General features: G+C 44.5%; 4 protein-coding genes and 1 pseudogene across 6 annotated transcripts; 2 read left to right on the top strand and 3 right to left on the bottom strand.

Moving 5' to 3' along the window:
• Positions 1 to 2,922: 2,922 nt before the first annotated feature.
• On the bottom strand, positions 2,923 to 22,918 carry eogt (EGF domain-specific O-linked N-acetylglucosamine (GlcNAc) transferase). The gene is made up of 16 exons (XM_063214950.1): positions 22,853 to 22,918; positions 21,288 to 21,546; positions 20,984 to 21,084; positions 19,818 to 19,926; positions 19,126 to 19,220; positions 18,661 to 18,765; positions 17,365 to 17,471; positions 16,494 to 16,597; positions 13,188 to 13,280; positions 12,835 to 12,906; positions 10,754 to 10,843; positions 8,062 to 8,130; positions 7,633 to 7,694; positions 7,172 to 7,291; positions 5,319 to 5,421; positions 2,923 to 3,170 (listed from the first exon to the last, which is right to left on the bottom strand). Exons 2-16 carry the CDS (start codon positions 21,480 to 21,482, stop codon positions 3,021 to 3,023), a joined length of 1,575 nt encoding a protein of 524 aa, XP_063071020.1. The 5' UTR covers positions 21,483 to 21,546; positions 22,853 to 22,918; the 3' UTR covers positions 2,923 to 3,020.
• A 155-nt stretch (positions 22,919 to 23,073) lies between these two features.
• tmf1 (TATA element modulatory factor 1) lies at positions 23,074 to 41,481 on the bottom strand. Its single transcript, XM_063214949.1, has 17 exons — positions 40,917 to 41,481; positions 39,048 to 40,558; positions 38,511 to 38,614; positions 38,210 to 38,336; positions 37,994 to 38,099; positions 36,343 to 36,485; positions 35,481 to 35,647; positions 33,843 to 33,999; positions 32,554 to 32,646; positions 31,624 to 31,780; positions 30,995 to 31,187; positions 29,595 to 29,664; positions 29,017 to 29,109; positions 27,104 to 27,226; positions 25,686 to 25,832; positions 25,317 to 25,442; positions 23,074 to 24,100 (listed from the first exon to the last, which is right to left on the bottom strand). Exons 1-17 carry the CDS (start codon positions 41,050 to 41,052, stop codon positions 23,960 to 23,962), a joined length of 3,594 nt encoding a protein of 1,197 aa, XP_063071019.1. The 5' UTR covers positions 41,053 to 41,481; the 3' UTR covers positions 23,074 to 23,959.
• A 1,247-nt stretch (positions 41,482 to 42,728) lies between these two features.
• On the top strand, positions 42,729 to 44,531 carry LOC134462085 (protein wntless homolog; annotated as a pseudogene).
• A 103-nt stretch (positions 44,532 to 44,634) lies between these two features.
• uba3 (ubiquitin-like modifier activating enzyme 3) lies at positions 44,635 to 55,378 on the bottom strand. Of its 3 annotated transcripts, XM_063214953.1 has the most exons (18): positions 55,327 to 55,378; positions 55,149 to 55,187; positions 54,475 to 54,595; positions 54,168 to 54,248; positions 53,975 to 54,057; positions 53,729 to 53,809; positions 53,308 to 53,351; positions 53,141 to 53,205; positions 52,852 to 53,007; positions 52,393 to 52,495; positions 50,581 to 50,694; positions 50,242 to 50,295; positions 49,737 to 49,773; positions 49,300 to 49,381; positions 48,988 to 49,088; positions 48,162 to 48,225; positions 46,722 to 46,776; positions 44,635 to 45,380 (listed from the first exon to the last, which is right to left on the bottom strand). In XM_063214953.1, the coding sequence occupies exons 1-18, from the start codon at positions 55,344 to 55,346 to the stop codon at positions 45,292 to 45,294; spliced, it is 1,389 nt and encodes a 462-aa protein (XP_063071023.1). In that variant the 5' UTR covers positions 55,347 to 55,378; the 3' UTR covers positions 44,635 to 45,291. The 3 variants fall into 3 exon arrangements, with proteins under 3 accessions (XP_063071023.1, XP_063071024.1, XP_063071021.1); XM_063214954.1 differs by lacking the exon at positions 55,149 to 55,187 and having other exon boundaries at positions 55,327 to 55,368; XM_063214951.1 differs by lacking the exon at positions 55,327 to 55,378 and having other exon boundaries at positions 55,149 to 55,231.
• A 7,974-nt stretch (positions 55,379 to 63,352) lies between these two features.
• On the top strand, positions 63,353 to 67,806 carry LOC134462087 (piggyBac transposable element-derived protein 4-like). The gene is made up of 2 exons (XM_063214955.1): positions 63,353 to 64,418; positions 65,189 to 67,806. Exons 1-2 carry the CDS (start codon positions 64,258 to 64,260, stop codon positions 67,179 to 67,181), a joined length of 2,154 nt encoding a protein of 717 aa, XP_063071025.1. The 5' UTR covers positions 63,353 to 64,257; the 3' UTR covers positions 67,182 to 67,806.
• The last annotated feature ends 1,842 nt before the right edge of the window (positions 67,807 to 69,648 follow it).

A 69,648-nucleotide genomic window follows, 5' to 3' on the forward strand; every position in this document is an offset into this window, starting at 1 on the left:
GTTACAAACATTTGTGGTCTCTACTTCTAGTGGGAATGGAGGAGCAATAGAGGTTTTGTTTAAGACCCAACGCCACAGTGTGAAATAGTCGAGAGTAGAGGCCCCATATATGACACAACACAGGGTTTTTTTTTTTTTTTTTTTCTTAAACACATTCATTTTGAAGATAAAACAAGTATTGAAAAATACTTTTTTTTTTTTTGTCCCCCAAAATTTCAAGTATGAAAAAAATGCATTACAAACTGGGTCACAAAACGGTGCATTTGAGATTGCCAGTACAATTTCATTACAAAAAAAAATGTTTGTATGGAGTGATCTATTACACATCTGTAGTACACATACCAGCACAGCATATCTTGACCAAACATTTGCACGTTAAATGTAGACTATGACTTTACACTTTCAGCTTTTCTTGTTTGACCAAACAGAAATAAAATTGGCAAAAATGGAAACATTCAGCATTAAAACAAATAATAAATACAACATGACCAAACAGTGCTGTGTACGGTAAAACACAAATCCATAGCAAAACCAATACATTCAGCATTGAGGTCCACGCCACTGCAACCCGTGCTAACGCCAGGGGCATGCTGCTCTTTCACTAACTGTCTGTCATGTCGCGTTGTCATGACAGGGTTGCTTTGTGAACATAAATAAACTGGCTGGTCTCGTCGGGCTTGTGTGACTGACATGCTGGTGTGAGAGTAAGCGAGCGCGGCGCGGCCTACCTCCTGCCAGGACAGGTGCTAACACGCGTGTCGGGAGCTGCCCCGCTAGTCAGTTGTTGACAGTCTCTCTCTTTTTCTTCTCTCTCTCTCTCTCTCTCCCTCTCTCTCTCTCTCTCTTTCTTCTCTCTCTCTCTCTCTCTTTCTCTCCCCCGGGTGGTCTCTGACACTTGTCCCCGGTGTTAATGAAGGCTCTAATTAGGCCAGGGGTCCCAGGGCAGAGGACTCACACATACACTGGGCACCGCTGATGAGAGCACACAAACACACACACGCACGTGCACACACACGCACACACAACTGATGCGGCCACAGACAGTCTACAGCAACACACGCATGCACACACGTACACGCACACACACAGGACCACTGATGAGCACACAGGCAGACTGGAGCAACACACAACCACACACACACTTCCTAAATCACGTACACTGATGCAAATAATACACATAACAATATGCACACAAAAATCATATATACCAATGCAAACTAACACACACACACACACACACACACACACCAAAATACCAACCACTCTCACCTCCACCTTTCCCTATGACAAAGCTGCCGCTGCTGCTACTGTTGCTATTAGCTGCTGTGGTGGCATGCCCAGTGTGTGTGTGTGTGTGTGTGTGTGTGTGTGTGTGTGTGTGTGTGTGTGTGTGTGTGCGTGTGTGTGCCCAGTGTGTGTGTGTGTGTGTGTGTGTGTGTGTGTGTGTGTGCACGTACAGACCTAGCCGTAGATGTCAGAAGGGCACAGGTCTTGGTTCTGCACAGCCTACTAATGAGAGGAGAGCAGCAAACAAGCTCCAGCTCCCCTCATGAGGCGCCAGTCACTCAGAGCCCCAGACAGTGTCATCTGAAAGCACCCCCCACCCCCAACCCAACCCAAATATATACAATGCAATGAGGATCCGAATCTGGGCTCCCTCTCTTCTTGGGCCTGGGACAACTGACCCCTGTTGGCTTCTCTCGTGCCATTCACTCAGAGCCCCAGACCCATTTCAGCCAACCAACACGGCCATGGGGAGAAGTGCAACCAGCCACTGAAGAGATATCAGGACAGGGAGACATGAGGAGGAGGAGGAAGATGGCTGGCTTAGACTTAAGTTGTGTGTGTGTATGCGCACACATGTGTGTGTTCAGGAAAGAGATGATGTGCCATCTATGTATATGTGTATGTGCACATCACATGAGTGTGTACAGTATGTTTGTAGGAGATTGTGCAAGTTAAGGCGGCCGTCGTTAAGTTTTCCTGTTGATAAACCTTAAGTTGGGATTTTTGGAAGTTGTGCATGAGTTATCAGAACACCCAAAGTTGAAAATGCATGTACATAACTCCCAATTTCAGCCAAAAATAAAGTAGTAATCAGAATCCTTTCCCTCCCTCAACGTCCTCCAAAATGCCAGCGAAGTCATACACGTATACAGTAATTGGGCAGCCATCCACACCCCAGAACTTTAAAGTGGAAGTCAGCAACTTGTGTTTAGCCATACTACCTTGAACTGTCATGGGATTCTGAAAGGAGAACATGATAGCCCGTTACGGAACAAAAACACGAGTTCTCCAGCTCCCGCCAAAGCCTGTAGTCTTGTTTAGAAAATGTCAGCACTTCCTTGGTTAGCTTAACCAAACAGGTTTGTGGTCGTGGGTAGGTGCCCAATCGCAGTATATGTGTACAACTTTGCTGGCACTTTGGTGGACAATGGGGGAGGGACAGGAAGTTGAATACTTCTTAATTTTTCAGCTAAAATTGGGAATTACGTCCCTGCCGTGGCCAACCGGTAGGGCACTCGCCTGCCATGCGGCTGACCCAAGTTCGATTCCCGGCCTGGGTCCTTTGCCGACCCCTCCCCGTCTCTCTACCAATTCACTTCCCGTCCACCTCTCACACTGTCCTATCAAAAAAAAGTCGAAAAAGACAAAAAAAAATGGGAATCACGTAATCATGTATTTTGCAAGTTTTCCACTTGCGGTGTTCTGATAATTCATGAACATCTTCCAAACCCCCAGAATTAGGGCTTTACACATGTCAACAAGAAATCTTTCCAATGGTCGCTTTTTAAGTATACGTATATAGAAATTGTGCATGTGTGTGTGCCTCTGTGTGGTTATGAACATGTGTGTACCCCTCTGCACACTACGTATATGCGTGTGTGTGTGTGTGTGTGTGTGTGTGTGTGTGTGTGTGTGTGTGTGTGTGTGTGTGTGTGTGTGTGCGTGTGCGTGTGTGTATACAGCATGTGTGTGTGCGTAGGGGATTTCTGTCCCCTGGTCGCTGCCTGCACGTCTCAGAGTTCGTCTCTCTGCTTCCTCCCTCCAGGCCACTTCCTGTGCGAGCGCACGTGATCCGCTGCTAGACCAACCAGGCGCATGAACTCCTCCACGTCAAACGAGTAATTGGTAAACTTGGGGTGCTCCCCTAGCGTGGGGTGATGACCCTGAGAGAGAGAGAGAGAATGAGAGAGAGAGAGAGAGAGAGAGAGAGAGAGAGAGAGAGAGAGAGAGAGAGAGAGAGAGAGAGAGAGAGAGAGACAGAGAGAGAGAGATTCCTTTACTCTCAGGTGGTAGATTAGATATATTTTCTCTACCATCACATACACTGCCTGAAGCAGTCTGCTTAGGGTGTCTAAAGCCTCTCTTTTCATGTGAGCTAATGATGCAATGTGAATGGCGTCAGATTCCACCACTTTAAGTCGTTCACCTTTTGATGGAAGGGCAGACTTTGCAACAAAAAAATATTGTGTGAGAAAGTGTGTGTGTGTGAGTACGTGTGTGAGTGCGTTACAATATGCGACATTGCCTCCTCCACTTGTGTTTGTGGCCTCGCCCCGCCTCCTGGGCACCTCCTCCGTGGAGAAAACGATAAAGTTTCCCAGCTGTCAGCCTAGCCACAACAACTTTTAAGGGACTGTTTTTCATTCACCATCCCAATTGCAAATGAGAAAAAGACTTTACAATTGAGCTTTTGCAAGATATTGAAATATAATGCTGTTGTCAGTGATGTCATCATGACTTCCTGGTACGAGGAAACAAGCACAAGTGGAAGAGGAAAGGTTGCATATTGAAACGCAGTCTGTGTGTGTTTGTGTGTGTGTGTGTGTGTGTGTGTGTGTGTGTGTGTGTGTGTGTGTGTGTGTGTGTGTGTGTGTGTGTGTGTGTGTGTGTGTGTGTGTGTGTGTGTGTGTGCCTGTGTGTCCATGAAGAGGGCAGACACAAGGTGCTCTTTACCCCGGCTTTAGTCTTCCTATATTTTACGCACAATTATGAGTTCCCTACCCACTATGTCTGGGCCTGATCTCGATAGACTCTTCCCAGTTACTTCACAGTAGAGCGCGGTTGTTTTTCCTCACCAAGTAGAATTTTGTATTAAAAATCGATTCTTGATTTCAGCTTGACTCAAGCCCCCACCCATCCATTTAAATCAAAATAACTGCTCCCTGTAAATAGACTATCTTGATATAAAGTACCTTAAATGATAGCAAAGTCTGCGGTCTTCGTAAACAACTGAACAATTTAAGAGTGAGAACTGTGTAATTTTCATCCAAGCCGTATAGGATAAGGGACTAAATACACTTAAGACTCAATTTTCTGAGGAAAAAAAACCTGAATCAATTTCACTTGCCAACTTGGTTCGCAATTAGAAATCAAGTTTTTGAGTAACTGACAGGATGCATTCCACTGGCCAATCAATGAACAGGGCAGTGGCATGTACATAAGTCAAAAACATCAGTGATTGGTTCAAATCACATACAATCATTTCAAACCTGAAATTGGTGCCTAATTATGCAGGTCCAGCCCTTCTGTATGCTCTAACTACAAGGGAACACCAGGTAAGGCCAGGCTGTTTGCTGTTTGTTTGTGCTGAGGTTAAATATTAGCCACTGACAATCTGTTGACATTTAACAGGCCTCTCAACAGCAAACTATTTGGCATCCAAAATATCTCACTTCCACAATTTTCATCCCTGGTGTGTGTGTGTGTGTGTGTGTGTGTGTGTGTGTGTGTGTGTGTGTGTGTGTGTGTGTGTGTGTGTGTGTGTGTGTGTGTGTGTGTGTGTGTGTGTGTGTGTGTGCACGCGCGTTTGCACATGTGAGTGTGTGTGTGTGCGCGTTTGCACATGCATGTGCATATTTGTGTGCATGCATGTGTGTGTGTGTCTATTAGTGCACCTGTGTGTGTGTCTGTGTGTGTGCCTCTGTATGCGTGTGTGTTTGTGTGTGTGCACATGCCTGTGTGTTCTGCCATAAATGGGGTGTGAGACAGGAGAGCTGACAGTGTTCCTCATTGTGTGATGTGTGTGAACGGTCCTGTCAGGGCAGTGGGCAGTGAGCTGGTGCTCAGAGAGGGAAACTCAGAGACCAGAGCAGAGCTGTTATCACCAAGTGGGGAGGTGTGACAGTGGCACAGCCCCCCCCAACTGATCCCGACACACACACACACATACACACACACAAACCCTACCCAAAACACCCCCCCCCCCACACACACACACACACACACACCCTTTACCCACCTCACACCTCACACACACACACCATTTACCATCACACCACACCACCTCCTTTTTAGATGTTTTATTTTGTTACCTTATCCTGCGGGACCACTTTGTCCCTTTTCTGCCAAGTCACGTAGCGAACCCCCCGCAGCCGCGCCAGATCTCGATAGCAGCTCTCGTCCTGACAGTTGTATCTGTTGGAAAACAGGGACGGACACTTAATCTCCCCACCCGCCCGGACCCTGTTCAGACGGCCCTCGACTGGGCCACTGCTAAAGGTCCGCAAGCAGGCAGGCAGGCAGGCAGGCAGGTAGGCAGGCAGACAGGCAGGCAGGGAGGCAGACATGCAGGCAAGCAGGCAAGCAGGGAGGCATGCAGGCAGGCAGGCAGTCAGACATGCAGGTAAGCAGGCAGACATGCAGGTAAGCAGGCAGGCAGGCAGGCAGACAGGCAGGCAGGCAGGCAGGCAGGCAGGCAGACAGACAGACAGACAGGGAGACAGGCAGGCAGGCAGGCAGGCTCGTAGGCCTGAGAGGAGCCAAACAGGGCAAGGCCTGATGAATGCCTTCTTAATTACGCACTACTTCACTGTCACGGTGCACACACACACACAACACACACACACACACACACACACACACACACACACAACACACACACACACAACACACACACACAAGGCACAGAGCCAGACAGCGGCTCAGCAGCACAGAGAAGCTCTCACTGAAACACGCACACGCGCACATACACACACACAAGTTGTGGCACAAGTCCAAAATATATCACATACACCCACCCACACACAGTCACACACACACACTCACACCAAGCACAGATAGCGATCGTTACATTGAGAAAGGCAGGCGAGACAGGGACGTCACGTCAATGGCTCGTAAAAAAGAAAAGACAGCTGTCTTGCACGCCCCCACACACCTCCGAGCCCCAGACAAAACACTGCCAGCCAGCCTCATAAATAGTACAGCAGGATGAAGACATGGCCAGACAGACAGACAGACAGACAGACCGACAGACTGGCAGCAGAGATATAAATGGGGTCAGTTGGCAAAAAAAACACTAATGTCTAACGTAGACAGATGGGAGCAGGTCCAAAACCAGATGCACATTAGTGTGAGGTTGGATAGGATGGGTAGATAGGAAGGCAGGTAGACAGGTAGACAGGCAGGCAGGCAGACAAGCAGACAGACAGAAAGACAAGCAGACAGACAGAAAGACAAGCAGACAGACAGACAGGTAGGCAGACAGAAAGGCAAGCAGACAGACAGACAGAAAGACAGATTGGCAGACAGACAGACAGACAGACAGACAGACAGACAGACAGACAGACAGACAGACGGACAGACAGGTAGGCAGACAGAAAGACAAGCAGACAGACAGACAGGTAGACAGAGAGGCAGAGATTGAAAGCAGGAGAGAGAATGGCGCTGTTCGCTTGTGGATCACGAGGACACCTGACAAAAAAAACTAGCAAATTTTAAGTCAGACAGACAAGCAGACAGCCAGGAGCTCAAACAGGTGAATGAGAGACACTGAGTGACGTATAAAAATGGAGAGAGAGACTAATAGAGAGAGATATTACGAGAGAGGGAGGGAGGGGCAGAAAGAGAGCGTGAGAGTGAGAGAGAGAGAGAGAGAGAGACAGAGAGAGAGAGAGAGAGACAGAGAGAGAGAGAGAGACAGAGAGAGAGAGAGAGAGACAGAGAGAGAGAGCAATGAGATAAACAAAGTATGAGAGAGAGAGTTTGTATGTATATTTGTGTGTGAGAGAGGGGGGGGGGGGTTAAAAACTCCATTATGGACCAATTTCAAAGAGAGAGAGGGAGGGAGGGGCAGAAAGAGAGCGTGAGAGAGAGAGAGAGAGACAGAAAGAGAGAGAGAGAGAGAGAGAGAGAGAGAGAGAGGCTTCTCCTAAGTCAGCGTACGCACAGCTCAAAGATGACGGCCCAGTCGGGGAGGAAGAGGAGGTGGGTGAGTCCCGCGCCATGCATCCCGATGAAGATGTCCGAGTTGTGCGTTATCCTCACCTGGTCCAGGAAAGCCATGTCCCTACGAGTGATCACACACACACACGGGCAAGTTGGCACACACAGGTTGATATATACACACAAATACACAAACCGAATAAACATCAGTAACATCCCGCCCACAGTGCACTAATCCTCTGGACAAACATTATACTTAATCAAACGGTTAGCCCCCCGCCTCTCTCTCTCACACACACACACACACACACACACACACACACACACACACACACACACACACACACACACACACACACACACACACACACACACACACACACACACACACACACACACACACACACACACACACACACACACACAACAGGCCTAAAAGAGAGAGAGGGGGGCTAATTGACTTACTTGTATTTGTAATCCACAATCCTGACCTCAAACCAAGGCACGGTCTTCAGGGCGTTTATAAGCTGTGTGAACAGTAGGGGTGCATGGGGGTGATTAATGAGAGAGCACGAGCGTGTGTGTGTGTGTGTGTGTGTGTGTGTGTGTGTGTGTGTGTGTGTGTGTGTGTGTGTATGTGTGTGTGCGTGCGCGCCTGTGTGTGTGTGCGTGCGTGCGTGTGTGTTCATGCGGGTGTATAAATCACAGCCTTTTTTACCTCAGAGGAGTTCGGAGTCGCGAGTAAGATTTAAACGGCCAGTTAAGAGGGCTAGGTGATAAATCAATGAGGTGGGGGGAGAAAAGAGAAAGGGATGGAGGAAAAAGGAGAGAGGGAAGGAGGGTGGAAGAGAGGAGTTTGGGGCGGAGAGATGGAAAGTTCTGTTCTGCACCCACCTCCTGCTGGTTTAATATCCTCCGGTACTCAGTGCTACGGGCCAGCAGTGTGACACGAACCCGTCCATCCTGGAAGCAGAGAACACACACACACACACACACACACACACACACACACACACACACACACACACACACACACACACACACACACACACACACACACACACACACACACACACACACACACACAGGCTAAAGGAACTGGGCCAAGAAAGATTTTGCAAGGCTTAAGAGAGTCACATAGGTACGGGGCTTTGCCAAACTCATAACTTACAGAGCCTATTTCAGGAACACACTGACGGGACGTAATACGCTTAAAATTACCCAATTCTGTGCTGGCTGGCTGCGTGGGTTATGTAAAATGCAACTGAGACTGCCTTTAAAAAGAGCGAACATTTAGATCACGAGGTCACATTGGGGAAAATAGCATCAGAGTCGGGACAATGGCGCCAGTGGACCGATGCCTTATACAACATCGCCCTCTAGTGGATTTCTTCTTTCATCGCCAACAATAAGACCACTGTTTCAAAGGAAAGGCTGACCACAAGAGTGTCTTTGTGAGAGCGTGGCAATGTTGGAATTTGTGCCAGAACCAACAAACGCACGCTCACGCACGCACACGCACGCACGCACGCACACGCACACGCACTCTCTCTCTCTCTCACTGAACTAAGGCTAAGGGAGTGCCAAGTGTGTTTGGGCCAAGACAAATCCACCCATTATGTTACAGTGCATTTCATTACACTTGACAGAAAGCCACTTACAGTCTTTTATATTGGGACAAGGTATTGGATGCAATCTTTAGAGCAACGTGGAGTGAAAGTAGGTGCCATGCTCACCTCACGGGCACTTAAGCCATGGCTTGAGGTGTACCCATCCCCTCGGATATGCATGTACATGCATATGTATCTCCTCTGATCCAAAGATCAAGTTCCTAATCCTCATCACCATAACGGCCCAAACATACAGACACATTTTGTATTTTCAAGAGGTGCAATAAAGTAGAAGTAACAGTAAATTCATGATGCAAGTACAACACTAAAACATGACATTAAAATAGCGCAGTTTCACAAGAGTTATTCCTCAGTACCTAATGAGCACCTATTGGGGGATCTTTCCTCTTTTTTACCTTTTCCTCCATTTTATACACCTCTGATGTCTTCCACTATCACACCTACTATGACACAATAAGAGGGCTGAAAATCTTGGCACTCTTGGCATGTGTGCCAAGACATACTGACCCGCCACATGCTGCACACACAAACACAATACACTTGATGTTCCCCCTGCACCCACAATGCTGGTGTTGGCGAGAGAGAGAGAGACAGAGAGAGAGAGAGAGAGAGAGAGAGAGAGAGAGAGAGAGAGAGAGAGAGAGAGAGAGAGAGAGAGAGAGAGAGAGCATAAATCTGCTCCGTCACAGGAAGCAGAAGGAAGAAGCGACCAGGGCCAGGCAGGCAGTTTATTCCCCCGCTGTGCAGCTAGCCATCAGTAGAACCCTTTAGCCTCAGCCACAGATGCAATCAGTCTAGAACTCAAGTTCAGAGGAGTAGATGTGTGCACATCCCACCCGATGGGCCAGGTGCAGGACAATCCGAGTAAATCCAAGTGAAAAAGAATGGCCCACTCAATGCCATGTTCACACTTTGCCTGATGAAGACCTGAAGGTCGAAACGTTGCGCTCCATTAAATAATTCACAGTAGACAAGCAGTGTTGCGGACTTTATTTCTTTTTCACTTGGATCAGTCTAGAACTCACCATACATTCCTCCTCGCCTCTCTTTTAACAGACGATGAGGTTCTGTTGAATTCTAAATCTGATATGAACACTGCAAAAAATGAAATCGTAGCAAGCTTATTTTTCTAGATTCAAGTAAAAACATCTAGTCAAGCTTATTTTAAGTAAAAATCACTTAAGATTAGATTAGATTAGATTACTTTACGCATTTCCAGCAAGTATTGCTTACAACAAGTATACAAATATCACCAAGTGAAAATATCTTACCCCATGGACAAACGTTCAAAAACCAGTATAGTCAGTCTCATTTCTAGTTTTAAATTCGAGTTAAAAAGACAAGTTATTGGGTGATTTGCACTTAAAATAAGATTGATAAGATATTTTTACTTGAAACTAGAAAAATAAGCTTGCTAGGATTTTTTTTTTTGCAGTGAAATGGGGGGCGGGGGGGATTTAGCATGCGCATGCACATACATATATGGCTGTATGTTCTTGTGTATGTGTGTGCACAAGTGTGTATTAAAAGTGTGGTGAGGTATTGCAGTGGCCTCACTTTGATTGTGTGTGTGTGTGTGTGTGTGTGTGTGTGTGTGTGTGTGTGTGTGTGTGTGTGTGTGTGTGTGTGTGTGTGTGTGTGTGTGTGTGTGTGTGTGTGTGTGTGTGTGTCTGAGGTATTGCTATACCTTGGTTGCCTCCTGAGGGATGTTGAGTGTGTGTGTGTGTGTGTGTGTGTGTGTGTGTGTGTGTGTGTGTGTGTGTGTGTGTGTGTGTGTGTGTGTGTGTGTGTGTGTGTGTGTGTGTGTGTGTGTGTGAAGGTATCACTCTACCTTGTGGCGTCCTGAGGGATGTTGAGTGTGTGTGTGTGTGTGTGTGTGTGTGTGTGTGTGTGTGTGTGTGTGTGTGTGTGTGTGTGTGTGTGTGTGTGTGTGTGTGTGTAAGGTATCACTGTACCGTTGTGGCGTCCTGAGGGATGTTGAGTCGATGAAGGACGTGCTGTGAGAAGGCCCGAAACATGCCCTCCTCGCTCTGGCAATCAGAGATCTGTCATCCACACACACACACACACACACACACACACACACACACACACACACACACACACACACACACACACACACACACACACACACACACACACACACACACACGTCAGTGTCACCAACACAAACAAATGGATGTACACAAATCACACACACACCTATCACTATCCATCTCCGATACACACACACACACACACACACACACACACACACACACACACACACACACACACACACACACACACACACACACACAGATGCACACAATCAACAAATGCATACGGGGCACAGGAAAACAGACATATGAATATACACACACCTACAAACACACACACACGGCAGCGGAAGCAATTCACACTTTCAGATTACTGCGCGCACACACGAAAGTGTATACACACAGTTGCATGGAAATACGCTTCTATACGCAAGCGCGCACACACACACACACGCACACGCACAAGCACGCACGCCCCATGTTCAGGAAGTAATTTACACCTGCAGGTTAGCGCGGCGTAATCATGAATATAAATATGATATGGCCAAATAGCGGAGCGGCACATTACACGGCCTGATATACTCCCATCAAGGTCGCATCTATATTTCATCCGTTCAGGAGGGGGGGGGGGGGTTGGCTAAGGGCTGCCTGGCCGGCCTCATCTGCTCCTCAAGACATCTCATCAAAACGCAGGCCGATATTTTGATACGTCGTGTGGGCGCAGATGAATAAAACATGGCCGAATGACCAGAGAAGGGAAAGGGAAGGGGAAGGGAAAGGCGAAGGTAAAGACAGCAATCGAGTGAGTGAGCGAGTGAGCGAGTGAGCGAGCAAGGGGCTGCAAATATGGGGCAGCATCAATTTCAAATAACCAAGCGCTTTTGCTTTGCTTTACTTTGCTTGCCTTGGCATTGCTTGGCTTCGAGGACGTTTTGGAGTTCAAAGTGCTGACAGAGCCTTCTTCTGACCAGAAAAAGGTGGAAAAGAAAAAGAGAGGGAGAGAGAGAGAGGGTGGGGGGGGGATAAAAAGGCAGGCCAGGTTTCTTCTGCTGTTGGCTGGAGTTCAAGGTAACAATTTTCCACTCAATTTCACCGGGTATTTAAGACCCTTTGAGTGAGCGAATGAGCTCCTTGCCTCGTCTCTGCCACTTGCCTCTCACTCCCCAGACTGGCATCATGCAAAGGCGTATTTATTTCATGCCAGTGAATTCCACGTTGAAGTGTGACGCCTTTGCAAGTAAAGTAACGCTGCAGGAAAAAACTTTTCCATGTGAGCAGGTTTAAGCAATTTCCCCGCTGTGTCTGCGAATTTCTGTTAACACAGCGAATTTCTGTTGCTTAATGTGACAATGCTCTGCTGTGCCCTGACCAAAACCATGCCGAACTCTGACCGGCCAGTAAACGAATGTTTCTTCCACTTTACGTTTGCCAAGAACACCTAAACAAACAAAGGAAATGGCGAAATTGTGACGAAAATGTGCCCAGACTGAAATCAAGCGTTGTGGAGCACGACTTAATAGGACACTGTGTGAGATTTTTAGTTGTTTATTTCCAGAATTCATGATACCCATTCACTAATGTTACCTTTTTCATGAATATTTACCACCACCATGAAATTCTAAGTATTCATTATGACTGGAAAAATTGCACTTTTCATACATGAAAAGGGGGAAAATCTTCTCCATGGTCCGCCATTTTGAATTTCCAGAAATAGCCATTTTTAGCTGCAAAAATGAATGTACTTGGGACATCCTAGAATATTAGTTATTATTAGTTATTAGATAGTATTACTTAGTAAACTATCATGAAAAGGTCAAATTTGGCAATAGGCAACACATTTTCAATGAGCAGCATAGTTGCAGTACCTTTTTTGACCATTTCCTGCACAGTGTCCCTTTAACATGAAAAGTTGTGATGCGCAAACGCAATAGACGGTTGAAGTCGGCGTGTTATGTTAACTCTTTGGTGTGATACCATATTGCACTCCCCAAACTCACCAGCGGGGTGTTGTAGAACAGACCGTATCTCATTCTCGGGAGCAGTGAGAAAACAGCCTCTCGGAAACACACCTGTTGAAGTGGAGAGCAAGAACAACCATTGGAGCAGCAGTCCATTATGACTATTGGAGTTGAAGCCTTTCATGCAGAGCCTCCATTTTAATGTGATTGTTACCAAAGCTAGAATCTGTGTAAAGTCATATCAGTGCTGCTATGGTGTACTTGGGTTTCTTTCCAACAGTAATTCAGATCTCTGGCGATCTCATCTACTTCAAAACTAGACTATTTTTGCACAATGTGAGAGACAGTGAGAGTCCACTAATGGCAGACAACAATAAACAGCCATCCCTCACCCTTTTCGAATCATAGCTTTTCAGATGAATGACTTCATAGTCTGAGAAGGCCCTCCAGGTTTGCTCAAAGAGATCCCCATAGCCGTACACGCTCTGCCAGAGAAAACAGATGGATGAAAGACGGTTACAGAGATAACGCTGTCTCTAGCTTTGAAATGAACATGTTTACGGGTTGAAAACGAGGTCATTATTTGATGTAAAGCGTTCTTGTGAAAATGTAAAAATCAGAAGCACTTCAAATATAAAAAAACAGTGTAATGTGTCATGTCCCTCATTCTGTCATTTATACAAATGTATCTTCATTACATCATCTTTATTCCATTGCATCATCTTTGTACACTTCAGAACACAGTTTTTCACATTACTGTCTAGCATAGAATTTTAAGGGTAACCAAGATATATGTTATACACAGCCAAGACACACTTTTTAGTCTAATGATTGCTAAATAATAAATAATAATTGCTAGCTCAGGTAGTGGTGACAGCTGGCATCGTTATTGTTTCCTCAGTCCCCTCAGCTGTTAACAGAAACTCTTAGAAGTTGTAGAAAACGCCACCTCCTCCCTCTAGCATTCCTTCCTGTTTTTATCTTCTCCACCTCTTTTCCTTCCCGCCTCTGCCCCGATTTCGCTCTCTCCCTCACCCTTTCTTATTTCAGACAGAACTGAGACCGAACAATGACTGGGACCGGATGCGGTTGGTTTCCCATAAATCATCAGTGTTTTTGCCCACTGCTTCCTCCTGATGTCCTCAGCAGCTGTGGAGAGAGCTCTGTGACCACCTTGAGGAAGGGAATGCTCTGGGCTCCTCTAAAGGCCTTTTTCCACATACAACCCGGCTGTGCCATGTCGTGTCATGCACACTGTGTCGAGCTGAGTGGTGCTGTTAAACCAGCCCGGTTTGTGTCGCCATTACAAACCGTGTTACCTTGGAAATTGCAGGGTACGAGCGGGTTCCTTACAACACTGGAGGGGAAGGAGGAGATATTTAATTGGGTTTGGGGACCATTTTTGAACTATTTTGAGGGAGTGGAGGTCGGTGTGGGGTGTTGTTGATGTTTGTGGGCACTTTGTCTTTTATTTGTTTTTTTTTCTTATTTTTTGTGTGTGTTTTTGTTCCTCGTTTGCTGTCTTTGTTTTTGTGTGTTTGTCGTTTAAAAATGTTTTAAAAAATCAATTGAAAAAAAAAAAAAGTGTTACCTAGAGTGTGGTTGGAGTTGTGTTTTTGGTGTCGTCATGCATGAAGGCTAGTTGACTTCAAGTAGGGCCGACAGATATCTCACCTATCGAAGTAGGCTATAAATAGGGTCAGCGACATCATATTTGTATACTACAATTTTGATTTCTGCCTTCGATTTTCATATCAAAGTAATACAGTGTCAAACTACAGGTATAGAGCATTCCAAGAGAGTTGATCTGGTGGCCGCCATGATTATTTTTTGATTCACTGGTGAGGACGAGCTGATGCATATTCTGGGTAGGCAGCGAAAGACCCGCTCAGCTCGCTTCAGCCGGCCGGCTGGTTTTTGAGCTGAGTCGAGCTGTCTCGTGCCCAATCGAGAAGCAACAAGTGGCGGCCGAGTCGTGCTGTGTCGAACTGTACCGGGTAGGAAACGGACAGTGGAAAAGAGCCTTAAGAAGCCAGTGACAGGTGAATGTGGCCTACCATCAAGCTGAACTACAAAGCCAGTCCAGAACGCTACAGCAGAATTCCGCAAGGCTAGTAAAGGCAGTGGTTCTCAACCTTATTCGAACAAACGTCCCCTTGAGCTCATCATAAGCCTCCCAACGCCCCCCTTGACCTCATCATAAGCCTGCTAACAGCCCCCTCAGTATTGAAAAATAAAATAGACAAATGCCCCTGAATGACAACTAAGCCCCACCCCACTCAGCTGTATCCTTCTCAACACCCCCCTAGGGCTCCAAAACGCCCCCTGGGAGGCTGTAGCGCCCCCGTTGAGAAACACTAGTATAGGGGTTGGAGTAGGGCTATTTCAACAGGCTAGCGGCAGCTCATTTCAACAAAACAGCCCATGTTGACAGAACGCCTTCTCAACAACTGTTTACTTCCTTGCTGCACTGCTGCGGATCGGTGGTTGCCTGTTGCACAGAGGTCCAATATGAGCCAAACTCTTCCACAAGCTGGGCTGGCTTGAGCTGAACTAGTAGACCAGTGTTTCTCAACCTTTTTTTAGGCGAGGCACCCTTTCAATTCATAAAAAATTTCAAGGCACCCCAAACCAACAAGCCGTAACATGGCATCGCATCCGATACCACACAAGCTTAGAAAAGTAACACCTTTGGAGACGTCACACGACCTATGTTCGAAGTTGCAGCTGACTGGGGCGACCTATATTTACTTTATTGTGTGTAAATGGCAGATGAAAGATTCCACTGACTATAATGTATTATATTACATAATGTATTTATACAAAAATGTATTATATTACATAATGTATTTATCAGCCACGTTTCCCCGGCACCCCTGTTGAGAAACACTGTAGTAGACAACAATGAGCTTCAACTGGGCACAAACTTCACAATCAATTAGAAGCATTCTTTCCCTGTGGCGTCACTCAGGGGCATTAGCTGAGTAATCCAGAGTATTTCAAGGCCACCGCCACCAATTTGACCGTAATTTCTCCTGGCACTCATCAGTAGACTTGGAATCAGAGTAAGTTTTATTGTTCAAGTGCAGTTACAGTACTTATATTGTGTGAGGAACTTAGTAACGCTGTACACATAAAATAGAAAGAAACGTGCTGAACAGCTCCGCCACTGTGCTTCATTTGATTACACTTACACAACGTTTTCACACAAAGCTCTTCAGAATTTAATATTTATAAAACACAGCACACTTACTGTTTAACTTTTAGTTCCAGGAGAGAACAGCCCACTTCACTTAGTGCTGCTAGCCACGCACGCATGCACACACATGCGCGCACACACACATTAACACACACACACACACGCTTTGCTGTGCACAGGGACATTCGTGGATTTTGAGACAAAGGTTTTCGTCCAGGAAGACCTTTGTTTTATGGAAACATTGTGCAAGCTTAATCAACTGAATCACAGTGGGGGAGCTATTGGGTTTGCGGATATTTCTTTTTCCTTTTTCAGACGTTTTACTTGTATCCAGCACCTGGGACAATTCCTGGGACGTACATGCAATTCACACTTTTTTGTGAGCTCTATACACATATACAGTACCCAACATATAACATTTAGCCGTATACTGTACATGATATAATACAATATACAATATGGCATGCAATAAATACAAACAGACAATTGATTTACTCACTGTGTCCCACATGACGATGTTGATGTCTCGGCTGAAGGAGTTGTTGAGGTGTTGGGTGATGTACAGGTTGACAAAGTCGCAGAAGTGATGATACATGTTCACACCTGAAGGAGACCATGGGAGAGGGGGTTAGATGATTTACTGAATGCCTCTTTTCCACTGCCGGTTTTCTGATAGGCCTACAGCTCGACACAGCGCGACTCACCTGTCACTTTTTTCTTTACGATTAAGCAGTGTCATGCCTATTCGAAAAGCAAAAAGTAGCAGCCAAGCCATGCTGTGTGGAGCTGTAGGCCTACCAGAAAACCAGCAGTGGAAAAGAGGCATTAGTGCCATGTGACATGAGTTGTCAGTCCTGAACTCACAAGGTACAAGACCTTCAATATTGTCTGTATAAAATACATATGCCTTAATTCACAACACATCTCTGTTGAAATTACTCCTTCTAAATCTGGTTGGATATAAAAAACTGAAGGAAATCCAAAGCACTCTCTTTTAGAAAAAGTTAAAAGCCTTTATTGTGATGGCTTTGCCAGTTTGACTCCCTGAAAAAGGCATGACTGCCGAAACGCAATGTCTTTTAAGTGTCTAGTATGACCAAGCCATCACAATAAAGGCTTTTAAACTTTCTTTTTCCAAAGGAGATTGCCTTGGATTTCCTTCAGGTTTTGCATCTTTAGTTTTTCCCTATCCAAAGAGCACCTCAACCAAACTTTTTCTGACTCCAGGAAGCTCTCCTAAACAAAGTTTTTTTTTTCAGGTTGTATATAGTTTAGGTTTGTCTGAAGCTGATCTTGACACCTCTGTTTATAAGCCAGGAGCAACTCCGCCAGTGCAGATGAAGGCAATACGCAACAGCAATCATCCTCACCTGCATCCAGTTTCATGAAGACGGTGGGCCTCTCCACTATCAGGTCACAGTGGCCATCGTTCTCTGGGTGGAAGCCCAACCCTGTGTATGATTCTAATTCGGCAAACCTATTGGTAGGACAAAGAAGGAGAACATTTCATGGAACACTGGGCAGCTGGTAGCAGTGAATGGTGCCGACAGGAAAGTGAAAATGAAAGCATGGTTACAGCATTGGTTCTTAATCCCTGGGGGTGCGCTAGAGATTTCAGGGGGTGCGCAGAATTTTTTTTTGTGTTGAGGTTGTGACCAAAATTCTGCTAGCAAACATTATAATTAGGCCAAATTAAAACCGGTTTTGGTCTCCATTGCCTCTTTTCCACTGCTATTTTTCTTATAGGCCTACAGATCGACACAGCGGGGCTCGGCCACCGCTTTTTGCTTGACGATTGAGCTGTGTCGTGCCTATTCTAACAGCAAAAAGTGGCAGCAGAGTCATGCTGTGTCGAGCGGTAGGCCTACCAGAAAACCGGCAGTGGAAAAGAGCCACATGTCAAGTCATTAAGGTATTGATTAATGTATCAAGCAAGAATCATTGTAATTAAATTGTACTTAAATCAGTTTTAGCGAGTATACATGTGTAGAAGTTTGGGTTGGGGGTGCGCAGCTTGTCTTGGGTACAGGGCTTTAAGAAAAAAAGTTAAGAATCACTGGGTTACAGTATATGCTCAAATCTCTTACCTTTGGCAACCCATTCATTTTTTTGGTCTACAAACTATCAAATTTCATTCCCACATACTTTTTCCTCATTATTTTCCCTACCGTTGAGCTCTGTGTAATATAGGCAGCTGTTAAGCAACTATGAAATCTCAATTACACTGTAATAAAAGAATCCTACAAAACTTGAATAAGCTACAATAAGCTACAACTATACTTAAAACGCCCACTCAAATTCATTTTGAGCAGAATTTGGGATACTGGATAATGGTGGCAGGGCAGAGTAGAGATATTAAGTTGATCATTTTGAATCAATTAAGAATCTGTAGTCCATAATCACCATCCATGACGCATGATCTAATTCCCAGACATGACCGACCCAAAACCTGGAAGCAAAAATGATCATACCCACAGTGGCCCTATTTTGTAGGATCAACTCCATTGCCTATAAAGGCACTGAATGCAAATCTGGCCTCTTAATATCATATCATGCAAGCAAAATTCGGAGTAAACCCAAACTTACTGCAAACCCATGACACTGAAAATACTACGTGTACGTCTGCAAAAGTGTAATATGTGAAGAGCAAAGTGGGAGCTGCTCACCAAGACTGCAGAGGGCTTTTGTGCTGCCCCTCAGCTGCCAGGGCCTTGGCCTTGAGCTGACAGTGCCCCCCAATCTCCCCTCGCTGCAAGAAGTCCTCTTTGTACCTGCAGAAAAGAAAAGAAAAGAAAAGAAAAGAAAAGAAAAGGAAAGAAAGAAAGAAAGAAAGAAAGAAAGAAAGAAAGAAAGAAAGAAAGAAAGAAAAGAAAGAAAAGAAACAGTGCTGAGTTGAGGTCTCAGGCAGGAAGCAGGACATCGAAGCAGCACAGCTGTGCCACAGGAACCGCACCCGCCACTTCCTCTGACACCCCCACCCCCCCCCACACACACACACACACACACACACACACACACACACACCATGCATACTTACACACTCACACGCAAACACACACACACACACTCTCTCTCTCTCTCTCTCTCTCTCACACACACACACACGCACACACACACCATCAGACACTGACCTCTCGTGACCTCTGCGGGGTTCCCTCAGGTCCAGGAACAGGTTGGTGGCACGGCAGAACCGCATGTGGCTACTGCATTTCAGGCTGGAGTGCCCCTAGTGTGTGAGTGTGTGTGTGAGTGTGTGTGTGTGTGTGTGTGTGTGTGTGTGTGTAGGGGGGGGGGATGAAACAAATCAAAAAGCATTCCAGATGTTATAATACATTTATATAGTATACACTACATAATACATGTATGTACATGACTATAACACCACTATAATTCTTGTTTGGTGTTGTGGAGTTCAAAAATAGCTTTATATTGTAGTTGAGGAAGAGGGGTATAAATGCACTTCATATTGTGGTTCACGCAAGCGTGGACTATTCACATTATATAGGCATGTATTGTCTTAAGATGTGTCTGTGATTGAAGAAAGCAAGCAAAAAGGTATTGCGGGCAGAACAGTATAGATTACCACCAAGGAATCCATACCACAGCTCCGGGAAACCAGGCTTGAGTCCAACCCCAGATTATCATTTCTGCTAACCCGTTTCACCTCTCTCGATATCCTACTAACTTCCTGTCCCTCTCTCTACTGTCCCATCCACTCGAAACCAAATATACTGTATCCGCCTTCCCTCCCCCCAAAAAGCAAATTCCTGAAAAATATATGAGCAAGAACAAGCCCAGGACAGGCACTGAGTAAGAAGCGTACCGGATTTAAGGGCTTGCAGAGAGTCTTGAGCTCGTTGCGCCGCTCCCTCACGTAGCCAAAGTCAGCCTGCTTCCAGAACAGCTCCTGACCTGCAGTCAACGACCTGGCCCTGTAGATGATGAGGAAGAGGAGGAAGAGGAGGAGAATGGGAGGATGGAGATGGAGATGATGAGGAGGAGGAGGAGGAGAATGGGAGGATGGAGATGGAGATGATGATGATGAGGAGGAGGAGGAGATGGGGAAATAGGAGTGGGAGGAGGAAGAGAAGAGGAGGGGAAAAGGCAAATTAGGGAAAAGGTGGAAGAGGGGAATGCGGAAGAGGAGAAGAGCAGGAAGGGCAGGATGAAAATGAGGAGAAAGAGGCGAAAGATAATGGAGAAGATACAGGAGACCAGGGTGAGGAGAAAGCGAGCACAAGGAAGAGGGAGATGAGGAGAAAGGGAGGAGGAGGAGGAATTGGAGGAAGAAGAAGAGGATGAAGTGAGGTGGGGAGGAAGTATGGGTGAGAGAGGTCTTTCATTAGGATATTGTATTACTTCCAGGTCGTCACATCTCTCCTTGGTTGACCCGAACTACCAGTAACCTCCATGTTACTGAGTGAGCTGGCTGGCAGTCTGCCTGGCCAGCAAGGTGAGACGGTGGCAGGGAGGATGAGGACAGTGTCAAGGGAGCTCTGCTACTTAATGCTCCCAAAGTGCATTGGTGGCATTAGTTTTAAAGTTAAACACTCACTTCAGGCAAAGAACATTTCCACACACCAAAATGTTTTCAAATATTTTACACTACTTATTGAGCACCTTGTTAGCACCATGTTACAAATGATCACCATGATTTTCATAGTTGTACTGTTGATATTGATATAAGATTGAAATAAGGTCATGTCACTGTGTTGTGTTGATTTGACAGTGACCTCATGAGACATGTCTATTCTAGTCTTCTCACTGACATTAAAACTCAACAATCTGACAGAATGAGGTCTTATCTGAAGTTGAATCTAATTGGTGTCGAGCTATTTTAGATGCAATGATCCACATTTTCCAATGGGATTCAAAACTCAAAGGAAAAAACAATTACTGTCATCCAACTTGATGAGATGCCCCCTCACCCCCACTTTCTCACAGACTTTAGACGTTCCAGAATGATGGACTGAGACAACGCCACCTTACCATCCAGAGTCTACGGAGGAGCAGACGGGGTATCCCATTCTGTTCTCGGGGGAGCAGTTCTTCTCATAGCCCCAGCAGGCATTCTTAACCAGCAGAGCATCCTAACATGGCACACACAGACAGACAGAGAATCTGGGTTAACACTCACTGAGCCACTGTTGGCACTGGACCAAGAGCACGAGGAGTTCATCCAGTTAATGTGTGGACGTGTTTAACAGCATGCCAATATCAATGCGTGTCTCGTGCAGATACAGACAAGTAAATAGAAGAAGAGAAGTAACAGTTTTGATTGAATAATTCTTACTTTGAATGGGCACTCCGGATCCCGCCGACAAAGTTCGGCGACCTTCCTGTTGTTGCGCAAGAAGTATGGGATGTGTTCCTCTGGGAGCGAGAAGCTGCTGTAGTTGAGAAGCGGTTTGTGGCTTCTGTCCCCGGCCACCTCTGCTCTGACCACAGCGCAAGTCAAGACCGTGCCCAGCGCCAGCAGTGGTAGCATAGTCTCCCACACGCACACGACTCCGGGAATGACCGCCCGGCTGGCTCAGAGCACAACCCAGTCTCTGTGGTGGACGACCCAGACACACGCACACACACAGAGACACACCACACACACGTGTGAACATACAGGCCGAGACTTGGATAAAACTATGGCTTCAGGGCTTCTTCTAGTTGGCACGCCAGACTTGTGAGAATCTGCCTCGGCAGAGAGAGGGGAGGAACTGCACTCTATAGAGCTCCCGCTGCAGGAAATATCGTGACCTTTTTCCTACCATTGTTTAAGAAATAGGCTACAAAACAGGGGGACGCTGACATCAAAACAAGATTGCGTTTGGGCTGACACAAAATGTTGAGGCGTGAGAATATTACTGCGCCCACCGCTTACGAAGCAAGGCAGCGCATACCATACATTGCATTCCCATCCACAGCACAGCTGGTAGGAAATACCACATCATGGACTCAAGGTTACAGGCTATAATTATTGGGACTAGTCAACTTGCATGACAACACTTCCAAGTATGCCCTCGCCTCGTCTATATTCGTCGTGAATGTGTGTCCATGAGCCAATCCAAATGAAACATGCATCTCGGTGAGGTGGTTCTAATTTGGCGGGGATTCACCAGACTGCCCGTGACACTTTGGAATGCCTGCAACATTGTAAACACCACAACTTCCTTAGAACACTCATGTTTGTCCATCCACTCAGCCATGCCTGTGTGCCAGCCGTTGTATACCTAGATCTAAAAAGTATCCGAGTTGATTGATAGGCATTTCATTCTGCTCTGATTTTACTTGCGGGTCCAAAACTTTATTATTCGACAGGCTAACTAGAAATTCCGAAGAGGGTAGCCTGAAACACTACGTCTGTCATTCAAAGGCAATAGGCCTACAGAACGACACACAGACTGGACAATATGCAATCATTCCCAAAATAGAAAAGACGCGAGATTAAATAGTTATTGCCTTATTTGTCCACAGCCAGACTTTCTCCGGCCATAATAGTTCTACCCCGCGAACGAATTGGCAACACACCCCAATTAAATATTATGTAGCCTAAGGCAGAATTTTAAGGCATCAAATAGTGCTTGCACACAATTACCGGTAATCCCATATTCAAGGAAACACGCGTAATAATTTCAACAGAGACAAAGAAAAACATTGTGCCAAACTGGCATTTTGGCCAACACGCGTATGTGCCCTCCATCCCTGCCCAGTGGTCTACTAACATAGACGCCACATTCTGGTCGTTCTGTTTAATTAGGACTTTCTGGTGATCAAACCGATCAGAGACTGCAACGCACCTTTACTGTTGTACGCTTAGTAATTCCCATTTGCACGGCTTTTGCGATGGGGGAAAAATGTCCTTACCTTCTTGCACAAACTAAAAAGAAGTAGGGTATCCACGTAGTCGCCATACTACCGGAAACCACCGACAGGCATGCAATATATTAATAGTCAGCAGGTGGGGTCGTAGTACTACTGTTCAAATATCTTACTCTGATGACCACAGTTTTAGATGGAGGCATGATATTTGAAAGAAAAGTCAGAAAAGATGCATATCAGGAAAAAGACGACAACAAAACATCAGCTCAACAATAAATGGATTATTTATTTACACATTTACATCAGGAGACAACTACAGAATCTGAAAATTTACCATTCCCAAATACGCATCTCTGTGAATTATTTTAGTTAATATAAAACAAGCCGGGATAAGGGTCTAAAGGTTATGTGCAACACCCCCCTGACAGGCAAACTAGCACATTAGACCACTGTTGGTAGAGCCCCATCTCTGACAAACTACTACCAATAGATAACTTCATTTGAAAATAAAAGTAAAAAAAGAAAACAGACATTTTAGTGCAAGTCCAACTTCACCCTTTTCATCCCCATTCGTCCTATAATATTTGAGTTCTTTCCCCCAAAATAAATCAAAACGTAGTATAAGAAAACAGGATGTCATACCAGGCAGGGAATGAGCTGCAGCAACTGTCTTAGCTTAGGCGAGAGAAACTGCAGTACAATTCCACATCAATAAATACCATCTTTACATATTCCATAAACTCACAGTTGCCAATTCAGCCAGTGGCAGCCATGTACTTACATAGTACTGACAGTAAATTAACAGAGGAGAGACAGTGACACCCTTTACACATGTTTAGAGGATCGTTTTACTCTACGGTTGTGAATAAAGCTATGATTGGTGTTTTAAAATGTGTAGAATCACATCGCTTATTTCGTCTATTTCAACTGTAATCCATTGATCTATAAATACATGACTAAACATTTGTGTTTGTCACAGGAAGTGACAAAAAAATGGATGTTACAATGAGTCTGCAGAGCGAAGAAATTCAGCGCCTCATCCAGCACCCAATTCAGTTTCAACATTTCTTCTTCTTTTTTTTCTTTTAAACAGTGAATGCACTTAAAGCCTGTAATGATTGAATATCAATGTCTCTTTCTTTTGTTTCCAGTCTATTTTTGATTTTTGAGCAGTTCGTCGATCTGGGTTTTGTACATGTTCTTGACGTCCTCCAGGTCCAGCCGCAGCTCCTCTGCCTCCTCAGCTTTCTCCCCGTACATCTGGAGGATAGTGTTGTGCCTCTGCTCCAAGTCCTACACACACACACAGTTCCAATTCAACTTCAAGTTTATTATGGCTTCTTTACATGAGACATTTAATTCAGAATGAACTCAATTTAATTCCAAATAAAGCTTAATTCCACTTTGAATTCCACATCATGTAAACACTTCTCAATTCGGAATTAATTGAAAAGTGCAATGTAAAATCAACAGAACAATTAATTTGGTTTTGGAATTAAAAACATAATGTAAATGAGCCTGGTTTGGTGCACGAGACAAAGAAGGAAGATTGAACTGTTTCCAGTTTGAAGTGACTGGTCTTCACAACTGTGAAAAGATATATGATTTAATTAGAAGCCCTTAAGAAGACAGGGTTTAGGGCAGGGGTCCCCAAACTAAGGCCCGGGGGCCGGATGCGGCCCGCCATGCCCCCTTGACCAGCCCTCCACCTCTCTGCACCTCACCATTTGAACTGGCCCAAAGAAGCAATCCTCACAGAGAAAAAAAAGATAAAATATTATATCTTTTAAATATTTTATTTTGTTTATCGACAGGCCTTCCTACAGTTTAATTTTACTAGAAGTTTCTTTTCTTGATAGTTTGTCATCTCACTGTAAACAGGCCTACCATTACTATTGTATCACTCATAAACTGTCAATCACCATATTTTTCTGTCCTTTCCTTGCTATTTTTACATGGTTATTAGAAATTAAAAGCAATACCAAAAACCTGTGGTATTTCAAATTGAACAACATGTGAAGTACTCACTTCTTTTGCAAATCACTTGTAATGATGTACTATTTTGTGCTAGAAATTATGGCTATATTAGGCAGTGGCCTAGTATACAGGCCACATGATTGATACCGGCCCCTGATCACAGTCAGGAACAATAATGTGGCCCCCAGAGAAAAAAGTTTGGGGACTCCTGGTTTAGGGTCTCCTCTAATGCCATGATGCAATATCGTACAAAAACTGTGATGGAAAAGCAACAAAATCAAACCACTGGAGCTGATCAGGACGCCGTTTCTCAAAAGCATCGTTGCTAACCAGCTAGGAACTTAGTAGGTTGCCAATAGGAAATAGCATTCCAACCAAATAAGTTGCTGACTACAATGATGACTTAGCAATGTTGCTGTCGAGAAACGCAATCCAGGTTATTGTTGTCTGGCTTCCCTATGTCATTGTTAACGCCTGCGGCACTTCTCTGTCTTTACACTCTCATCCATGACTTCCAGCGTGCCATCCTCACCTTGAGCTGAACGCGCAGCTTAGGGATCTCCTTGACCTTGTCCTCCATCTCATCGTTCTGATTGGTCAGCCGCACCAGCTCCTCTGCCATGACCGCACGGCTCCTCTCCAGACTTGCGATCTCCAGCTGAACGCACCAATCAGAAAGGGGGGGTGGAGACACACAAAAAGGAAAGATAATTAGATATACACTGTAGGTAACAGATATAGGAAGGGAAGTGTGTGTGTGTGTGTGTGTGTGTGTGTGTGTGTGTGTGTGTGTGTGTGTGTGTGTGTGTTTCTTATTTAACATGGTTTGGGGCGCCGTATTGTTTTCTCAATAATTATTGGTCCTCCCAAATAAACTAATCATGTGTGTGTGATACTTTACCTGAAGCTGTGCGATCTCGCCCTCTCTGAGTTTGAGCTGTGACTGCAGGTTCTCCATGATGCTGGAGCCTCCCCCTAGACGGGCCACCTCATACAGGTTACTGCCACTGAGGGACATGGGCCCAAACGAGTGGTCCAGGGAGTCCTCCTGCCGGACACATCATATACACAAAGATATTATTCAAACTTGTAGAGATGGGATTCATGTCTGTTTGACAGGATCCAGCTCATAGGGGCTTGTTCCTTTCAAGGAGTTGCTAAAAAAACTGGTTCTATTTAACATTTTTAATTAATGTATTCAGTGTTATGAAAATAGTATTTTGATCTGTAGGTAATTTTGTCTACAGAACAACTGATTGTCCTTCTTTTTTTAAAGACCACTTCTGCCCGTCTCTGTGGCAGACAATTATGCGTTTTTCAACAAATTAAAGTGGTCAGGCGTCAGTGACACGTTCAAAACAAATGAAAAACAAACGAAAAAATGCAAAAGAGTGGCTTCCAACTGGCATTCGGTTCCCATTGTCCACATCTAGGAGCAGTTCAAAAGAATGGATTCGTTCACAAACGTCACAACACTACAATATGGTAGACAAAGATGTAGCATAGCACGCATCACCAACGCAAAGGAGTGGGATCAAGTCTGGTCTCCTTAAGGGGTGTGTGATCCTCTGCTCCTGCGTTTTCTGTGGTGTCAAGTGACAGCTTGCATATGACTTGCTCTACCGCAGTTACAGCACTAACAGAACTCCATTAATTATCAATATCTACTGGTCTCCTAAAGGGCGTACACCTTACCACCATTGCATATTATGCAGAGAAGTTATGCCAGCCACTAAATAAAAAAAGAACACACCATCACACTGATGTTCAAACAGATTGTAGACTTACACCAGACAAAGACAAAGGGGGCATATACCTGTGGCGAATAGGCTCATGTATGCAGGTCACGTAGAAGTAATGCTGCACTGTGGTAGGTATTGCATATTGTGCTATGAAGCTACACCACTACATAAAAAAAGAAGGACGTGCTCTGACGCACCTGAACACAACTAAAATTGTAGACTTAAGACTAGTCAAATTCATTACCAGGATAAGCACACAGCACACACAGCTCTGTCTGGATACAATTGTTGACAAAGGTTCCTGCTTGAAGTTGAAGTTGTGCCCTCTGGCCTATTTCACAGACTGTTCCCTCCTTGTGCTCGAATCTCATGCACGTTCACGTATCACATGCATGTCTGCACTTCAACAACTTAACAGCGGTCTATGATCGTCAACACTATTCTTAACTTCAAAACACGCACCGCTGTAGGAACAATACAGAACTAAAAAGGTGCTGAAGGATCACCAGCTAAACCAGCCAAACAACTTTTATTCCCGTAGGTCGGATGGGAATGACGGGCAGGCGGCACTGCATACCTGGGCCAATAGGGAGGAGTGTAGGCCGGCATGCTCCGTCCCACTGATGGAGCTGGAGCGAGACAGGGAGGGGGTGGAGGAGGTCGGGGGCTCGCTCACAGACAGCACCATGGCCTTCCTCTCCTGGAGACAGACAGACAGACAGACAGACAGACAGACAGACAGACAGACAGACAGACAGACAGACAGACAGACAGACAGACAGAAGGAGATATAAACACACAGACTCACATTATTTACCATCATAATAACTCAACAGACAAGCTCGAGTAAGGGATGTAGTACAGACGTATAGTGTACAGCTTTGGATGAAAGGTGAGCCCTCCAAAACAGAGGTCCAGTTGCTTTTAGGGATGGGATATCGGTGTATAAGTATTGGGTTCACATATCAATGTAATTCAGAGATCGGAACAGAATTTTCCCAAGTTTCCGATACCAGGTGTAATGTTAATTTGAAAACGTAACACTTGCATTTTAGGTTTCAGGATGGGACTGTTACTTTTTATCTTGTTACTTTTTTACTTATTAATTGTTTTCCTGTTCCTCTGACTTGCTTTTCTGACCAAATAGTCTACTTTGGCCAACCTCAAGTTGAAACCCATGCATATAGTATGTGGTTTTGGTATTGGATCGGAGTAGTATCAGTATCGCCAAAAATCCAAATTTAGATATCAGGATCGGAAGTGAAAAATGTGTATCGGTGCATCCCTAGTTGCTTTCAGCTGCTATCACCAAGAGGGCTACGAGGGCTACACAGTTATGAGGGCTACACACACACACAATACTCCTACACAATACAAATGTTTATACATTTAATGAATAGACTCACTGTAATGCTCGGCCTGTTCTTTGTGCTTATAAGGATGTGCACACGGACTTAAATCCGAGCCCTCCTCGCACCCATAATATTTGCCAAGGGTTCAGCAGAAAAGGCCTTTCATAAGGCAGACAGGTAAACAGTGTTCAAAGGCCCCCTGGCCCGGAGCCCAAGTGGAAAAACACCAAGGAGACGTAGCAATAAACACAGCAACAGGGTCACTGACATATTTTTATTAGCAGACGTCAGGTTGGTGCAACCAACAGCAAATGCCACTATTTCACAAATTAATTTTTTTGTTTTCTAATGGATTATCGAAAATGCAGATTCATTGTTTGTACAGTGATTACCAATTATTAATTAATTCATTTAATTAACCCATTAAGACCAGCTGCAACCTGTGCCACACAACCTTTAAAAGGATACGCTAGCCCCCAGGGTCAAAAATTCAGGGTTTTCCCACAGTTCTGAGACTAACATAAGTGGGTGAAAGTGTTTTTCTGACATTATTTCAGCACCGGAATTTGACCAGGGGATGCCGTTTCCCTTTAAGACCAGCTGCAGCATCTGCATATTTACCTGTAACAGTCATTTTTATACCCATTGGGTGTTAGTAGGTTAATAAAATAGTGGCATTAGCACCAGCCCAGACGTCTGCTACTAGAAATGTCAGCGTCCCAATAGCAAGTGGCGCCCATGGCTGAGATACACTACAGTGAGAATTTGGTGTAGAGTGAGAAACGTGCAAATCCCAGGAAACTTGCAGGACAAAGGTTGGCGGGAAGTTTGGAGTGAGGAGTCGGCACACTTAAAGTCCATAAAACGTTAAAATTGTTTTTTTTTATTTCATGTCAGGATTACATTTAGACCATTGTCTCTATGAAGATTTTAAGCATGCAAACTCCTCCTACAGGGCATGAGCAAGTGGCGTTGATGGCAGAGTAACACTAACTTCTCCTTAAGGGCAGGTAGCACTTCTTCATCTGTGTGTGTGTGTGTGTGTGTGTGTGTGTGTGTGTGTGTGTGTGTGTGTGTGTGTGTGTGTGTGTGTGTGTGTGTGTGTGTGTGTGTGTGTGTGTTGGCGGAGCCACTCTACCTTCTCCTTGAGGGCCTCCTGAGCCAGGTAGCACTTCTTCTTCTCCTGCTCCACCTTCATCTTCTCCATCTCCAGCTGATTGGTCAGCAGCAGCTGGGGGAGACAGGAAGGCAAGAGAGGGGGGTGGAGTGAGGAGGCTGACTTGTGAGGAGAAGTGTGTGTGTTGTTGTTGCATGTTTGTATGACATGAATTAAAATGAGGAATAAATATCTAAAAAATTGATGGACATACACAAAATCATAGTAGAGAGGATACACAGACAGACCAGAGACAGATATTTTTGTAATTTGGATTGGCTTGCAGTGTGTGTAACAGTGAGAAAAAGATAACAGATGAAAAGAAGACGGAAAAGAAGGCGGGAAAACCTGAAAAATGGAGGTAGTGAACATTAACGAAGTACAGAGAGAATGAGTGAGACTATTGAGCACACATGACAACATTGTGTGTAAACAGGGAATTAGTTGAAGGGGGAGTGGACTAATGAGGAGGTGTGTGTGTGTGTGTGTGTGTGTGTGTGTGTGTGTGTGTGTGTGTGTGTGTGTGTGTGGTGACCGGTGTGTAACAGGCGCTGCAGTACCTTCTCTTTCCTAGAGTCCTCCAGGGACCGCGTGTGCTCCCCCCTCAGATTCTCCAGCTCCACGTGCTCCCTGCACACAAGACAACCCCTCCATCAGTGCACAAACATCAATACACACGCGTGCACACACACACACACACACGCACACACGCACGCACGCACGCACGCACGCACGCACGCACGCACGCGGGTGGACAAATGGACAGGCCAACTGGGCTCAGGTCCAGGGGGCCAGAACAAACTGGACGCTTAACGCTAACAGTGCAGTGAATGGATGGACTGGATTTATATTTAGTGAAGTCCTGAAGTTGGCAAAGCACCAGAAGCGCTTTAAGCTAGTTTAATGCCACACATTCACCCATAAATTCCCACAGCAGTTGCGAAGGCTGCCACGCATGGAGACAATCTACACTACAGGAGCAGTAACTGATGGGGTTCGGTATATTACAAGAGTGCACTTACTAGAGGACTGCGTCTTAATAGTGTCTATGGGTAGAAAATGCTTAATTTAACTTAACGTCATCAAACAAACAACAACAAACTTACTGTGGTAAATCAATACTCGTGCTCTCTTTATTTTCCTCCAGGTCAATGGTACGGTACCGCTGCCCATTAGATGGATATCTGACACATAGATGTCCAACTTCAAGAATGCCTCACCTGCTCAGCCTCATTTCATCCTTCAACCTCTCGCGGCTCTCCTCATATTATTATTAGGGTTATTGTGACCATGTCAAGGGGCCCACTGTTGAGCCAAAAGCCTCTTTATAATGTACGTATACCTTACCTGCTGATATCATGCTCCAGTCAGGTGGTTCTTGATCTTTTTTTGAATCGACGCCTCCAGACCTCATCATGAGCTTCCCAATGCCCTCTAGACCTCATCATAAGCTTCCCAATGCCCTCTAGACCTCATCATAAGCCTGCCAACGCCCCCCACCCTTAGTATTAAAACATAAAATGGACTAATGTCCCCAAATGGTGAAGAACCGCTCCCTCTCAGCTGTATCCTTCTCAACACCAACTTAGGGCTCCCCAACACGCCCTGCATGTTGGCCCAAAGTCCTCTGTACACCATCCCTGAGCAGGCTGACCGACTGATGTCGTCCACCAGCTTCTCTCAGCGGCTATATAATACTACTACTACTACTACTACTACTACTAATAATAATAATAATAATAATAATAATAATAATAATAATAATAATAATAATAGCCTGCTTATGTCGTCCTCCAGCCTCTCTCGGAAGCTATATAATAATAATAATAATGACCTGCTGATGTCGTCCTCCAGTGTCTCTCTGCGGCTATATAATAATAACAATAATAATAATAGTAATAATAATAATAATAATAATAATAATAATAATAATAATAATAATAATAATAATAATAATGACCTGCTGATGTCGTCCTCCAGCGTCTCTCTGCGGCTCTTCTCAGCCTCCAGGAGGCCCTGCAGCCGGCCCTTCTCCTGCCGCAACAGGGAGCTCTGGGACTCCAGGGAGGCCACCTGGGCCTTTAGGCCGTGCAGCTCGTCCGTCGCCGCCCGCTCCTTCTCCACGGCGACGGCCAGCTGAGCCTGGGCGTCCACTACAGAAAACAGGGACAGGAAACAGACTCAGCTCAGTCGAAGTCGTAGAGAGTTGTACTAACATGATCTCACAGCATTCAGTGGAATGGAATATAGGAAGCACTTCCGTGAGTCCATCATGGACAAACACTTCCGTGACAATGGCAAAAATCTGTGAAACTGACACAGATTTCGGGTCCCAAAGGTCTGTGTCCATTCCACTGAATTCTGTGAGAGCAGGCTGACTGAAAGCAGTAGCAGCCACACAAGATGTTTTTGCACGAAGGAGGTCGATTATCTTGCCATGGTAGAACATGCATAAACCCAAGCACACAAATAAAAATGTAAATAAAAAAGGCAAAAGCCTGAAATGTCACGGTCTGTAAAATACAGTACATGGACTGTGTGGCACATTTCTTTGTTTCTGTATTTGGTTATTTGTTTGTTGGTCTTTACCCAGCCTGTCAGAGATGCTCTTCTCCAGCTTCTCCCATGATGCCGTCTGTCCTCCGAGCGAGGCCTGCAGGTTCTCGATCTGCCGCAGGAGGGGCCGTGTTGCCGAGGTGACGCTCTGGCTCAGCTCCTGGTTCCTGCTCTCTGCCGCCTGCAGCCTCTGTCATGGGTCACCACCACCACAACAACAAATCAGTCACCACCACCACCACAACAACAATGAGTCACCACCACCACCACACCAGCACTAATTAAATCAAGCACTGGCATTTCACAGCTCAGGATGAAATCAAGAACATTTAACTTAGGGGTGGGGAACCTTTTTCATTCGAGGGGCCACTTCAAATTCATCCGAGGGCTGTAAAACTCCTCCGAGGGCCGTACTATGAACACAAACCAGGATTTCCCCCTGCACTTAAGGCCTATATTGAAGGCAGCCACCTTTAAAACAGACCCCAACTTCTCTGAATATAACTTAGTTGTATTGCAAATGTAATAGCTAAGATTCCTTTACAAAATATGTCATATTTCATATGAAGCTGCATAACTTTAAAATTACATCGGGGGCCAGATAAAACGGCCTCAAGGGTCGCAAACGGCCCTCGAGACATCGGTTCCCCACCCCTGCTTTAACTCTCGTCGTCACGTTCACATGCTCCGTGGTTCCCCATGCTAGTGGAGATGAAAGTGGGCTTTGGACGCAGCCATAGCCATCTTGAAAGTTTTGGCTTCCAGAAGTTGGAATTCACACAATGGACGTTCGAACACCCCTGAGGGGATATTACTGAGTTACCGAGTGCGTGTAACTGTGTGTGTGTGTGTGTGTGTGTGTGTGTGTGTGTGTGTGTGTGTGTGTGTGTGTGTGTGTGTGTGTTACTGTGTCTGTGTCTGTGTCTGTGTCTGTGTCTGTGTGTGTGTGTGTGTGTGTGTTACCTGCTGCAGCTCGCTGATCTCCTCCCGGAGGTAGTCCTCCTTCCTGGCCTGCTGCTGTTCAGCCCTCTGCAGGGCCACCCTCAGATCAGCCACCTGAAAGAAACAGCACCCATGTCAACAGGGACCAGGGTCCAATTCCAACCCCAGGTGTTTTCCCAATTCCACCCCATTCTCTCACCCAACCATTTCCTGTCCACCTCTTAACCCATTGTGTCCTGGAGCGACATATACGCTGCATTCAGGTTCTTGAGATTTGAGCTGTTTCATTCAAAATGTTGGTATGTTGGAGCTGAATGTACACATTCCAGTGAAAAGGTTCCAGCTTTTAAATGCAACTCATTTCATGTTTTTATGTGCTTCAGAGGCTGAGATATTTAGGTTTTAATAGGGAGAGGGCACCTTTTCCCAAAAAGGGCTTAGGCTAAAATGGGTTAAAGGCGCACAAGGTAGGATGACGTAATTTGCGCGGTGCCCATGGCATGCCTGTCTCAAAATCTACACAGTAATGAAAAAATGTTCAAATAAACTCGCTGTGAGACTGTTTTTCATCACGGAATGCCAGCAGTTGATACAAATCTGAATACGGTATGCAAAGCGATGTATTCAAATAAAAAGTGTTTCCCACAACACTCCTTTGGACCGCGGTGTCAAAAGTTGCATGTGGGGTTTTCTGACAGCGGACCGTGAAAGTGGTCGCGAGAGCCATCGTTCACTTACTAATGTCTCGCATAAGCATCGGCTGACTTGGGACCGTGTTTAATTAAACTTTTAATCCTACCTGGAGCCCCTTTAAGCCGTCATGTCAGAATAAAAGTAGAAGTGCACCGAAAATTCGCCCGCAGAAAATATTTGGCCGAAAACACAAAAAAAGACACTTTCGGTTTTCGGCCTAAAGCCAATTGAGTGGCCGAATCGGAGGCCGAATAGAAAATGAATTGAAAATGAGCATTAATTAAACTAATTTCAGTTCTACGCTAACATTTTAAGACTTGAAATACACATTTATTGTCTTTCAAAAACATGTCAAACATTTATTGTAAACTGTAGATTTAAGCGATATCTAAAAATAGTGAGAAACCTAACTTTTGATAACTTTCAACTGAATTGAAATATTCGGTTTCGGTATTCGGCCCAGTGATTAATTATTATTCGGTTTTGGTTTCGGCCACAAATTTTCATTTCGGTGCACCTCTAAATAAAAGAAAAAAGAAAATGGAGGGGAAAATAAATAAGTGGCTCCTTATGTACAAGTGGCACCCTGCTGCTGCTGCAAGTTCCAGCTAAGCTACCTGGTTGGCCAGGGCCTCCTGCTGCATGCGTGCCTCCTCTGTGGCCCTCTCCAGGGCCTGCTCCAGCTCCTCCTTGGCCTGCACCTGGTGGCTCAGGGCCAGCTCCTGGGCCACACTGTCCTTGGTGGCGTTGGCCTTGTGCAGCTCCGCCAGCTCTCTGTGTGTGGAGAAGAGCACAATCAATCAATCGATCGAAAATCATGGAGAATTGGAGAATGAGGAGTGAGACACACCACATTTTAAACACAACAGCAAATTTTAAGAGCCAATGTCATGTTTCACTGCCGTCACAAGGTTAATTACAAATGGTGATCGGGGTGAGATGCACCACATTTCAAATGCACAGGTTTAATCAAAAACAGCTTGTACAACTTGTATTGCTATTTTATTTACTATTAATGAACAGTAAGTGCTACCCAGTGAAGTGCAAAAATGCTCTTCGTCAACCAGACCATCAAATGGCATTCAATTCAAATGTAAATGAGCTTATTTCCAGAAATGATACAGTATCGGTTAAAGAAAAATCTTGAGCAAACATTGTGTTTCATTGGCATAATAAGGATAATGATAATGTTGTTTTGAAAGTCTACAGGAGAAGATGTACTAATACACACACACTCTGATCTTATAAGCGTATCTCTTCAGGTAAAGGAGTTAACGAGGGAAGGAACAAAGAAAAATGTATTTCTGGCTATTATTTCTCAAACCGGTTTGTCTACCTCGGTGCAGTTCTTATTTTAAAACAACTGCATGCAGCTCCTCAGCTACCTTTCAGCCCACTAATAGCCACTGCAGTGAATAGTTTCACAATGGCCTCGTCTACATGAGACATATAATTCAGAATTAACTCAACTAAATTCTGAAGAAAAAAAAAACAATTCTGTTTTGAAAACTTCATGTAAACACTTCACAATTCGGAATGAAAAGACAGTGCAATGTAAACTCGATGGAACTATTTAGCTCTGAATTATTAATCACCATGTAAACGTGGCCAGTAAACGGAGATTCTTTAAGTATAGAGATATGCCAATGTAATAGGTTGCTATGGGCACCTAACATGACCAGGTTCCGGTCTGCCTAAAGGGGCGTGTCATAATGCTCCTAGCATTGAATAGAACAGTCCTTAGGTCTGCCTAGGTCTGCCTAAAGGGGGATTTCCCCCCCAATAATAGAACCCGGAAACAATGGGCCAATGGAACCTCTCTCTCTCTACTCTCTCGCAGTAAATGTGGGGTTGCAGGTATGACATCACGTTGGGGGAACTCCCCCAGGATTCTAAGGTTCTACATAGACTCCTATGAGCCTGCTGAACCCCCCACGTGATGTCATAATAGTACATTTTCTTAAAATGGTTAAACTGCAACCCCACCTTTTTAAGCTTATGTCTACAAGCTCAGTGGTGCACTGCGCTACTACACAGTAACATACCTGGCCACATTACCCATGGGGATCCAAGTTCAAATCTAGTCCTGTCATCCTGTCATTTCCCAAGCCTCCCCAGTCTCTCTCCCAACCATGCCCTGTCTATTCTACACTGCACTATCTAATGTAGGCACAAAATGCCCAAAAAATATTGGGGAAAAAAAACAAAAACAATATGTCTTCACTTCCCAGTATGACTCCATTGGGGCAGCTTACTTGTAAGAGCTGTCGAGCGCTGCCTGGACGCTGCGGCTCTTCTCCTGGAGTTCCTCGTGGTCGCTCTGGAGTTTGGTCACCTCCCGCTCCTGCCGCTCCACCACTGCGTTCAGCTTCTTGATGTTCTCCCTGTGCTGCTTCTCCACCTCTTCTTTAGCGTCCAGAACCTGCCAAAACACAAAGCAGTTTTAAAACCTCAGCAGATAGGCTTTTAATACACATGCATATATGGGATTCAGACAGTCACTTACACAACCGCACTGTACTTACTGTAAATATGTAAGTACATATTTTAGACTTGTGGTCATGACTTGTTTTAGACTTGTGGTCATGAAGGCACCAGGTCATTATGTGTTGTTGTTCTGGGATTGTTGTTTTTTTCCTTTTAAGGACAGGTTGGGAAGGTGTGAGTGTTCACACAGACAAAAAAAAGGCTGACCCTACCGGGGTCTAACGGTAGGGCACTGGGCCACCATGCTGGCAACCTGGGTTCGATTCCTGCCCGGTTCATTCACTAATCCTTCCCCCACTCTCTCCCCACTCATTTCCTGTCCCTCTCTCACTGTCCCATCACTAATAAAGGTACTAACAAAAGCCCTCAAAAATATATTTTTAAAAAGAATAAATAAAAATAGGCCAATTCATGTGTGGGTAGTGCAAGACTAAGATAGTCCTTTTTCCATCAGATTCTGTAGCGAATTAAAAGTTATATCGCATTACTTTGTAGCGATACAAGCTGAGTTTGGTTGGTTTTCCATCACACATGACGATTCTAGCGAAATTAAATGACACAATAAACAAATTATTTCGTCGATGGAAAAAGGACTTAAGACGCCATCATGTCATCACCACCACCACCAACCTGCTGCAGGTGTTTGAGTTCCTCCTCGTGCTCCTTCAGCTGCTTGGTCTGCTTGAGGATTTTGGCATCGCTGTCCTTCTCCTTCACCCGCAGCTTCTTGATGATGGTGGAGTGCTGCAGCTGCTGCTTAGACAACTTCTCACCTGGGGGGAACAAAAAACATAAACACTTAGGGGTTTCTTTTGCCTTAAGACATGTAAAAGTTTTTATCTTTTACCTAACATGTTTCGACGGTGTTACTTCCGTCTTCATCAGAGGGTCACTGTGATGTTGATGAGTGACGTGCTTTAAAAACAGCTGATGTTGTTGTGGAGGTGTGACCTCCCTGCCAATAATGACAGGTTGGTCACACCTCCTGCTGCTAGAGTTGTCCTCTTAGGATGGTGGTCCAGGTGTGAGAGCATGTATGCCCCCTCATCCCTGTTCATGGTACTTGGGCTACGCTTTCTGATCTCCACAAAAACAGTTCCAGACATCTCGTCATATGCTACTTTTTCCACTACAACAGTTTACAGTTTGAAATGTTTTAGTCATCTGTTTTTATTAATGTGATGTAATTTTAGGTGATGTGTCCTGCAGGTTTCTTTTTTTTTTTTTGCATCTGGCTTGTTTTGAATGTCACTTTTCATTAAAGCTTCCAAGTACAACAAATATAAAATATAACAAATATAAAAACCTTTCCACACACAGGGCCTTGATGTCTTCTTTTTAAATAGGCCTACATTGAATTGTCCAGTCAAACATATGCACAGCATGTATGTATGATGCCCATACACTCATTCGATCTTTTCATTAGGATATTCTATTATAGGCCTATGCTAAAATATACTCATTTGGTCTGACCAAGTACAATCATATGGCCTACAATTTTTGCAGTCAGATGTCTGATCATTCAAAGTTGCAAACTTGGAGAAGATCCACTGTTGCGCAACCTTATATGGGATAGGGCTGCACAATTAATCGAAAAATAATCAAAATCGTGATAACATAGTGAAATCGAACTCGTGATTTTAATCGTGATTTAATCGTGGCAATAGTGACCTACTTTTGAGAGCGTCCTTGAACCCAGAACATACTGACAGGCTGGTGTTTCTGGCCTGAAATCTGTCCACTTAAGTTTCATGCTATTGCCTTTACATAATTATTACAATTCATTTTATTTTGCTCATCCCGTATGTAATTCATTCTTGGTTATATTTCGTCTTGTTATAATTTTCAAAAAAATCTGCAAAAATCAATAATCGTGATTAATAATCGTGATTATGATTTTGACCAAAATAATCGTGATTATGATTTTTTTCATAATCGTGCAGCCCTAATATGGGATATTTCAAATGATGCAGAGGATTGCGTACTTTAAAAAGGAACAAGAAGAAATTTTCCTGGCGAACCCTTGTGATTTTTGCACTTGCCTTGCTTTAAGTGTCACTTATACATATTTCAAAGGATCGAGTAATCGATCAATCGAGCATGGATCAATAAATACAAAATATGGATATCATTCCACACACACGCACACGCACACGCACACACACACACACACACACACACACACACACACACACACACACACACACACACACACACACACACACACACACACACACACACGACACATCAGGCGAGACATGACTAAGGATTGAAAACTCACCTTCATCCAGGAGTCCTCTGATCTGTTCCTCCTTCTCCCTGATGAGCTCCAGGGTCTCGTTGGAGTTGAAGCGGGTGGAGAGCTCGTCCCTCAACCCCTTGATTTCCTACAGCGCCGGCCACACACACACCAAAAAGACAGAAATATAAAACTGCTCTGCTAACTGCTGATAAAAAGAGTCGACCCATTTTTCATATGTAACACGAGAGGGAATACCTTCTTGGCGATGTCTCTTTCCTTGCAGGCCAACTGGGCCTTTCTCTCCGCTTCCGCAATGCGCTGGGTGAACTCATCCTGAAGAGACTGGACTGTAGTCGTTTCCTCTCGCAAGCTTATCATCTCGCTGCAAGACAGCAGATATGCTCGTTAAAACCAAGATGCGGAAATATGCCAGTTCGATCCATACATGCGTTACCTTTGACACCATTTGTCTTGTTTGACATTGCTTATCGTTGACCTACTTCAAGGTGAAAAGAGAGGTTTAATTATGTATTTTTGTGCATTTTTGTGGTCTTACTCTTTAAGGTTGTCACACTGCTCTTCCAGCCTGGCCTTGTCCTTGCTGACTGATAAAAGCTGGGTCTCCCTCGTCTCAAGTCTGCTCGTGAGCTCGTCGATGATCTGCAAACGACCATCGGAGGTTTTAAATCAGTATCTCACAAACCCTGTCCGCGTGTGCGCGTGTGCATGCACGCACACACACACACACACACCTGGCCTGATCCACAAAACATACAATTCACATAAAAGTATCAGTCCCAGGTTCAGAAATGAAAAAGCCTGCCAGGAATTTGCTCCGATTGCTAGTAATGAGACACCTGCAGGTCATCTACTGTATTAGCCTATCTACAGGTATTCCTGTAGATTAATTTAATTTTAACTATTGCTATTGCTCACTTAACCATGTTCTTGGAATACCTGCCAGGATTTTACTTTCTGAACCCAGGACTGGCAGCTCTACTGAAAAAAACAACAACAAAATAACAGAGTACACTACATGACTAAGATACATGAAAAACAGCAGTTGCGTTTCGCTTATTATGTTTGAGGTCACCTTTTGAAGCTCCAGGATCTGCGTGGTGGAGGCGCCCCTCCTCTCCTCCATGATGGGCGGCGTGAGGGGCTCGGTGAAGGCGTCCGTGCTCAGCCCCGACAGCGTGACGTCCGACTCCTGCTCCTCGTCCTCTGGCTGCTCGCAGTTGACCGGCGTGGCGCTGCGGCCACTCTCCTCCATCTCGCTCTCGACCTCCATCTCCATCTCGGCCTCGTCCAGAGAGTGCTGCTCCTTCGGCGTCTCGTCCAGCCTCCGATCGGCCCCACCCTCCTCCTCCTCCTCCTCCTCCACCTCCTCCCCCTGCGCCTCCTGTTGATCATCACTCTGCACGGACACTAGGAGGGCGACGGTGGCGGGCGGGGGGTGCGACGAAGCCACCGAGGAGGTGACGGAGGCCAGGGTGCGTCCGCCTCCCGGGATCTCGTCGTCCGAGTTGACCTCGCTGACGCTGCGGCTGTCCAGCGACTGCACGCTGAAGGAGTCGATGCGCTCAAAGGCGTCCGAGGAGGAGCCGCAGCTCTCCGTCAGCAGCTTGGGGTAGTCGTCCAGGGGGGGCACGCCCACCATGCCCACGCCCACGGAGAACTCGCCGCCGCAGGCCGAGGCCGAGAGCAGCTGGAAGGAGCCCTGCATGAGGTGCAGGCCCGCCTTGGCCTCCGCCGACTCCTGCCGCGAGCTGGCCGAGCTCTCGCTCAGCACGCTCTCGTGGTCCAGAACCTCGATGTCGCTGGTGGTGGAGGTGCCCGAGGAGAAGGCGCTGACGGGGGGCGAGGGCGTGTCGCTCTGCCGGTCCTCTCCCCCTTTCCCAGCCTCCTTGGCTTCCAGAGCCATCTCCTTGGCGGCGGGGGGCGCCAGCTCTGCTTTGGAAGGGCTCTTGTCAGGTTCGGAAGCCTCGGCGGATTCCACAGCAGCGGGGTGGCCGTCATCGTCGGGTTCACACAGCTCAGGCTCAGAGCTCTGAGGGCTTTCTGGCGGCGAGGCGTCAGCGGGTAGCACCACTGGGGTGTCAGGCGCGGGTGTCTGGCTATCGCTGGTGATTGTTTGCTCTGGCACAGACAAGGAGATGGGCTCCAGCTCCAGCACAACCGCACCTTGGCCCATGTCTGACTGTTCAGCCTCGGCATGAATAGACCCACTGTCCACGTCCCCCTCACTATCCTCCTGGTCCTCCTCGCCAGTCTCGCCAAGCTGAGGGAAGTCCACATCGTCGACTGAGGACACAGAGTCCTTCCTTGCTTTCTTCACCTGTGGTCCCCGTCGCCGGCTAGATTTGGTCGGTGCGACAGAGACGACGTGCGCGGCGCCTTTGACGTGTGCGCTGGGAGGGAGGTCCCCGGGAGGGAGGAAGGCACTGAAGAAACTCTCCGTCTCGTCCACCACCATGCGGGTCACCGGGGTGGTGATGGCCTCGGAGGAGGAGGAAGGAGGGATGGTCTTGGTGCACTCCTCCGCAGGGGTGTCCCACTGGTTCATCCCCCATCCCCCACTTGGGAGAGGCTTGCTTGGCAAAGCTGCAAGGGCACACCAGCCATAAACATACAGTAAGTAAATGGGGAGAGGTGTTCTTCATGGTCAGATGGAGGGTGACCTCTCCAGATCAACAGAGAAAACTCTGTATCAGGAAGTAAACTGTGAAATTAATGTTTAATCCACACTCGACTTATAAATAGACCATTTTGATACTGAACGGGAAGTTGGTAACGAACTGGCACAGTGAAGTGGGACATTAGGTGCAAAAAGTATTATGCATTAGTGTTAGTGCTATTAAACAGTTGTTTAGATCAGCTGGACAGGCAGCTAGTTAACACGGACACTGGTGACGAAGCCAAAAATCCCGTATTCACAATGAAAAGCAATCACCAAGCTTACCGTCATAGGTAGGAACGACGGTGTCTCCCCATGGGTCGTCTTCTTTGATGTCCAAAACACGGTCGATGGATTTCTGGGCTGATGTCAGCGCTTGTTTAGCGAAGCTCGACAGCTGCGAAGCGTTGAACCAACTCATGATACAAGCTAACCCACTTTTTTCGCGAGCTTAATGGCAGTTCAATGAGTCTCTCAGACTGAAGAACACGAAACAAAGCGCCTGAATTCAGAAAAATACGTCATCTGTTGTTTAATTGTTGGTGACAAAACACCAACATTAAACTTCGACACTTGAGAATGGAGACTAGCCAGGCCTTCAATAGCCAGCAGCTAGCAATCAGGCTAACTAGCCGTCCATGAAAGACGAGAAATCGAGACCCTTGCAGTCAAAAAATAATACATAATATAATTGCAACGGCCTTGGCAGCCTCTATGAGTTCAGGTGACTATCCAGATTTCTCTTCATGACATGACGACTTTCCTGTGGTCGAAAGATAATCAATCTTTTCCCAATCTACATCGTTTGTTTTGGTACTGCGGCGTCCACCTCTGCAACCAGCCTCTTACTTCCTTTCCACGTAGCATCAAGAGCCTTCACGTGACGTCACGAAAAGTCTGACCGACCTAGAAATGAACACTCGGACGGCCACAAATATCACGGACTGTTCGTTATTTATTTTCGGGGTCACCAGAAGAAAATAGGGGAGGGTCACGTCATTTTTTTCATTGCTGCGGGGAGGGTCATCAATTTCTTTTCAGCTGGCTAGGGGAGGGTCATCCAAAAATGTTTGGCACATTTATTAGAAAAAAGCATTCCTACCTTGTTTGTATGCTTTGATGTAACATAGCCTCAGAAACGCTTCTCCATTTAGCTAAAATTGATCACAGATTCATACCCCGTTGTGTTCTGTTGTGTCGAAGAGCTATCATAAGTTATCATAAGCTAAATCAAATTATAAATGTATGAAATGCCCCCGCGTTCGTGAAGTAGACTACTATAGTTTTCAAGAGCGCCTAGGCTACAATAACATCCAGTAAGCTAGCAGCAGCGTTGGTCAATCAACGTTTGTCAAAAAAAATAAAAAATAAGGTAGAATAGGGCTATTTACTACTTCTCCATAGGGGAGGGTCATGCATTTTTTTGACGGCGTCGCGGGGAGGGTCATCAAAGTTTTGAAGCTCGTTAGGGGAGGGTCATGCAAAATTTGACGATCAAAGGTGGACATCTTCCGGCGACCCCAAAAATAAATAACGAACAGTCCCTAAGTGATAAACGCAGCTCTGTCTAATAATGGCTACATGTTGAAATATGCATGTGGCAGAAGTATCTAATTTAAAAGTGTCACTATTAATCAAATGTTTATCTAGGGCATTAATGCGAGACATGCCAATTTAATATGGGAGGAACACACACGCGCGCGCGCTATTATTATAGCCTATAGGACCTATATATTAATATATAGGCTATTTTAATATATTAATAGCCCTATATATAGCCTATATATATTATTATGTGTTATATATTTTATGTATTATTAGGCAATTATAAACATACTTTTGACAAATTTAACCTGCTATATCATTTGGTCTCACCACAGGCCTAGTCATATGACCTTCAATTTTTGCAGTCAAATGTGATCATTAAAAGTTGCAAACTTGGAGAAGACCCACTGTTGCGCAACCTCATACCGGATATTCCAAATTACACAGGATTGCGTACTTTAAAAAGGATCAAGAAGAAATTTCCTGTCGAACCCATTTGGATCCAAGTAGGATATACGGTTTATCTTTCCAGCCTGTGAAACAATAGGCAAGATGGCAGGAACAATGATAGAAAACATGAGCGCGAAGAAGTTGATCATAGTCGGGATCATCCTCCTCCTTTTCCAAGTATTTTCATTTATGGTTGGCGGATTCATTGCGCCAAGTACAACTTTTGCTGTTCCCTACCTCGCTTCGAAATGCGTCGATGTGAGCCACCACAACCAGAGGAAGAATAATTGGTTCACACCCTGGGGTCCCAACCAATGCAACAAGATCAAGGATTTTGATGACACCACTGCGAAGAGGATTGAGGCAAACAGCACAGTTTTTGCTGTGCACATCCCTGGACCAAACAAAGAGATGAGCCCATGGTTCCAATTTATGCTGGTAATACTCCAATTTGACATTGTATTAACAATGGATAGACAAATTGATGATGAAGGGGTATTTGTGACTATTGATGTGGGCTTGGCCTACAGGGATGATGCTGTGAGTGAGTGGACTGAGATGGCACATTCCATTCAGCAGCGTAAACTGAGCTGCAACTTACAAACTATTGAGAACGAGGGACGGTATGAGTGTGACCTCTTGCCTTTCATGGAGGTGGGCAATGTTGCACACAAGTATTACCTCCTTAACCTCAGACTGCCTGTGAATGAACGTAAGCAGGTTAACATTGCCATTGTGGAAATAAAGGACATTAGGCTGGTGGGAATTCACCAGAATGGTGGCTTCACAAAGGTGTGGTTTTCCATGAAGACCTTCCTGACACCCAGCATTCTCATCATCATGATTTGGTACTGGAGGCGCATAACTCTGATGACCAGGCCACCTGTCCTGTTGGAGAAGATGATCTTTGCTTTGGGACTGTCCATGACCTTTATTAACATTCCAGTGGAGTGGTTGTCTGTGGGATTCAACTGGACATGGATGCTGCTGTTTGGGGACATTCGCCAGGGCATCTTCTACAATGCTTCTGTCCTTCTGGATCATCTTCTGCAGGGAACATCTCATGGACCAGACAGAGAGGAACTGCTTTGGAGTGTACTGGAAGCAGATTGGTCCCATCATCTTTGGCTTCTTCTGTCTTTTCATCTTTAACATGTGTGAGAGAGGAGTGCAGCTGAAGAACCCTTTCTTCAGCATCTGGGCCTCAGAAGTCGGGACAGAGTTGGCCATGGCTTTTATCATTGTTGCAGGAATATGTGCTAGTCTGTATTTTCTCTTCCTCTGTTTCGTGGTTTTCCAGGTGTTCCGCAACATCAGCTGTAAGCGGTCATCTCTGCCAGCCATGACCAGGGCACGCAGACTTCACTACGAGGGCCTCATCTTTCATTTCAGGTTCAAGATCCTCATGCTGGGCACACTGGTGTGCGCTGCCATGACAGTCATCTTCTTCATCATCAGCCAGGTCAATAAGGGCAACTTGTACTGGCCACACTACACCGTCCAAGTGAACAGCGCCTTCTTCACCGGAATCTACGGCATGTGGAACCTGTACGTTTTTGCACTTCTGTTCTTGTATGCACCATCACATGAGTAGCATGCATGTTTTATAGTTACTGTAATGACAAGAAGTCATTATGCTGCCAAATGGAGACTCCATGCCCTAATTAGAATTGCCCCATCATCATGTTTTAAAAAGAAATTGATGATGACGAGAGACGTTTAAAAAGCAGCTTTATTTTCATCTGCCTTTGGTGATGGTTATGCAACATAATTCTTTCTACGTTATATTGTTTCTTCTCTCTGTCCTCTCTCTTTACTCTTCAACACATTGAATGACAGTTACTGTATGTATGTTAATGTGCTATATAAATATTATTGCTATTGCTATTAATCAAAGTACTTTTGCTAGCAACACACAATGGCAAATGTGTTTAGACTGACAGTAGGCACATGGCTAGGATTTTTTTCTTGATTATGAAAAGCAATAACCACAGAAACTAGACCAATATTTAAAAAATAAGGGTTTTTTATTTTTCCTACAAATGCTTTTCCCTTTTTCCCCATGGCCAACGCCACAATGCCTTTAACTACAAAGAATGCCACACACTATAGCAGATACAGCACAATAAATGAAAAATGTACACAAAGCTGAAACTGACTAATAAATTCTACTGTGCCACCCCAGCACAGATGGTACCAGCAGAGCGGTTGCAGTGCATTCATTTAAAACATCACAGTCTTTTTTTTACAGGTAGCCGTTTCAATGTGGCTTACTTTCTTCCACTGGTGATGTGGCAAAATCCACAGCAAACCATGACAGTTGCATTCAAACACAAAGAAGAACTGACACATAATTGCGCATCGTAGCATTGTATAAAGTAGAAGTACTCTTGAGATCTAAGATTCAATTACAACACTAGTAGTATGATATAACAGTTGAAACCAAGTAATATAATACCACTAGTGTTGTAATTACATCTGTAAATAGCCTAATTCTTGTCTCTACTTCTATTTTTTTTACAATGCTGCTGAAGCGCAACATTTACCTGTACGTGTTCAGTATTTCACGTTCTTGTGTGTCTTATGGTCCAAGAGTAGAGAACTTTGAGAGAGACCATATGCTACAAAAATGTCAGATCCACAATGGAGTGACGTCAGGGATGTCTTATGAGGTGAGATGAAGTTTGAAGAGCACAGTCTGTGGTGTAGTCACATCCGCCACCGCCAGTTCCTGTCCGTCTGATAGTCCAAGCTCTGCAATCGTAGTCAGAGGCAGCAAATTATCAAGTTGTGTATAAACCATTATACAGACTAAAGCCCTAAAGGGACATTTTGGCCAATTTCAACATTCAGATGCGTTTCTTCAGTTGTACTATTGATTTGTAGTAACCCAATGTTTCATCATTTACTTGGGCAGCCCTTTCTGAGATCCTGGCTAGCAAACTGGCGGCAAACCGTTTGGCAAATACTTTGTTACCTCTGCCAAGGAGGTTATGCTTTTGGTCGGGTTGGTTTGTCTGTTTGATTGTCTGTCTGTCTGTCTGTTTGTTTGTGTGTCTGTTTATCTGCAGGATAACTCCAAAAGTAATGAACGGATTTGGATGAAACTTTGTGGAGTTGTTGGAAATGACAAAAGGAATATGTCATTACATTTTGGTGGTGATCCGGATCACAATCCGGTTCCAGGAATTTTTAAAAGATTCTTCACCATTGGTGGATGGGCCGAATTTTGACATTGAAGTTTTAAACTCTAAGAAACTCTTTTAACTAAAAAGGCAGAAACACTTGAAAAGAAAAAAGGTGTAACATAGTCAAATGTTCTATCAAACAGCTTCCTTAGCGGAGGTCGGCAGGGCACTCTCTGAGTGCATTTCTAGTTCCCATTGTGTTAAGAACTAGTGGTGTCAACAATACTCGATTCGGCAATGTAATCCTATGCGGGGCATGGGCGATCCAATTAAATGCGTCAAATTCCAGAATCGATGCAGCAATTTTTTTAAGTTTCAATTACTTCCGTTGACATTTCGGGAGCAAATGAATGTTAAATTAACTGCAAGACTGATACAGAAAACAGCCAGTAAATTGTTGCTCAGTATCTGACTACTTGTATTGCCTCATCATGACTGATGAAACATTTGCTTTGCTTTCAGTAGAAATGTAATGCATTGCAATGAATTGTAGAATTGAATCGGATCGAATCGAATAGAATCGAATCGAATCGAAACCTCCCGAATCGGAATCGAATCGAATCGTGAGGGCAGTGCCAATGCACACCACTATTTAGAACATCTTAATGTTGTTATCTCATCTTATCTTATCCAAACATTACACCAAAAACCAGCAAACACCTTAAAGCACTAACGTTTTGGATGATATATGATATGCTCAGAAGTTTCAAACGCAATGTAAGGAAATAACAATATGCTGTCTGTAAGCCAGCCAGGATCTCAGAAAGGGCTAAACAAAAAATGACATGTCTTTAGGTACTAAGAAGTCTAGGGTAGCACGAAAAATGGTCTACAACTGCAAGTGGACATTGACCGGACTTTTTCTTTAAGCAAGTGAAACTGAATAGATTATGTTTTCTCTTCTCACCTTTTAGAGTTTTGCTGAGGTTAGGACGTGTTCTCTCCTCAATAGAAGCAACGGTCTGGGGAGAGAAGGGAACTTTTACTCTTTCAAATTCCAAAAAAACATTATCCAATATGATGGCAAACAAGCTCCACCTTCACTTTGGAATGTCTAGTAGCAGATACTTTGGTATTGCAACATTCAGTCAAATCATATTACATTATTACATTACATTGCATTTGGCAGACGCTTTATAACCAAAGCGACTTTCAAAAGAGGACATAATCAAGCCAACATCACAAGCAAATAAAGTGCACATGAGATATACAGAACAACAAGTGCAGTTGCAAAGAGGGTTATTTTTTTTTATTTTTTTTTTATTTTTTTATCATAAAGAGTAAATAACGAGTACACACACACACACACACACACACACACACACACACACACACACACACACACACACACACACACACACACACACACACACACACACTAAACTACACTACACTACACTACACTACACTACACTACACTAAACTAAACTAAACATCATGTCAGGAGTCTGCCCTGGGGCAAGGCCAGTTCAAGCATTAGTCTAGTAGATTCTCTCGAAAGAGGAATGTCTTTAGTTGTTTCTTGAAGGCTGCAAGAGATGTGCTTAGTCTTGCTGCCTCTGGGAGACTGTTCCACCACTTGGGTACCACAACGGAGAACAATCTTGACTGGGAGTATCTAGAGCGACTGGATGGCAGAGCCAGGCGGCTTGTGCTGGATGAGCGCAGTTCTCGTCCAGTAACATAAGGCGTTAGTAGGTCCTTCAGATAAGCTGGGGCCGTTCCTGTGATGGTTTTGTAGGCAAGGGTCAATGCCTTGTGCTTGATCCGGGCGGCGATCGGTAACCAGTGCAACTCAATAAATAGAGGAGTAACATGGGTCCTTTTGGGTTGATTGAATATCAACCGTGCCGCCGCATTCTGGATCATCTGCAGAGGCTTTAGCGCACAAGCAGGTAGACCTGTCATGAGTGAGTTGCAGTAGTCAACGCGGGACAGGACCGTGGCCTGGACCAGTCGTTGTGTAGAATATTGTGTCAGCACAGGTCTGATATTCCGTACGTTGGACATCTGGAATCGACAGGTCCGGGTGACCGAGTTGATGTAGTTGGAGCATGACAGCTCATCATCAATCATGACGCCAAGGTTTTTGGCGACTTTGTTTGGGGTCACGATGGTGGAGCCTATCTTGAGGTTGATGTTGTGACTGAGCGACTCTTTAGCTGGGATCACCAGGAGCTCTGTCTTGGCCAGGTTCAGCTGTAGGTGGTGGTCCTTCATCCATGTTGACAAATCGGTCAACTTTCCCAATTTTAATGATGTTCTATATAGTATTTCTTTATTATAGCAGGACATGCAAAACCACACCTGGACCATGCTATAATGCATGCTGATTGGTCCAACATACCTGTAAGTAAAGTGTCTTGTTTTTGCCCTCGAGTGTTGCTGTGATAGCGGGAGACTTCATTTGTCTGCAGGAAGGAGAAGACACCATAAACATGAATATGTGGAGAAAAGAAAAGTGCAACAACACATTGCTTTGCATCAATCTCATAACAAAGACAATGTGACTGAACGTATGTCTCTTAGTCCCTTTGCAGGTCTTGGAACTTAACTTTCCACATCACTGAGAAGTGCCATGACCAGGGGCCCCAAAGTAGAGGGGCTGAGTCACCAGGACCCCAAGTATCGGAGGGCTCCTCAGGCAATCAGATTCTTTTTTCATGGATAACTCATATGATATCATATAAACGGGAGGGGTGTATGTCATTGTAGCCGGGTCAACAGGCCCCAAAATTTGGTACTATGCCCCTGGTCGTGACAACGTAACACAGGCAAGGCATGAATGCAGCCTTTTAGGAAAAACTGGAGGGTGTTAAAACATTGTCGCGTTGAGAGACATCATTTTATTGTTTCGTCATCACCTGTTCAGAAACTGGCAACCATGCTGGTCCAGGCATAGCTGAATGTGAATCCCTAAAAATTAAACTGGAGTTTCTGTGCGTTCTCTATCAATGGCTGCATTCACTTTCAGTGAAGTTTGCAGGTCTAGTATCAAAGATTTTACGCATCAGTTTCAGAATAGGTGATAAAACAGTGATGTGTCTATATTCTATTTCACTTTGAAAATGGCATGAATTAGAATAAACACTTACTTGAGACATTGATTTAAAGTGTGCATACAATGTATTGGGATACCCTGTGCTATTGTGCGTAGGCTGGTGTGTACTCACAGTGAGGCACTCTCAGTCAGAAAGTCGAGCACCTCCTGCAGTTTAGCAGAGGAGGGGAACTGCAGGTCTTGAGGAATCTGACTGCAGGCAGAGCAGTTATCCTGCAAAGCACAACAACACCCATCAGGAAGTGATTCAATCGAAAATGCAATCACAAACCAATGGTAGAATAAATGAACAAAGGAAATGAATGAATGAATGAATGAATGAATGAATGAATGAATGAATGAATGAATGAAACATATAAACTATGAGTGAACAAATTAATGAATGTGTTCTGACTTGCTGTAGCTGTATCAGAGATATACCGACCTTCCGCTCTGCCTCAAAGGTATATGTGTAGAGCCCATCAACATCATTGAAGACCAAATAGTTATTCAGAGGAATGCAGGCACTGTCAAAAAAACACAGAGACGTAAGACCAAAGAGCGTTACTTACGTTGCTTTTTTGTAGTCGGGCCCCAGATCAGTCTATCACAGATGTTGTTTTACTGCCACCTACAGGATAATGTGCGCATCACCTTGTCTCTGATTGATTGCATCATTGCCTTCTTACAAACATGTTCCAAAAGAGAGGAGTGGTAAACACACACAGCAGATATATAAAGTGTTCTATATCTATGTACTGTCACCACCTGCCTCAGTTACCCTGCTGATATCACTACCTTTTCATGAAAATACAGTACAGTAGCCGCATGTATTATAGAGCTTGAAGAGTATTCACATCTAAGACCAGAACATAAACTCACCTTGAGGCAATTTTGAACACTTCTGCTGCACACGAAGCTAAGATTGAAACAAAATACACAATCTTCAATTTATGCTTTTGATAAAAAATAATTGTTATGGAAGATAAATCCTGTATATTCTCATCACATACTACTAATGTTACAGTAGCTATTAGCCTGGAAATCCCCACGCTGCCTTGTGCACTCGTTCCAATACGAAGGACAGCATGAAAACCCACACTGAAACTTTTGCCTGAGCTTGGGAAGTCCCAAACACAGAACAGAGAGTGAGCGCAAGACATATTATTAGACAGACGGAAGCTTGTTGTTTGTTTACAGATCAACCATGTCGACAACCAGATGCGATACCATCTTTCCATGAAGCTTCAGATACAGTATTCTAAATAGTTTAGATCAACTGAATAGATTGTTGCCAGACTATATCTCACCCTGTAGACATCGTCTACCGATAGCCAGGCTAATAGCTACGCATGGGGCCATGTTAGTAAAATTTGTGCCAGCGTACCTGCAATAACAGCATTTGTTGAGGCCACTGCAGGAATGATCCTCTTCACCACACCTAAAGACATGGATGGGCAAAAGCATTGGATGGATAGACCAATATTTCATATTGATTCAAAATCTAGAAATTAAACAGCATAATCAACAATAAAAATTCTAATAAGGTATGGCTTGTTGGCAACACTACATAACAAGACAATTAATTTCCTTCTCACTATGAATTTCCTTTCTTTTTTTCTCTCAAAGCTGCTCCTGTAGGCCACAGCTCGGTGGAGGTAAGACTATAATAAGATGTGCTATAATAGTGAATAAGGAGAGGGGAGCGGAGGGGGTCTGGGCTTACCTTGAGTGAGTCTATAGGTCACTCCTGTGATGCTGTACTCTGCTGCCCTTTCTTGGGACTTCTCAAACACCCACTGGATATGTGCAGGGTCATCTCCGTCCAAGGTGACGTTGTCTAGGGGTAGGTTGGGAAGATAGGGGTTTAAAAGCAGTAATAACAAAGCCGCAAACCAGTGACTACTGGACGCAATTTTTATATGCGTCCCACGCATCTCTATAAGAGGCTTTGGTGTCCGTCCGTCCTTCCGTCCGTCCGTCCGCCCTCCCGTGATGGGTTTCTGAATTGTGATTCCCTCTTGTGATTCCCTCTTGTGTCCACAAGGTGGCAGTCGCTCAGTTTTGGCCTGGAGCTCATGCGTGCAAACCAAAAGCTCTTTGCCAGTGAGAAAAACATGGCGGCACTTCCTGTTGATTTTCACATGAAAGTTTTGCTTAATTTAAAGTCCCTAAGCGACTATAAATGTTGTGGCTTCCATATATTGATGTAAAAGTGCCCCACAAAGTAATGAAGCACAACAAAGTTACTCCACATTACCATTTGACCACTCGTTTTTCTATGCTAACAGGGTAGCCAATGTAGCATTGTAAATGATCCAGGGAGAAAGGGGGAAATGTTGTGATTTCAGTCCGCCTGAGGCAACGATTTTCGTGGGGAAGATGACCTGCATCTCGGTTGCATTGAACCACGCCCCCGTGCCTTATTTGGCTCGCTCAGCACGTGCGTCCTCAGTCCAATCGCAATGCTTTATTTTCCCCAGACGTTTAATCGCATTTAAGTGAAAGTGCCATGTATACACATTGCAAAATAACTCTTAATCCGATCTATTTAAATCGCATTTATTAAATCGGACTTAAAAACATCATGTACACGTAGCCAATGTCTCATTGATCAGTTTATGGAACGTACGGTTTGTCTGTTACGGTCCACGAAGACAATATCCACGTGAAAACGCAAACGCCTGCAAACCACTGTTTTGACAGAAATACAGTTCACCTGTCGCCTACTCTGTTTTCTTCCCAAAGCGGCATTTAAAAGTATTCCATGAAATCCAAAATCAACGTCACTTCAAATAGGTGACAGCATCATGCACACACATGAAATAACACTTCAGTGAGGGGGGGGACATCACTGCTCTCATATTAAAGTGAAAAGAGAATTTCACATTTTAGTTTATTTAATGTAGGCCTATGCAAAATTGCAAATAGCCTATTCATTGAAATGTTTCATTGTAATTCATTGTAATGTTTGCCTGTTTTTTATGTTTGTAATTATTTATTTATTTTAAATAAAAAATCGTGATTTAAAAAAAAAATAGCCTAACAAAAATAGAGATTTTATGTTAAAAAAAAATGTGATATGGGATGGACCGATGGCCCCCCTAAGCTAAATTCGCCTTAGGTCCCCACATTGCTAAATGTAGTGTAAGGGATTATTTTGAAAAGACAGTAACATGTAATCAGCAATGCATTACAGTTTTTCAGTAAATTGCCCAACACTGTTGAAATCCTATGGTACTTTTTCAAATCCAGGCTTATACAGTACATGGTAGGCTTATTGATAAATTGCCTTGACAGGTTATGAGGAGGCCAAGGGGGCGTTTGGGCAAAAAAGGTTCAGAACGGGCATAGACGGACGCATCTGTTGTCCGCCTGTCGGACTTGTTATATGTGGTGTTCCTATCACACAGCCCCTATCACACAAAATCAAATCACCAATTATAAGAATAATCTACATCCCTGTATAGAAAATCCAACATCTAAGCTTTCAATTGAAAAAAATAGAAGGAAGGAAAAACATGGTGGGGACTTCTACCTCCAAAGGGTTTCTCTTTGGGCCACAGAAGAACACGGACGTATTCCACACAATGTTCTGGCAGCCTGGGCATGGAGGCTATTGTGCACATGGGGAAGTTTACCTATTGAATAGAGAGAAGATTTAACAATAAATAAACAAATAAAAGAGAATACGTTTAAAAAAGTCTGTGCTTTAGAATAAAAATAGAGTAGCTAACAATTGAAAAACATTGGTCTTCACTTAATCTTATGAGGGGCATTCAACAAAAGTCTTTCTGACCAGGGGGCGCTGTGGCTTGGTGGGCTAAGGGACCATACCATTAATCCAGGGACCCGGGTTCGAGTCCAACCTGAGGTTATTTCCTGATCCTTACCAATCTCCATCCCCCACTACTTCCCTGTCACCGTCTCACACCGTCCTATCAATAAAGGCATACAAAGCAAAAAAAACTATTTAAATAAACAAAGTCCTTCTGACCTGTGGGGGATAGAGCTCCAGAGTGCAGTCGATGCAGGCGGTCATACCAGGCAGGATGACCCTGGCATTCCCCTTGAAGCCCTCCGTGCCACCATCGATGAGAGGGATGATGGAGCTCGGGTCCAACACACCGTCCTCATACACCAGAAGTGACATCTACAATACAGGACAGTCACAACACAATCTTTAAGAAAAAAAATCATAATCTACAAACGTTTTACAGGAGTTTTTTTGTATTTTTTAATGGTTAGTATTATGCCTTTAAAAATAAAATTTAAAAAAAGCATACCAGCATTCCGTTCATCCATCTTCTGGCAATGATGGAGTCCAGGCCACAGACAATGATGTGAAATTCTGAAAGACAGCATTTGAGGAATATTAATTAATAAGGCAAAGGTCCTACTACCCATAGAGGCAATTACTATTTCCAAACACAGATACACCCTGAAAACTTACGCCGATAAAATGTTTCATCAAAGTCCTGAATCTTTTGAAAATGTCTGATAAAATAGGTTAAGGTTACAAGGAAATCTATTTGGGGAACAGCTGCATACAAACTTTTATACAAATGCTGTTATTAGATTGTAGTATGACCACTAAACATCTGCATTCATGCAAAACTGTACAGCATTAAACTGCAGAAGCTTTATTGTCCAAATGGATCAAGATTAACATGAAAAAATGAAGTAAGAAAACACCTGACATACCAAACCAGTAGAATGTTTCAGAGCCATGCTGTCAAGACTGACAACACAAAGTCCTTGGCCAGTGTAGCCAAAAATATGTTCGATTGCAACCTAATTTCACATCTGAAAGGAAACACTATATTTTTTACTGCCTGACTTGCTTAGTGCTGACATACTGAGCAGAAGGATACGGTACAACACAACATCCAGGGACACGACTGTTGATGAAATCTGCAGCTACATCTGCCTTAGGTCGTCCTACGTCTTTGGGTCTAGGGTAGGAGAATATGGTATTACATTACAATTACAATGTGGTAACAGTGTAATAACAGTATTAAAACACTATTACAATATTACAATTAAAACAATATTAACATTAAAACAATATTACAATATTACAATATTAAAATGATAGGAAAATGACCAACAAATCCTACCGAAAAAGGAACTGACGGTTGAGGTTGGACACATCGATGGTGTCCATGTCTACTACATGTATGTGTCTAAATCCAGACAACGCCTTGAAGACAAGGGGGAAAGGGTAAGAAAAATCATGCAAGAATAAAGACATACAGTGTGATAAGCTTCCCTCACATGTTCAAAAACCCACCAAGAAGTCAAGTGCCCTACCAAGTCTTTCAGAAGTTCACATCCAAGTCCGCCTGCTCCGATGACAAGAATTTTACATGTGTCCAATAGAAACTGAAGAGACTAAAAGTAAAAACACAATGACATTAATTAACCACAATAATTTAAAAAAAATGTTTGCAAAAAACACTTCATACGGCACATTTTCACTTCATACACTGGATTGTTGGAATCCTAGGCTTTACTATTGCACTGCCAGGGCAACATTATAGATCCCTCTTGTGAACTATATGAGGAATGTGGTAGGCTACTATGAGGAACGAGAAGAGGAATGTGGAAGTTTCCTTGCCTCTGTGCTGGGCTCAAAGTCGGGATGTGTGAAGGGTCCTGGTCTCTCCAAGAATTTCTTAACATGGTCCCATCGACCACCCCAGTCACATTGGTCTCCTTCGCCCCCATTCACTATCATGCTAAAAAAAAATCAGGAATCAGAATCACCAAGTAATTCGCGGTCCAGTGACATTACCACCACAATAGTGGACTGAATAGTTGGGCGATGTGTTAGTATTAGTAGGCTCTCCGCCCCCTGTATGACACACTAACAAACAACATCAAGTTCAAGTTCACCGAGTAGCCAAAACAAAGACAGTCCAGACATGGGACCGCACCTCCTTGAAACGATATATGTTTAATTCACCTTAATTGCTCATTTGTAACAAACGGTAGGCCTACTTTGATTTTAAACAAGCTAACCAGCCTACAGTGACATTTAACTTCATAGACCTTGATAATGATATCAGTATCTGATCGAGAGAAAAAATAACTGTTCTGGATTCTGTCCATGTTCAAGCTCAAAGAAATATCATCTGTAGGCTAGTTGGCCAATATAGCAAGGAAATGAAACTTTCAAGAAGGGGTTAACATTGGCTATCCACAGCTAGCCGTCTTGCTAACTGTCAATTACATTACTCCCTGTTCTTCGACGAAACCTGCAGCAGTAGGCTACTAGCATTCATTACTAACTTCATAGTCAGCTCCTCTACTCTGCTTCTTTTCTTCTCCCTAAAAAGACAGAATAAAAGAAGGTTCATTCATGCTGTGCTACTACTTGCAAGTTAACATTGCCAGGCGCTGAGATTTTCTGCACTGTAAAACAGAGGGGACATTTCTTTCTAAAACTGACGTTTGACACCAGACTTACGGCTCATCTCCATCCGCCATGTTTCATGTCTTGCTTCTGACCAGCATGCTTTGCGAGGGAGCCTTCTAGGCTGAAAAAAAACATGCACCTGAGGGTTGCCTGGCGCAAGCTTGATCGATTCATTTTTTTAAGTTTTTCATATCCCACACGTAATCTTATCGATTTTCACAGCACAATTAATTACTACAGACACAGTAAAACAAAATAATAATTATAGAAAAAACACTACACACAGCACAGGCATATTTTCTAAAAACCGAATTGACCAGTAGATGGCGCCATTCGCCATGGGATGTGATGTCCTCTCGATTGCCTTGTGTGGAGCCAGTAATGACCACAACACTTGGAGGCATTCAAGGCCCAGATTGCTCCTCTGGTGGTACTGAAGTTATAATTGCAATCATTTTGTCAGTGAAATTAGGTATCATTTCATTTTTACAAGCACATCATGTAGTGATTTGCAAGTCATTTCAAGGGCCCGGTGGTAAGTCCAATCCACACCTCATGTTATAAATGAGTATGGTTTGTGATATGAGACGTAGCCTATGCTTTCATTGTGTTTTCCCCATGCTTTTTGATTGATTCATGTTACACATGATCTTTTCTAGGGGAAACCCATACTTAGTTGCACAAGCCTATATTGTTGACATTCAAGCTCATAGGCCTAGGCTACCCGAAGAGTATGAATTTACATGAATTTGCAGTCGACATATGCACCGTTTGCATGTTGTTTCTTAGTGCGAGTGCCATATTTGTTTATGTAAATGTTAATTAGTCCCTGAACAGCAGGGAAGACAAGGGATGAAATATGGGTTTTCACCATTTAATGACCTCTTCATGTTGAGGAATTATCAGTGCGACCTGATGAGTAGGCCTATGCTTTATCATTGAGGCATTTAGGCTGTTCTTTCCCTTCATGGGTAATACACTCCAATCTCTCTGTGTCACATGCAGCACCTCTAATTGCAGCTTTTGAATCCTTTTTCAATAGTATGTGGCTTCTTGGTGCAAATGTTATCGCTGATGAAAAAACTGAACTGCAGCTAGAATGGTAGGCTTGGCAGGCTTATGATGAGGTCAAGGGGGCGTTGGGAGGCTGATGATATCAAGGGGCGTTTTATTCAAAAAAGGTTGAGAACCACAGCTATATGACATTACAGAGAGTTGTAGGCCTATGACAGCCTACCTGGGATACTCCCATTGTTGATATTATATGACACACAGCACTCCAAAGCACACATTGCTCGCCGCACACAATGAAATTGCATCTATGCCTCACCTGTGCAAGGGGGCAGTCCCAAACAGCGCCCCAAGGGAGCAGTGCGGTGGGGCGCTCTCATGTTCAGGGTACCTCAGTCATGGAGGAGGAGAATAGAGACACTGCATCAAAGTATTGGTTTATAAGACCAAGTGTTTATTGATATCTGATGTTCTGATTTCTGTTATTCAGTTGGCTGGTTGTATTTCACTCTTCTAACAATTGTTTTAATTTTCTGGCGAATGCAATGCCTCTGTGACATTTCTCAGAATTTCAATGACCTCTTGTACCATGACATTTATCAAAGTGTTCTTTTTTCACCCCGAATATCATCCTCAAGCCATGTCTTTGCCTTTCAGGTGACTTTCTCTTGTCATTTATCACTGTGACACCTTATACATTACCAAAACAGGGTTTGTTGTGACCAGAATTATATCTGGCTGAATCACAGGAACCTATTGCTATGTCGATTATGCATGCACTCTTGTAAGTTTTGTCGTTGAGCGATATTTCTGAAACATTAGCACACCTCAAGCAAAGTCAATATTGCACGTGAGTTCAAATTTGGCAAACGTTTTGTTGGCGTGATTGTATTTTTCTGTCCTTTTGTCCCCCAGTCTTAAATGCTGATGTCCTGTACATTGTACACTCTGCAAAATGCAAAATAATAACTTAATGGCTATGACGTGATGTGACACCGTCATCAGGGCTATCGGGCCACTGCAAGACAGGGGCAGGAGAAGAAACGGGGAGAGAGGAGGGGGCAGAAGAGGAGAGGAGAGGAGAGGAGAGGGGAGGAGAGGAGAGGAGAGGAGAGGAGAGGAGAGGAGAGGAGAGGGAAACAGGGCAGAGAGGAGGGGAGAAGAGAGGAGGGGGCAGAAGAGGAGAGGAGAGGAGAGGAGAGGAGAGGAGAGGAGAGGAGGGGGCAGAAGAGGAGAGGAGAGGAGAGGAGAGGAGAGGAGAGGAGAGGAGAGGAGAGGAGAGGGAAACAGGGCAGAGGAGAGGAGAGGAGAAGTGAGGAGAGGAGAGAATATATGGGAGAGGAGAGAAGAGGAGAGGAGAGGAGAGAAAAAGAGAGGAGGAGGGGTCTTGTTGTGGTGTAGAGCTGTGAGTGATTGATTATTTCTCCTTGCCTTTGTGGTTTGATTAAAGCCTCAGTGATTTATCTGCAGCTGCTCAGCACATCATTACACTATACTGTATATGTTGTGCGCTCAAGACAAGGGGACTGCGTTTCTAGCATCTGTGTGTGTGTGTGTGTGTGTGTGTGTGTGTGTGTGTGTGTGTGTGTGTGTGTGTGTGTGTGTGTGTGTGTGTGTGTGTGTGTGTGTGTGTGTGTGTGTGTGTGTGTGTGTGTGCGTGCGCGCGTACACGCGTGTGCAAAACACATTGTCTGCGCCCAGCATTTATTTAGAAGGGTAATGAAACTCACTTTTTATATGTCTAAGATATAAAACCTCCCTGCTTGTCAAGAGTGTCTGGGTAACACAGGGAAACCTATACTCTTGCACTGACACACGAGGCTGAGGAAGACACATCCCCTGTTGCGCATTAGGCACTTATTAAATTATTTAATATGTGATGGATGTGTTTACTTTAATGCTGAGATTGCCTGGGGCGTATTCATTGAATCCCTTTAAATATTCCTTGTAAAGTGAGAAAGCGGTCCCCGTCCGTTTGATGGCCCTGGTTCTGTAATGTATGGAGAGTTGTCTGGTTTTGTTAGCTAATATTTTGAATAGGGAGACCTTTAGGAAATGAGCTGGTAAGATATTTTAAGTGTCAGTTCCATGGCCGTAACTACCATTGAGGACACGGAGGTCATGTCCTCTGTATTTGTTTTCAGAAATGTCAAATTTCTCCATTATGAAAATCGATCCATGACCAACAATGATAAATTCAGTCTGTAAACGCCACCCCCATTTATCCTCAAGACAGTGATTAATGAAAACAAACTTAAGAGTTTGAGTGAAGAGTTTGAAGCATTCTAAATGTACAGTATGCAGTACAGCATGCGGTATTTGACCTTGGTATTTGAAAATGTCTTGTTACAGCCCTGGTCAGTTCTAAAAAGTAGGGCTAAGCATTCTCAGTTGATATCTCAAACAGCTAACCCATAATTCATAGCTTTGTTTTAGCTTAATCAAGTGTAAATTTACAGGAAAATCTGTCCTGGGTTTCAATCATTGTTAATCTTGAGGAATCACATGAGATTTCATTGGTCATCACTGATACCTGATGTGGGATCCAGACTGCCATTAGTCATTAGTTGCATTATCATGAATTTAATCATCGTCTGTTAGGTTTAAATGCTTTGATATCATGTACTTGCCTCATTGTAATGTATACACAGTAAAAAAAAAAGATTAACATCGATTTAATGATTTAACATCTTATAGAGCATATTTGGTCCCAGAGTACTCTGTAAGTGTTAAATTAGCACTGCATTCATTCTTTTTTTTTTTTACTGTGTAGAGACTTGAGCTGGGTCCACTTCCTGGTTTGCAAGGGTGGGCCGTCGCTGCTGATTTGCACTTTGAGCTTCCTGTCTGTGCTTGGGCCGGGCCCCGCTGCAGGCCGCTCTGCGCCCGGCACTTCACTTCCTGCGTGGAGGCGTGGAGGGTGTGCAGTGACCTTGCCTCACATGTTTTTCCTGCTGTTGTCCCCCCCTCCCTGGGCTTCTCTAAGATGGAACTCTGGACCGTCAAATGCACCCCAGACCAGAGAAAGACCCAAAAACACCCTCTACAACAATAATAACAACAACCACACCCGCTGACAGCTTTGGATGGACCCTGCAGGATAAAACGTCAACTGAAATATATACAATACATACCATCCAATGAGGACCCAAGTCTGGGCCCCTGGGACAACTGACCCATTTTGTCTCCTCTGTTGGGTTCCCTGACAACAGCAGCAACAACAACAACAACAACAACAACAACAACAACAACAACAACAACAACAACAACAGCAGCAGCAGGAGCAGCAGCAGCAGAAGCAGCAGCAGCAGAATCGACTACAGATCACACTTTATTGACATTGACTGAAGTTGTGGATACTTTTGGATGCACAACATTCGCCTGAGCAAACTCATAAAGCAATGGCATTCCTTAGATGACAGTCATCCCATTCGCATAAACAACCTTATTGATCTTCTGTTCAAAGCTACATGCAAATCGCCTTTCATGTGTCAAGTGTCAAGTCTATTTCATCTGTGAGAAATTATTAAACAGTCATTACTCATTACTAATGAGTAAGTCATATTCATCTCCCAATTATCCTCTGAAATTACTATTTCTGAATTTCTCAAGACCGTGAATTCTGTAAGAAGAAATCATAGCAGTTAATCCTACTATGTTGCCGTTTTTGTTGGTGTAGGTCAGTCTTTTGTTTTGTTACATTACACTTACCTGACGCTTTTTATCCAAAGCAACTTACATTTATTTTAGGTGCAGGGTATTGGTTACAGTCCATGAAGCAGTGTGGGGGTTAGGTGCCTTGCTCAAGGGCACCTCAGCCATGGATGAAGGTGCTGGTAAGGGTTGGATTTGAACCTGCAATCCTCTGATCTAAAGGCCAGCGCTCTAACCATTGAGCCATGGCTGCCCCCTTTGTTGGGTCATCCAACAATTTCTGTAATAGCACTTACAGTTTTTTTTCAATTGCTAACAAGCGCTTACCCATACTTTGGATACTTTTTCTAAACTCTTAACACAGACTACCACCTACCAAGCACAATTGGCCAAACAGTTCATTTTCTTCTCAAAAGCACACACTTTTAAATATACAAAAAGAAATGCATTCATTGACTGCTAATTGTGTGAAAAAGGCATGCAATGTGTCAACTGTATGGCAATGGAAAGCCCTTGGTGTGTGCTAACTGTATTAAGAGTTTTGCAAATGTCGCTGAGGTTTGGACAAAAGCTTGTTAGCAATTGAAAAAAACTGTAAATGTAATCCTGTTACTTGTGTGCTGCAGGTTGCCAGCATGCATGATTCAAAGACAGCAAGGCAGCAATACACGATGCTGTTGACTCCCGTTGTGCAGAATAACACACTTGGCTCCTCCTGCGCTGGTTTATTCCTGCCTGGCTGCAGTTCCTGTGTCCTGTCCTTGTCTGTACGCTTCCTTTATTGCCTTTGCCCAGAACATTTAGGAACACTCTGCAAAGTATTGACACACGAAAAAAATCCAGCACAGGACAATTTAAAATAAAAATAATGATCACTTCTGTTACATTACGGACTGCTGTTACTAAAATGAGAATTTCTTTGCAAATTGCAATATCAACTGCATTTGATTTGTGTCTGAAATGCGCTATACAAATAAAGTTCCCTTGCCTTGCCTTGCCTCTGTCTCCCTCTCTGTGTGTCTCTGTCTCTGTATCTCTGTCTCTCTCTGTCTCTGTATTGCTCTCTCTCGCGCGCGTGCACACGCTCTCCTTCTCTCTGCCAACAAGTGTAAGTGTCCCTTCGTGAGGGAAAAGGGCTGAGTGCTGGAATGCCAGGCATGGCGGGTTGGGGTGTGGGGTGTTGGGGGGGTATTTGTGGCAGCGTTGAATGTTGTGATGGTTCCCACCCTCAGGTCAATCCCTGGGGGAGTCTTTCAGCCAGGGGCTTTCGTCCCCTCCTCTTTCCTCTCTCTCTCTCTCTCTCTCTCTCTCTCTCTCTCTCTCTCTCTCTCTCTCTCTCTCTCTCTCACAGTGTGCTTGGCAGGGTGGAGCACAGGGAAGTGGGGTATATCCTTCCTCCCGCGTTAAGGACATGTTTGAGGAAGGGGGACGGGGCAGAGGTGGGGGTGGGGGACTGAGCAGTGCTGGCTGGGGCCTGTGCTGTGCCTGTGATAAAGGTGGATATATGTCTCTTTTTCATGGGTTACACCATCACACACTCAAACGAGTAGTTCTGTAAAAAGCCAAACAACTGCCTGTTGTGTTGCTTGTTACACGCACAGATTGTGAAATGGTGTTCTGTTTTTGCATTGCTCCCCTGTGCCGTTGCCTCCTGGCGGTGTTGTTGGCGCTTTATTGTGTATCATAACAGCTAGCCGACTGACTAGCGGTACTGAAGACAGGTCATAACCCACGTTATACATGCACTACGGCCTAATACATATTTAATGTTTCCATTCGTATAGTCATTCGCTGGGCTACATAAAGGTAGTGTTGAGAGAATATCTTGATGCATTTCCCTGACCAAGAGACTGTTAGTGGTCATATTTACAACCTTTAGCTCATGAGCACTTTGAATGGACCAATTAATTATTTAAGCCACACTAGTTCATGTGGATTTTATAGAATAGATTTGAAAACTTTGAACTGAGTTTTTATGTCTCCAATTCCCCTCCAGAGGTCAGAAGTGCAGTGGCTTTCACAGCAGCACTGCACACTTTATTAACATTTTAACACCACATTGATATTGGAGGTTAGTGTGTGTGTGTGTGCGCGTGTGTGTGTGTGTGTGTGTGTGTGCGTGTGCGTGTGCGTGTGCGTGTGCTTGTGTGTGTGCGTGTGCGTGTGCGTGTGTGCGTGTGTGTGTGCGTGTGTGCGTGCGTGCGTGCGTGCGTGCGTGGGTGCGTGTGTGCGTGTGTTTTGGGGTAGGGTGTGTTCCAAATGAAGAGCTGTGTTCATTTGATCAGCCACCCATGGCCCATCACTTTACATGACTCAGCTATCGCACGCACGCACGCACGCACGCACGCACGCACGCACGCGCGCACGCACGCACGCACGCACGCACACACGCATACACGCACGCACGCATATACTCCACAACTGTAGCAGACCTCATCAAAATACCCAATCAATTACAGTCTTTCCAAACACTCACACACACACACGCACCCCTTAGGGAGATGACCTGCAAGGAATCAATAGATGGGAAATCTGTGGAGAATGGGAGGCGGGGAGAGCAACAATTATAGACACATTAACTGTGTGGCAACATTCACTCTGACAGCCGATGGGAAAGGGATTTTGATTTAAGACGAACCAAATAATCTCACCTTTGACCTTTGATTTCTGTGTGTGTGTGTGTGTGTGTGAGTGAGTGCGTGCGTGCGTGCGTGCGTGCGTGCGTGCGTGCGTGCGTGTGTGTGTTTGTGTTGGGTGGCGGGTTAACCAGGGAGCAGTCAATGTCATACTATGCTAAAGTCAATTTCCTCCAAACAACCAATTGAAAACAAACACTCTCAAAGAGCATTTGGTAAAAATACAGTATAGGTATATAACAATTTGGGTTGAACATATCAAACTGAATAAAGTAACTGTCATAATAATATGACCCCTCCCCACCCCCTTTTATCTCTTCCCCTGTCTCTCATACCCCTTATTCATTCCTTTCCCTCCTCTCCCCGTGTACACAAGTGCGTCTGTTCAGCCAAGTCTTGGTGAAATGAAGGCGTATGTAACAGCTTGGCGAGGCCTGCATGACGCTGTGTGTCAGGGAAGCCAAAAGAGGGTAGTAGTAGTAGTAGTAGGCCTAGTAGCATGGCCGTAGTTACATTTGAGGTTACCGAGGTCCGGACCTCGCTCATTTCGTCCGAGATTTTTTTTTTTTTTTTAACGCCAAATATGCCCAAATGAATCAAACACACAAAACTCAAAACCTCTGTGAAACGTGCTTTGCAAATAGTGATTAGTGGTCTATGAGTTCTATTTTGCCTTTGTGTTCTGTTTGTGCAAGTGATTCATTAACCTCTTAACCTACCACGCCCACTTCCGGGCCCGTCGACGGTCCCAGTTTAAAAAAAAACAAGTTGCAACAGGACGCATGTTGTTATATTCTATTATGACCAATTTCCAGCCAAACTGACCAACTACCCGTTATTAGTATAGTTTCAACTCGGTGCCCATCAAATTTGGGCAACTTTGATGCAGTTGTTAGCAAGAACAGGCTTTAGTTGTTAGCAAGAACCTAGCTTAGCATTTCCCAGTCATTTGAATAGGAAGTTGCTAAGTGTTAAAAACGATCTCTGTTGACACATTTAAATGTATTTTACCACACACAAACGGTACAAATAAAGTCACCAACCTTCAAACTGTGCCAATAAGCCATCCAGTATGCTTCCATAGTCCAAAACGATGTTTATTTGCTTGATCGATGTGACGCTAAGAATGGTGCCTTGTGTACATCCACTTTGCTGCATCATCTTCTCTGACATGTTTTCACCACATTTCTTCAAGTTGTCATCTATTGTTACACATGAATCAAAAGCTGACGATGTCCCCTGTAATATTCCAGAGCTATTTTTTGGCGTGGAGCAACGTGTACGGAGAGGCAGACGTCTGTTTCACCTAAGCACAGCATTCTTGTACGCGTCTCGTAGTGAACCTTTATTTTGGTAGTTGACAAGATAGGCTGAGAGGTCACAAACGCTCACCCAAACTTGAGTGACATCTAATCCAGCCAATAGTATGCTTTCTTCTGACAATGTAGGTTGGTCATTCATCCCGATTGGTGAATCCCTCACGTTTCTCACGGCATGCGTATCTGCCGCATGGTTTTGGTTGTCACAACAACATTGGAGTTGCCGCCTACTCTGCTTGCTTTACGCATCGTAGAGCAGCATTTCTCGTCAGCAATTTCGGGTTTGTACTCCCTAAAAGTGTGTGTTGCCTGTGAGTGTGAGTCGTCTGTGCTTTCTGTGAGTCGAGTGTTGTGAAGACATCATGGATGGACGCGGTAGGAAGCGGTATACTTTGGCCGAAATCCACGCTCAACTTTTTGATGACGGCGGGAATGAGACAGAGGATGATGCGGTGTCCGAAGCTGACAGCACCGACTCAGCGCTTCAGGCGTTTGAGGACGGCATAGATGTCGTCCTCGATTTGTAAGTGATCATTTTGTCACTGTATCGTGAAAGGCATAATTGTGTCACTGCATAATGAAAGTGATAATTCTGCTGCTGAATGAAAGTTTAGAACTTTATTGTCCCCATGTGGTAATTGTGCCAGCAGTACAGACGCTGCAAACGCACCAGATATAAACACTGACAGGAATATTAGACAGCAGTATAGTGAGAATACATTTTATTACATTTAATTGATTCCATACATGAATACATACACAAATCATGCAGTCAGAAAGAAAAATGCGTTCACTGTCAGTGTTTCCCATGTCTTTTACCATTTACAGTATTGAATGGCAATGCTGTTTATCATTACTTTGTAAGTTTATTCTAAAGTGCTTATGTCTGCAACTATATGATTAACTGTAATGTAATGATAAATATACTATAACTTGCATTTTGTTGGTGTAGCCAAGCTAAATGGATAATGGCAACTTATTCAGCTGACATGCAATTAGCAGTGAGGCAAAAAAAAAAAAAAAAAGCATGAACTGTCACATTCATTGTCAGTGCACTCCCATGTCCTGCAGCCTGCTTTACTACAATATGTTATGGCAATTCATACTGTCAATATATAGCCATGATTTATTCTTCAGTCTGTCTTTGTTTCACTGCAGGATACACTGTAATGTAGTGGTAAATGAAATGTAATTTTTTGAAAATGTAATGTAAATGAAAATGTAATTTAAAAAAAAAACTGTTACATCTAAATAAAAGTATAATTAATGTTGTGTATCCTCTTGTTCATACAGTGAGGAGACATCTGACTCGGATGATGGGAACACATCTGATGACCCTTTGGAAGGGACTTCAACTGCCCCACACCCAGCTGCCTCTCCAACTCCTCCAGCTGCCTCTCCAACTCCTCCAGCTGCCTCTCCAACTCCTCCAGCTGCCAGCAGTGTGCGCATGAGTGGCAGGCGCCGTGATCTCCACCCTGCTCCAACTCCATGCCCTCCTCCAGTTAGTCGTGGTGCTAGGCGTGGTAAGCGCCCCTCAAAAGCCTCTGCTCCAACTCCATGCCCTCCTCCACCAAGCCGTGGTGCTACGAGTGGTAAACGCACCTCACAAGCCCCTGCCTCAACGCCAAGCCGTCCTGCGAAGCGTGCATCCCTGGGTCCACCGCCGCAGGACTCCGACTTCTGGCGTGATGCAACGAGTGAAGACGTGGAGCCTCCACCGTTGCCATTTCGACCCAGGCGCCCTCCAGGACCACAGCTGGACCCTCAGGTAGACTACCGGCCGCTTGACCTGTTCTTATTGTTTTTCAGCAAGGACGTGGTTAGGACCCTGTGCAGGCATACCAATCTCCATGCTGCAAAAAGGGCTGCACAAGGACGAAAGAGGAAGTGGGTCGACATAGAGCCGGAGGAGATGTACCGCTTCATCGGATTGGTCATCTACAAGGGATTGATGAAGTTGCCAGAGATGCGGGACGGATGGAGGAAGGACCGCCTTCACAGTTTTCCCTTCCCTGCATCCGTCATGCCAGGGTACAGATACGAGGTAATCTTCTCAACCCTTCACATGAGTGACCCGGCTGTTGATGCAGCAAATGATCAGCTGAAGGGCCAGCCTGGGCACGATGGCCTCTGCCGCCTCAGGCCGCTGCATGATGACCTCCTGACGGCGTGCAGGGCTTACTTCCACCCGCTCCAGAACCTCTCAGTGGATGAGAGGATGGTAGGCACCAAGTCCCGGATCGGGATGAAGATGTACAGCAAGGACAAGCCAACGAAGTGGGGGTTCAAGCTGTTTGTCTTGGCTGACAGCTCGAATGGCTATACGTGCCACTTCTCGATTTATGAGGGGAAGGCAAGGGCACCATCTGGGCAGGGCCTCAGTTATGATGCTGTTGTAGAGTTGGTCCATGTCCCGTCCCTGGGCACAGGGTACAACGTGTATGTGGACAACTTTTACACCAGCTCAAAGCTGTTCCTCCACCTCCATGGCATGAACTATGGCGCCTGTGGGACCATCCGGGAGAACAGGATCGGGTTTCCACGCACACAGTGGAATGGCATGCCGAAGAATGCAGCCCGTGGAGAGCTGCGTTGGATTCGGGATGGTCCACTGCTGTTCGTGAAGTGGAGGGACAGCCGGGACGTCACGATGTGTTCCACCATCCACAAGGCCTACGGGGGGCAGACCGTGAAGCGCCGAGTCAAGGACCGGAACACAGCCGCGTGGAGCATTCGGGAAGTCCCTGTGCCGGAGCCGGTGAAGGCGTACAACAAGTTCATGGGAGGAGTGGACTTGAGTGACGCCCTCATCAAGTACTACACCGTGACCCACAAGACACGGAGGTGGTACATGAAGCTGTTCCTCCACTTTGTGGATATTGCGGTTGTGAACAGCTTCATCCTGCACAAGGAGACCGCACTGGCCCAGGGGGAGACGCCGCTGACCCAGAAATCCTTCAGGGAATTTCTGTGCCTGGAGCTGGCTGACTTCGGCAAGCCACAGCCCGACCCACCAGCAGAGACTTCCAGTGCAGATGTGTCTGCTGAAGCCACTGGTGAGACACCGCAAGCCCAGGCAATGTCTTCCTGCCAATGTCTCCCTGTTCCGGTTGTGGATCAGCTGTCCTCTGATCCACACCTCAAGGCGACACAAGGGAGGAGAAAGTGTGTGCTCTGTGGCATGAAGACAATGTTCAAGTGCAAGGCTTGCCAGGTTGCACTGTGCATTATTGTGGACAGACTCTGCTTCACCACATGGCACGAGCAGAAGAGCACACACTAAATGTATATAGTTGTAAATAGTTCCCCCTGTTCTGGAGTTCCTGTTTTCTGGGATGTGTGTTCATCGTTCATCGTTCATTGTTTTTGCCTCCTAAAACCCAACCCCTCGTCCACGTCGTAGGAGGTGGTAACAGCACATTGCTTATTTCAATTTTGCAATCGTTCTGGCTAACGGGGCTCTGGTATGGACTGTTTTATAATATGTTTATACTCCTCCTCAAAGACTGAAGCAGGTTTATGAGGGATGATAGGTCCTACTATTGGTTTATTTGAAATAATGGTACAAAAACACAATTGTAATATTGTTGTGCTTTGATGCCTATTAGTACTGTGGACATTGTTATGTACCATCTATGTCATTTTAATAATCTGAAAGTGAAAGTGAAAGCCCATCAAGTGTTGGATTTTACATGCTGAAAACATGTGCAATGAGGAACTGTGGTGTTTTACTGTAATCTGAAATCTAAAAAAAGGTGATTTTCACATTTTTGTTGTATATAATGATCTGAAATGTAGATTTAATGAAGTTAATAAAAAGCTGGAGTTGGTTGGATGTCTTGCCCCATGTGTCTGCTTCAATTTAAACTCTCAATTGTCAATGTGGAGCATGTAAAACAAAAGCTATTACATCCTAAACTTATGGTCTAAACACCTCTCCAAAATAGGACATATGGATAGCTTATATGTTTTTTGGAGACGCCTATTAGTACCTGTGGAAATGGCTATGTAAGTCCTCTGTAATTTCACATATCTACTTCAAATTCTGGATCCCACTTGCTCACAACATGGACATAGAGGAAATGTAGTATTTCACTGTGCATACCAAATAACCATCAATGTACACACTGAAAACAAACAAAAAAACAGGCGATTTTCACATTTTCGGATGTTTTTGTTGTATGTAATGATCTGAAAGGTAGGTTTAATGAAGTTAATAAAAAGCTGGAGTTGGCTGGATGTGTTCTCCCAAGTGTCTGCTTCAAAATAAACCCTCAATGGTCAATGTGGACCATGTAAAACAAAAGCTATTGCATCCTAAAGTCATGGTCTGAAAACCTCTCCAAAATAGGACATATGGATAACTTATATATATTTTTGGAGACGCCCATTAGTACCTGTGGTATTTGCTATGTAACTCCTCTGTAACTTTACAGATCTACTTCAAATTCTGGATTTTACTTGCTGACAACATGTGCATTGAGGAAATGTACTATTTTACTCTGCATCTCAAATAACCATCCAGGTACACACTGAAAACTAAACAAAAATTAGGCGATTTTCATATTTTCGGATGTTTTTTTTATATATAATGATCTGAAATGTAGATTTAGTGATGTTCATAAAAAGCTGGAGTTGGCTGGATGTCTTCTCCCAAGTATCTGCTTCAAAATAAACCCTCAATGTTCAATGTGGATAATGTTATTCAAAAGCTGTAGCATCCTAAAGTCATGGTCTCAAAAACCTCTCCAAAATAGGACATAATGGGCTCTGCGGTAAGAGGTTAATAGAGAGATAGCAGCCTACACAGTAACGCACCATCAGGAACGTGGCCATTAAGCCTGCCCACGCTGCGCTTGGGCGCTTGAGACGTCTCCTATAAAGCCAAGCGTTTTAAAACAGTGGCCCAATAGGTGGATGTCTTTCACAACTTTGTGAAACCGTTTTAACTGAGTCATTATTTGAAAGAACCAGCCATTGGGTTCTACTTGTAAATCGGAAGGTCTGTAATAAGCGACAGAAAAGGACATAAAAGGAAGTCACCAAAAGCGTCTTCAGATGTGGATTTTTACCTGCTTATTTGGTCAAGTGACAAGATTAACGTTTCGAGTTGTCACGACTTCTTCAGAGTCAATCACAGTAAAATGTCCTCATCTGAAGATGTTCTGGTGTCCTCTGTTTGCACTACTAGGCTTATATTTTTTTCCCATGCAATGAACAAGCGCGCCTTGCGCGCGAGTGGTACGAGTCGTGGAAGAGAACGCAATTCAGACATCAAACAAGCTTGCTTGAGACACAGGTCGCCAACATGGATGCACAATTTTAAAACAGTAGCATAGGCATATGCATAAGGAGTTATGAGTAGGCTATCGTCTTTGACAACGTTGGCATTTGATAACTAAGTCACTATCTGTCATAAGCCGTCATTTGGTTTTAGATAGGCTAGTGGAAAAAAAAGACAGACTGACGCCATCAGCTGCATAAAATAACCAATAAACATTCAAACTTAAGCTCAGCTAAAAGCAGGCTGTCAGATCAAAATAATTTGATTGTAAATTGGAGGGGTTATTATTGCCTGTGTTGATAGACTTTCGTCTTTCGCTTTTGCGTGTACAGAAATACTACTAAAAAATAATAATAATAACAAGCGTGCAGGCGATGCGAGGAAAAGAATGTTCAGCTGTGTGAAAATGGTGCAAATATGACATACAAAAAGGACTGTATAATGGGCTGGTCCAGGGAAAAATAGC

Source organism: Engraulis encrasicolus, chromosome 14 (assembly GCF_034702125.1).
Source record: "Engraulis encrasicolus isolate BLACKSEA-1 chromosome 14, IST_EnEncr_1.0, whole genome shotgun sequence".
In the NCBI taxonomy this organism is placed as follows: Eukaryota; Metazoa; Chordata; class Actinopteri; order Clupeiformes; family Engraulidae; genus Engraulis; species Engraulis encrasicolus.

What these genes read in the sequence shown, in the direction of transcription:
- eogt (XM_063214950.1), bottom strand. Translation starts at nt 21,482, where the DNA reads ATGCTACCACTGCTGGCGCTGGGCACGGTCTTGACTTGCGCTGTGGTC. An exon ending in CCCCGCAGAGGTCACGAGAG is followed by an intron (nt 18,766 to 19,125) that starts GTCAGTGTCTGA and finishes TCTTTTCTGCAG; the next exon opens with GTACAAAGAGGACTTCTTGC. An exon ending in GGATATTAAACCAGCAGGAG is followed by an intron (nt 7,695 to 8,061) that starts GTGGGTGCAGAA and finishes CTGTTCACACAG; the next exon opens with CTTATAAACGCCCTGAAGAC.
- tmf1 (XM_063214949.1), bottom strand. Translation starts at nt 41,052, where the DNA reads ATGAGTTGGTTCAACGCTTCGCAGCTGTCGAGCTTCGCTAAACAAGCG. An exon ending in AACTCAAACACCTGCAGCAG is followed by an intron (nt 35,648 to 36,342) that starts GTTGGTGGTGGT and finishes GTGTTTTGGCAG; the next exon opens with GTTCTGGACGCTAAAGAAGA. An exon ending in AGATCAGCGAGCTGCAGCAG is followed by an intron (nt 31,781 to 32,553) that starts GTAACACACACA and finishes GACCCATGACAG; the next exon opens with AGGCTGCAGGCGGCAGAGAG.
- uba3 (XM_063214951.1), bottom strand. Translation starts at nt 55,216, where the DNA reads ATGAACCTTCTTTTATTCTGTCTTTTTAGGGAGAAGAAAAGAAGCAGA. An exon ending in AACCGTCAGTTCCTTTTTCG is followed by an intron (nt 53,810 to 53,974) that starts GTAGGATTTGTT and finishes CTCCTACCCTAG; the next exon opens with ACCCAAAGACGTAGGACGAC. An exon ending in GATGGATGAACGGAATGCTG is followed by an intron (nt 53,008 to 53,140) that starts GTATGCTTTTTT and finishes CCTGTATTGTAG; the next exon opens with ATGTCACTTCTGGTGTATGA.
- LOC134462087 (XM_063214955.1), top strand. Translation starts at nt 64,258, where the DNA reads ATGGATGGACGCGGTAGGAAGCGGTATACTTTGGCCGAAATCCACGCT. An exon ending in ATAGATGTCGTCCTCGATTT is followed by an intron (nt 64,419 to 65,188) that starts GTAAGTGATCAT and finishes TTGTTCATACAG; the next exon opens with TGAGGAGACATCTGACTCGG.